Source organism: Cetorhinus maximus, chromosome 21, assembly GCF_964194155.1.
Source record: "Cetorhinus maximus chromosome 21, sCetMax3.hap1.1, whole genome shotgun sequence".
Lineage (NCBI taxonomy): Eukaryota > Metazoa > Chordata > Chondrichthyes > Lamniformes > Cetorhinidae > Cetorhinus > Cetorhinus maximus.
The window spans coordinates 2,768,986-2,834,359 of NC_135899.1; the positions used below are offsets into that span (position 1 = coordinate 2,768,986).

At 46.6% G+C, this 65,374-nt stretch overlaps 6 protein-coding genes across 6 annotated transcripts; 2 read left to right on the forward strand and 4 right to left on the reverse strand.

Moving 5' to 3' along the window:
- Nucleotides 1-21,568: 21,568 nt before the first annotated feature.
- On the reverse strand, nt 21,569-22,236 carry LOC144695432 (histone H1.3-like). Its single transcript, XM_078566320.1, has one exon. The coding sequence runs from the start codon at nt 22,214-22,216 to the stop codon at nt 21,569-21,571; it is 648 nt and encodes a 215-aa protein (XP_078422446.1). The 5' UTR covers nt 22,217-22,236.
- A 3,517-nt stretch (nt 22,237-25,753) lies between these two features.
- LOC144695311 (uncharacterized) lies at nt 25,754-26,648 on the reverse strand. The gene has a single exon (XM_078566213.1). It carries the CDS (start codon nt 26,642-26,644, stop codon nt 25,754-25,756), a length of 891 nt encoding a protein of 296 aa, XP_078422339.1. The 5' UTR covers nt 26,645-26,648.
- A 15,241-nt stretch (nt 26,649-41,889) lies between these two features.
- LOC144695433 (histone H2B type 1-L-like) lies at nt 41,890-42,276 on the forward strand. Its single transcript, XM_078566321.1, has one exon. It carries the CDS (start codon nt 41,890-41,892, stop codon nt 42,274-42,276), a length of 387 nt encoding a protein of 128 aa, XP_078422447.1.
- A 10,276-nt stretch (nt 42,277-52,552) lies between these two features.
- LOC144695312 (histone H2A-like) lies at nt 52,553-52,942 on the forward strand. Its single transcript, XM_078566214.1, has one exon. The coding sequence runs from the start codon at nt 52,553-52,555 to the stop codon at nt 52,940-52,942; it is 390 nt and encodes a 129-aa protein (XP_078422340.1).
- Nucleotides 52,943-57,199: 4,257 nt separating this feature from the next.
- LOC144695313 (histone H3-like) lies at nt 57,200-57,610 on the reverse strand. The gene has a single exon (XM_078566215.1). It carries the CDS (start codon nt 57,608-57,610, stop codon nt 57,200-57,202), a length of 411 nt encoding a protein of 136 aa, XP_078422341.1.
- An 891-nt stretch (nt 57,611-58,501) lies between these two features.
- LOC144695314 (histone H2B 1/2/3/4/6-like) lies at nt 58,502-58,910 on the reverse strand. Its single transcript, XM_078566216.1, has one exon. The coding sequence runs from the start codon at nt 58,908-58,910 to the stop codon at nt 58,530-58,532; it is 381 nt and encodes a 126-aa protein (XP_078422342.1). The 3' UTR covers nt 58,502-58,529.
- Nucleotides 58,911-65,374: the final 6,464 nt, after the last annotated feature.

Below are 65,374 nucleotides of genomic sequence, written 5' to 3' on the forward strand. Positions count from 1 at the left end.
TTGACCTCAGTGGGATTCTCTGAGACCACTGGAGATGGTATTATCTTTGATCCCACCAGGTCATTGCTGAGGAGCAGGTCGATCCCGTCCACAGGCCCTGATACAAGGTATCCAGCTGTATCCGGTATAGGGGAATGGGCATGTATTCTCCTTCAATCCCTTTTACCCGCACCTTGGCACTCACTGCACTCTCTGGTGGGAAGGTCATGCCTTTTCCCAGCAGTAGAGTTTGGCTGGCCCCTGTATCCCTCAGTATCACTATAGGCTTACTTGCCTCACCCTGGAGAAATATGGCCACCTTTTCTGCGGATACAAGATCCTTGTAACTCTCAGGGATTTGTTTAACCTCACCCCCCACTGTCAGGAGCACATCTACAGAGATATGCAGCTGCAGTCAGAGCCATAGCCTGGTCTGCTATGCTCTCTGACTGACTCCCATTCTCTGCACTGGGTGAATGTGCCCTGATAAACCCCATTGGTTTTTTCCCATAATTTCCAGCAGTTGGCCCAGAGGTGCCCTACCTTTCAGCAGTTAAAACACATAGCCTCCTTGGCCTCAATTTTCATCTCAGCCCCACCCTTTCTCTCCTGAGGACAGCCCCCAGCATCTCCTTCTCTCCCACAGGTGCTCAGTTTTCTATCACTCTCTCTACCTCTATCCTTTCCAGTTGGTAGGGTTACTTTCCCCACTCTAATTTGTTTGTTTCGTCCGTGGGAAAAAATCTTTCAGGCTCCGAGCCCCCAATTTGTTCAAATCTAGGATGAGCAGTCTAATTTGTTATGACCCACCCCCTAGGTGTGGTTCCCCAAAGTTGTTGAACCAGGCGAGACGCCTCAATATGTCACCGTCTGGCTGTGTCACCCCCAAATTTTTATGCCCCGGGTGAGGAGGGATGAACTGGTTCCTTGTCTTTATTCAGCAGCCCCTTACCTGCCACCCACCCACCCCCAGCTCCCACCTCCCCTCTGCCCACCACCCCCTCTGTTGGTCACAACAAGATTTAATCTAAAAAGGATCCCTTTCGCGGACACCTTTTTCCCAGACCCAATCGTTCTGGTTTTGAAGGAGCCAATTTGATCAAACTTTAATTTGGGTTAAAGGTAAGAGCAAAGTTATGACCTACTAAAGGAAAGAAAGGATAAAACATATGCATAAACGGTCATCTGGTTAAAAGTAAGAATTTTGCTTGAAGCAAGTGAATATATAAATATATTAATAAAAGGATATACGGAACAATGCTCAACTCGTGGGGAGTAGGTGATTGAGTGTTGGGGCCATTGCGGTTCGAGATTCCAGTGGAATTGACTCCGGTAAATGAATAGTTGGATTTGAGGTTCCAATAGAATTGACTCCAGTGGACAAATAGTCGGCTTTGAGGTTCCAGTAGTGTTGAATTCGGTAGAGAGGGAGACAGATCAGGATACCTGCAAAACGGTGATTTGCAGGGGCACAGTGTATACTTCTGAGTCAAACTTCCAGCACTTGCTCTCCCTCAGAGCTCCCACCAGACAGACAGAAACCGGGGCAGCTTTTCAGCTTGCTTTTAACCCCTTCTTTGTATATTCCAAGTGGGAAGCAAATTCACAAATCTGCCTGGACATAGCTCACAGGATTTCTTGATGAGATGACGCCCATCTCCCATTATGTCCCATTGTCTCTACCAGAGGGAGCAATTAGTTTCTCAATGTCTTTAGAAGTACCTTGTCTGGCAACAGGGTGAGGTTCCATTAATTCTTAGGAAGTCACCTTGCTGCATTCCAGCCAGTGGCTTGTGTGCATTTTAAAAACTCAGGTCTTATTTATAAAGTCCAATATTTCCCTACACAGTTCAGTGTTTTTTCCTTCATTATCATGACACAACACTGAGCATTTTTTTGTATTATTTGTAATACATCCTGCATAAAAGCAGATGAGAGGAGACTTGGTGAGGAATTGGGGTTTGGGCCTTCAAATGGACAAGAGGCAGATCTCTAGCAGGACTCAGAACAGACAGCTTGCAATGTAGGATAAAAACACAAAAATGCTGGAAAAGCTCAGAGGTCTGGCAGCATCTGTGGGGAGATAGAAGCAGAGCTAATGACCAGAAAGGTTGACTCGATTAACTACTATGTGGGACCAGGGCAATAAACAGCTCCAGAGGACAGGGGAATCAACATTTCCTTGCCAATCCCAGCTTCTCCAGCCTAAACTTATAGCTAAAATCCCCTCTCCCTGGAGCCATTCTGGTAAATCTCTGCACCCTCACAAGGATCCTAGACAAGGCACCTGATTGTCAAGATCATCATGTTTTCACTGCTTTGGGTTAAATCAGTCTCCATTGACTTCAGGCAGAGGTGCCTTACTGGAGAACAGGGCCACCAAACAGTGTTTACACAGAGGTCACGTTTCTTCCCAGAGTGTAATGGTTAGACTGAAATAAAAACAGAAAATGCTAGAAATACTCAGCACATTTTTTCAGAGTTCCAGCATCTGCAGTATTCTGCTTTTCATGTACAAGTAATGCTGTTGTGCTTTGATAGAACTATTCAGACGTTAGTATGTATACTGAATAGAGTATAATCACTGTCACCAGTAACGATTATCACTTCAAATCACTTCAGAATTTGGGGAAAGCGGATAATGGTTAATTGAGTCCTTGTATCTCAAATTCCGACAGAGGCTGGGAATTCTGTGGAGAGTAACTCACTTCCTGACTGCCCAAATTCTTCCCACCATCTTCAAGGCACAAGTCAGGAGTGTGATGGAATACCCGCCACTTGCCTGGATGATTGCAGCCCCAACGATACTCGAGAAGCTTGACACCATCCAGGACAAAGCAACCCACTAGATTGACACCCCATCCACAAACATACACTCCCTCCACCACTGGCGCACAGTAGCAGCAGTGTGTACCATCTACAAGATGCACTGCAGCAACTCACCAACTCCTTAGACAGCACCTTCCAAACCCACGACTGCTACTATGTAGAAGGACAAGGGCAGGAGACACATGGGAACACCAGCACTGCCAAGCCACAAACCATCCTGACCTAGAAATATATCACCGTTCCTTCACCATCACTGGGTCAAAATCCTGGACCTCCCTCCCTAACAGCACCTTTACCATTGGAGAACTTCTAACGGTAAAAACCTCTGACCCGTGCCATGCTTTTTAGGCAGTTATTAAAGAGCACAGGCCTGTTTCTTAGGCAAAGTTAAAGCACACAATGTAAGAGCTCAGAAACACACATACACACCAGGCAGTTCAAAGGGCAGCCGGTAATGTAAGAGGTCGCCATCTCCAGTGATCCTTGGGAGCAGAGGCCCTCAGGCCTTATTTCTGTTGTGGCAGATCATTCACGTCCATTATAAACTTCTGTTTAGGCCACCAATAGATTTCCGTGTCCAGCCCTGCTCACCACAGAGAGAATGTAATATTCCTGGGGAGGGCGCAGAAATTGATCAGAATGGTTCTAGGGATGAGGGGATTTCAGCTACAAGGTTAGGCTCAAGAAGCTAAGATTGTTCTCCTTGGAGCAAAGGAGATTGAGGGGAGATTTGATAGAGGTGTGCAAGATTATGACAGATTTGGATAAGGTAGATAAAGAAAAGCTGTTCCCATTCGCTGATGGTACAAGGACTCGGGGGATCAGATTTAAAGTTTGGGCAAGAGATATTGAGGGGATTTGAGGAAGAACTTTTATTTTATGGGGCAAGTGGTAATGATCTGGAACTCTCAGCCTCCGATGGTGGTGGAAGTGGAGACCGATGAGTGGGTTCAAAATTAAATTGGATGTTTGCTTGAGGGAAATAAACTTTCAGGGCTACAGGTATGGCATGGGGAATAGGGCTGATTGGATTGCTCTACAGAGAGCTGGCATGGCCCTCTCCTATGTCATAACGTCTCTATGAATCAAGAACTGTGACAAGTGGGAGCAGCAGAGTAGAAATGCAGCGGTTATAGGATATTCCATAGTTAGGCTGACAGACAGACATGTTGTCCCACTTGGTGTGTAGCGTCCCTGGTGCCAGGGTAAAGGACGTCACTGAGAGGGTGCAGAATATTTCTCTTAATCCATTCATGGAATGTGGGTGTCACTGGCTAGGCATTAATTGCCCATCCCTAATTGCCCTTGAGAAGGTGGTGGTGAGCTGCCTTCTTGAACCACTGCAGTCCATTCTGCAGGGGGAAGGGAGTGAGCCAGAAGTTGCGGCACATGTTGGTACCAATGACACAGCGACGGCAGTTATTGAAATCCTACGGTCAGATTTTCAAGGGTTTGGGAGGAAGTTAAAACGTAGGACCTCGAAGATAGTAATCTCTAGACTACTGCCACTGCCACACACAAGACAGAGTAGAAATAGGAATAAAGGGAGGATCAATGCATGGTTTGAGGCATAGTGCATGAGGGAGAGCTTTTTCGGGGGTATTGAGGACCATTTCTGGGACAGGAGACAGCTATTCAAAAGAGACGTGCTGCACCACAACCGGCTGGATCCAATGTGGTCATAGGGCGATTCATCAGTGTGTTTGGGGAGGATTAAAACTAAATTGGCAGGAAAATGAGCAGCAGCATGTAAAACTGTAAAAGAGGAAAAAGGTGCATAAAGGAGCATAAAGGAGTGAGAGTGTTGGATTTTACAAGAGAAGGAAGTAGTACCAAATTAGGTAGAAGCAGACTAAGAAGGACTACGAGGAATACAAAGACAGGTTTATTATGCTACAAGCACAAACAGCCATGTGGGAATATGATGTAGTGGCAATAAAGGATGTGTGGCTGAAAGATGGAGAGGACAGGGCACTTAATGTTCAAGGATAGAAAAGATAGGGATTGACAAAAGGTAGGTGGAGTAGCAGGACTGATTGGAGAAGGCATCATAGATTTGGAAAGGGAGGGGGTAAGGACAGAATCCATTTAGCTAGAATTGAGAAGCATGAAAGCTACGTTTACACTACTAGGCCTCTTGTATAGGCCTCAAAATTGTGAGATGGCAGGATAAAGAAACAAATCTGCCGGAAAATCACACAGACGTGCAAAAACTACAGAGTAGTGATAGTGGGTGACGTTAATTATCCAAGTATTGATCGGGATAACGTCAGAGTAAACGGAAAGGAGGGGGAGGAATTTCTGCAATGTGTTCAGGAGACCTTCTTTGACCAGTATGTCCTTGGTCCAACTACGAAGGAGGCATTGCTGGATCTGGTGCTGGTGAATTAGGTGGACCAAGTGTCAGTGGGGGAACACTTGGGAAAGAGTGATCATCGTATCATAAAGTTTAGATTAGTAATGGAGAAGAGCAAGGAGCAATTTAAAGTAGAACTTCTAAGTTGGAAGAGGATTAACTTCGATGAGATGAGCAGGGATCTAGCCAGGATAAAATGGAACAAAAGACTGACAGGAAAAACTGTAAGGGAACACTGTGTGATCTTTAAGGAGATGTTTCAGATACAGATTAAATACATTACAAAAAGAGTGAAAGGTAGGAGAACCAAAGCCCCGGTTTCTTGGATGACAAGGGAGCTAGAGAATATGATGAAACAAAAGCTGAGGTTTTATGATGCGTGTCAGGTTAATTCTTCAAGTGGAAGTGAAGAGGAAAATAAGACTGGCAAAAAGAGAATTATCATCGGCCATCCCTCTATTTGAGGATGATGTCTTCTCAGAGTTGCGAACTTCTGCCATAGGTTTTCTTGTGACTGCGCAGGCCGATTCTAGACCCACAGATCTTTGGGCCCCTGGGGAAGGATGTCCCAGGAGAGAGAATATGAGAATAGAATGGCAGCTAACGTAAAAGAGATCCCAGAAACTTCTACTGGCATGTAAATAGTAAGTGGATAGTAAGAGAAGGGGGTGAGTCTTCTTCAAGAGAAAGAAGGTGATATAGTATATGCTTGGAGGCGTGGGCAAGGCTAGAACACTTAACAAGTACTTTCCATTGGTGTTTACCAAGGGAGAGGATGCTGGCAAAATATAGATAAAACGTGGATTGTAGAGGTAATTGATGAGCTGAGAATTGATTTGGAAGAATGTACTGGAAGGGCTGACTATGCTTATAGTGGATAAGTCACCTGGTCTGGATGGCTGGCATCTGAGGTTGCTAAGGGAAGTGGGAGTGAAGATAGAGGAAGGGCTTGCCTTATTCTTCCAATCTTCCTTAGATATGTGTGAGATGTCAGGGGATTGGAGAGGGGCAAATATGGCCCCATAATTCAAGAAAGGGTATAAGGACAGTCCAAGCAACTACAGGCCAGTCAGTTTAACATCAGCGGTGGGTAAGGTTTTAGAAACAATAAGTGGAAAGAAAATCAAAAGACATTTGGAGAGGTTTGAGTTAATTAAAGAGAGTCAGCACTGATTTGTAAAAGACAGATTGTGTTTGACTAATCTAACTGAATATTCTGGTGAAGTAACAGAGGAGGTTGAGGAAGAGAATGCCATTGATGTTGTCTATAAGGACTTTCAGAATATGCTTGACAAAGTACCACATAAAAAGAGGGTTAGCAAAACTGAGGCTCATGGATTCAGTGTCAGCTAGGTTTAAAAAATTGGCTTAAGGAAAGAAAACAACGAGTCATGGTAAATGATTGTTTATCAAACGGGGGGATGGTAGACAGTGATATCCCTTAAGAGTCGGAGCTAGGAATATTGGAATACAGAGTAAAATTACTAAATCTGCTGGTAATAACAAACTTGGAGTTGCGGCAAAAGGTGAGGATGATACCAATCAACTGCAACAGCACATAGATAGGCGAGCAGAATGAACAGACAAGTGGCAGTTGGAATCTAACACAGAGAAGCCTGAAATGATGCATTTCAGCAGAAGGGATAGGGAGACATAATATAGACTAAATAACACAGTTCTAAAGGGTGTGTTCTAACAGAACGTGGAAGTTTATGTGCATAGATCTTTGAATGCACCAGGGTACCTTGAGAGGGTATTTGGAAATGCATATAGGATCTAGGGCTTTGTATATTGAGGCATTGAGTACAAAAGTAAGTAAGTTACGCTGAAACTTTATAAAGCTTTGGTTAGGTCACATCTAGATTATTGCACTCAGTTTTGGTCACCACATGTTAGGGAGGATATGAGGGTCCTCGAGTGGGTGCAGAGGAGATTTGCCAGAATGGTCCCAGAGATGGGGGTTTTTAGGTACAAGGTTAGGTTGGAGAAGCTGAGATTGTTCTCCTTGGAGCAAAGGAGATTGAGGGGAGGTTTAATAGAGGTGCACAAGATTTGGACAGGTTTAGATAAGGTGGATAAAAAAAAGATGTTCCCATTAGCTGATGGCACGGGGACTGGAGGATACAGGTTCGGCTAAAGATTTAGGAAGAGATATGACAAAGAACTTTTTTACACGGCCAGTGGTAATGACCTGGAGCTCACTGCTGAAGAGATCATTGATTTCAAAAGGAAATTGGATAGGAACTTGAGGGAAATAAACTTACACAGCTACGGGTATAGAGCTGGGGAATGGGGCTGACTGGATAGCTATACAGTGAGCTGGTATGGACTCAACCCGCCGAATGGCCTCTTTCTGTGCCATAATGAATGGAGGACTGTATGCGGCTTGGTGTCAAATTTTGACTGATAATGCTCCTGTGAAGCATCTTGGGATATTTTACTACACTATGGACACTATATAAAAGCAAATCATTATTGTAGTTGTGCTTCCTACTCGATTGAGTGGGATTTTGGAGCTTGCAGTGAAGGAAGTTATTCTGTTTCCCCATCCCAGTGACACGAACGTCTAAGAGCAGATCAAGGGCTGTGCTGTCAGAGGTATTGTCATTTTGATGAGATGGGTCTCTCGGATCCCATGTATTATTTGGTCCAGCTGTCCGTAGTCAGTTTACTCATAACTGAAACGGTTGCCTATCCCAATTGCCTCCAAAGCCAAACTAGAAGGGGGCTATGCCATCAGAACAGGGAGGGCAGAAACCTTAGGAAGTAACATTGCCTGAACAACATGTGCTGTTATTAATCCACAAATAGGGCAATAATTTTTTTCAAATTGATTTCATGGGATGGGGGCGTCGCTGGCAAGGCCAGCATTTATTGCCCATCCCTAATTGCCCATGAGAAGGTGGTGGTGAGCTGCCTTCTTGAACCGCTGCAGTCCATGGGGTGTAGGTACACCCACAGTGCTGTTAGGGAAGGAGTTCCAGGATTTTGACCCAGCAACAGTGAAGGAACGGCTGATATATTTCTAAGTCAGGATGGTGAGTGACTTCGAGGGGAACTTGCAGGTGGTGGTGTTCCCATGTATCTGCTGCCCTTGTCTTTCTAGATGGTAGCGGTCGTGGGTTTGGAAGGTGCTGTTGAAGGAGCCTTGGTGAGTTCCTGCAGTGCATCTTGTAGATGGTACACACTGTTGGATTGGAACACGCTGCCACTGTTCGTCGGTGGTGGAGAGAGTGAATGGTTGTGGATATAGTGCCAATGAAGCGGGTTGCTTTGTCCTAGATGGTGTCAAACTTCTTGAGTGTTGTTGGGGCAGCACTCTTCCAGGCAAGTGGGAAATATTCCATCACACTTGTGACTTGTGCCTTGTAGATGGTGGACAGGCTTTGGGGAGTCAGGAGGTGAGTTACTCATCGCACGATTCCTAGACTCTGACCTACTCTTGTAGCCAAAGTATTTATATGGCTAGTCCAGTTCTGTTTCTGGTCAATGATAAGCCCCAGGATACTGATAGTTGGGGATTCAGTGATGGTAATGCCATTGAATGTCAAGGGGTGATGGTTGGATTCTCTCTTGTTGAAGATGGTCATTGTTTAGCACTTGTGTGGTACGAATGTTACTTGCCACTTGTCACCCCAAGCCTGGATATTGTCCAGGTCTTGCTGCGTTTGGACATGGACTGCTTCAGCAGACAACTGGCAGTTGTTAAGTCTCACCGCTCTCGAGTCACATTCGACTGTGTCCATGGACAATGCTGTTTGGCAAGCTATGTGGAAAGTTAACTTTGAAAACTCAGACACTTACTGTGAATGCGTTCACTTTTTAAACCATACACAAATTTGTGCCACAATGCTCTCTCCTGAAATTTTCCAAAATTATAATGAATGAACTGCTTTTTCAAAGCCACAATAGTCCCCAATACAACTGAGCAACTGGCTCCTTGTTCCAAAATAATAGCTTTCTGCAATCTCCAATGACTTGGGGCTTAGTAGTGGCAAGCAAATCATTCCTGAGCATTTCATACGCTTCTGGGCTTCAGTGAGAAATATCGCCCTTTTCCTTTCCTCCACTGATTAACAGTTCGATTATCAGGATCTTTAAGGATATTATTAGCAGTGGAAAAACATCTCTCGCACGCCATGTACTCACTAAAAGACTCTCGTTCATGGTTGTACTGTCCCAGTCGCCCAATAATACCTATGGATGCTGCCATCTTGAAAGGTCAGCTCACCCACGTGAACAAACAATCTTTTTTCCCAAGACTGGAATTTTAAGCCTATTTCTGAGCAAAATAAAACCTCACAGTTCCTCTGCTGGTTTGCTGGAAGCTTCACCAACTCAAATGTGCTTGGTTAGGGAAATCTATGATCCCATTCTTGTCGTAGGACTAAACATCGGTGCATACACATGGTGCGGAATTTTATGCCAGAAGAATTTTATGGTTCTGCTGAGGTCAATGGACTTTTTAATGGCTTGTTGCATTTTACGATCCCGTCCCTGCCATGATGTGGCTGTAGAATTCTGCCCATGGAGATCTAGTACCCAACTGAACTGGTTAATTCTGGTTTTGGCTTATATACCTGCAAATACAAATGGCCAAAAGAGAGTGCTATTACACTGCTATATATATTGAGATCTACAAATTTATTGGATAGTAAAATACAGAGTAAAATTTCAAAATTTGCCAATGACACCAAACTTGAAGGTGTGGAGAACTGTGAGGATGATATCAATCGACCACAACTGGACTTAGATAGGCTAGCAGATTGGGCAGAAAAGTGGCAGATTGAATTTGATACGGCAAAGTGTGAGGTTATGGATTTAGGCAGAAGGGATAGGTGGAGACAATTTAGACTTAATGGCACAGTTCTAAAGAAGGGCTTAGTGTTCATATGCATCATGAGCTAACCAGTCTCACTGAAACTCTGTCTCTCTCAGGTGGGCTACCAATCTTCATTCTCGAAGAACTCACCTTGGAATTCTCTCCCAAACATAGCTTCCACTTGGATGCCTTCAAGAAGGAGCCACCTCCAGGGTTTTAATCTTGCCTAACGATGATCCTTTCCCCTGGATCTTCAAGTACACTCAAGCTTCACCTTCCAAGCGCACTTTCAGGTCTTTGGCCATGCCAAGCAGAACACCGCTACTCCAAAGGCCCACAGAAAGGAGTCATGAACCTTCAGCTGCCTTCTCGGATCTTCTGGCTTCTCTCAAGCCCAGTTTGCTTCAAGTCTGCTCCCACAGTTTTCTCTTTGACCCGGAGCCAATTACTCGGCTCCTTCCTCTCAACTTTGTTCAACAGGATCTATTTCTCATCTCTGTCCTTGTCCTGTACCTAGGACTGTCTTCTTGGATCTGTTTCTGATCCCTGTCTTTGCCTAGGACCTTCTTCTAGTTCCTCCTCCCTGTCCCCCTCCCTGTGTCTTGCTCTGTGGGACACCTTCTCTGCAATGGTGCTCCTCTTCAGGTCTTTTGTCCTGTGGTTTTGCACCAGTTCACTTTTCTTCTTTCTTTTCTGTGCAAGTGTGCAGGGCAGGTTCCCGACTGAAGATTGTAAAAAAACTCAAACTGCACATGTGCAGCCAGCTCCTAGCCAGTGCATACGTGAAAACAATGAACTGCGCATGTGCAGCCATTCTCTGGCTGGGGCATGCGCAGGGACCCCGAGGCACACTCAGAATTGTAGTTCCCTGTAATGCAAAGACCCAGGGTAATGTTCTGGGGACCTGGGTTTAAATTCCATTTGAATTCAATAAAAGTCTGGTGATGAAACCATTGTCAATTGTCATAAAAACCCATCTGGTTCACTAATGTCCTCTAGGGAAGGAAATCTGCCGTCCTTACCTGGTCTGGCCTACATGTGACCCCAGACCCACAGCAATGTGGTTGACTCTTAAAATGCCCTCTGAAATGGCCTGGCAAGCCATTCAGTTGTATCAAACTCCTACGAAGTCTATAAGGAATGAAACCAGGTGGACCACTCAGTATCGACTTTGGCACTGGAAACGATAATGGCAAACTCAGCCAGTCGATCCTGCCAAGTCCTCCTCAATAACATCTGGGGGCTTGTGCCAAAATTGGGAGAAAATTGTCTCACAGGCTAGTCAAGCAACAGCCTGACATTGCCATACCCATGGAATTGTACCTGACAGATGATGTCCCAGACGCCACCATCACCATACCCGGGCATGTCCTGTCCCACCAACAGGACAGACCAGACAGAGGTGCAGCACAGTGGTTTACAGTCAAGAAGGAGTTGTCCTGAGAGTCCTCAACGTTAATTCTGGACCTCATGAAGACTCATGGCATTAGGTCAATCATGGGCAAGGAAACTTCCTGCTGATTGCCATGTACAGACACTCTTAGCTGATGAATCAGTGCTCCTCCATGTTGAACATCACTTGGAAGAACACTGAAGGTGGCTAGGACACCAAATGTACTCTGGGTGGGGGACTTCAATGTCCATCACCAAGAGTGGCTCGGCAGCACCACTACTGACCGAGCTGGCTGAGTTCTAAAGGACATAGCTGCTAGACTGGGTCTGCGACAGGTGGTGAGGGAACCAACAAGAGGAAAAATCATATTTGATCTCATCCTTATCAACCTGCCTGCCTTGGATGCATCTGTCCATGACAGTATCAGTTGGAGTGACCACCGCACAGTCATTTTAGAGTCAAAGTCCCGCCTTCACATTGAGGATAGCCCACCACATTGTGTTGTCTGACACTACCACCATGCCAAATGGAATAGATTTTGAACAGATCTAGCAACTCAAGTCTGGGTATCCATGAGGCGCTGTGGGCCATCAGCAGCAACAGAACTGTACTCATCCACAATCTATAACCTCATGGCCTGGCATATCCCCTACTCTACCATTACAACCAAGCCAGGGGATCAAACCTGGATCTATGAAGTGTGCAGGAGGGCATCCCAGGAGCAACACCAGGCATACCTAAAAATGAATGGTGCTGAACATTGTGCAATCATCAGTGAACATCCCCATTTCTGAACTTATGATAGAAGGAAGATCATTGGTGAAGCCGCTGAAGATTGTTGGGCCTAGGACACTACCCTGAGGAACTCCGACAGTGATGTCCTGGGCCTGAGATGATTGACCTCCAACAACCACAACCATCTTCTTTTATGCTAGGTATGACTCCAACCAGCAGAGAATTTTCCCCCTGATTCCCATTGACTCCAGTTTTGCTAGGGCTCCTTGATGCCACACTTGGTCAAATGCTGCCTTGATGTCAAGGGCGGTCACTCTCACCTCACCTCTGGCACCCAATTCTTTTGTCCATGTTTGAAACAAGACTGTAATGAGGTCAGGATCTGAGTGGCCCTGGCGGAACCCAAACTGGGCATCAATGAGCAGGTTATTGCTAAGCAAGTGCCATTTGATAGCACTGTTGATGACCCCTTCCATCACTTTACTGATGATCGAGAGTAGACTGATGGGGCGGTAATTGGCTGGGTTGGATTTGTCCTGTTGTTTATGTATAGGACATACCTGAGCAATTTTCCATATTGTGGGGTAGATGCCAATGTTGTAGCTGTACTGGAACAGTTTGGCTAGGGGCACGGCAAGTTCTGGAGCACAAGTCTTCAGTATTATTGCTGGAATGTTGCTAGGGTCCATAGCATTTGCAATATCCAGTGCCTTCAACCATTTCTTGATATCATGTGGAGTGAATTGAATCAGCTGAAGACTGGCATCTGTGATGCTGGGGATCTCAGGAGGAGACCGAAATAGATCATTCACCCGACACATCTGACTGAAGGTTGTTGGAAATGCAGCTGCTTTATCTTTTGCACTGACATGCTGGGCTTTGCCATCATTGAGGATGGGGTTATTTGTGGAGCCTCCTCCTCTGTGAGTTGTTTAATTGTCCACCACCATTCGCGACTGGATGTAGCAGTACTGCAGAGCTTAGATCTGATCCGTTGGTTGCAGAATCGCTTAGCTCTGTCTATCACATGCTGCTTTCACTGTTTGGCACGCAAGTAGATATGAGTTGTGGCTTCACCAGGCTGACGCCTCATTTTTTAGGTATGCCCAGTTTTAAGTTGCTAGAGCTGTTCAAAATCTAAAGGTAGCATGGTTTCAGTGCATGCAACAGAGTGGAGTATATCCTCAATGTGAAGAGGGAACTTCTTCCCCACAATTTAAGCTCGCAACTGATGCCTCTCCATATGGAATAGGTGCTGTGATCTCTCATGTGTTGGATAATGGTGAGGAGAGACTGATTGCTTTGTCTTCATGTGCCCTCAGTGCCAGTGAGTGAAATTACGCTTAGATAGAACATTAGAATATGAAGCATTGTCTTTAGTTTTTGAAGTAAGAAGATTTCATCAATACACTATGGTTGTAATTTCATAATCAAATCTGATCATAAGCCACTGATGCCTATATTGAATTGAAAGTCTCCAGTACCCACTTTAATGGTAGCTTGGATGCAGAGATGGGCTTTGATTTTGTCTGCTTATCTGTACAACATTGAATACAGACATGAAGGTCGTTGTAATGTCTAGATTACCCTCTCCATCAGAGGTAAAGCCCAACAGGGAAGATGCATTTTTCTTTTCACGCCTAGATGAGTTGAGCAGATGACATTGGTAGAACAACTCACAGGGACCTTGCGCTGGTAAGGAAATATCGCAAATGGGTGGCCAACATAGATACTGGATTTAGAAATCAAGCCATTTTATTTATACATAAGAATGAGTTGTCGTTTGATAAAGGTTGTGTTACATGGGGGGAGCCAGTGTTATAATTCCTGAAAGGAACAGATCACAGTTGCTATGTGATCAACACTTGGGGATGAGCTCAACAAAGGGTCCAGTGAACAGTTACCTTTTATAGCCAGGGTTAGATAAGGACATAGAGAACACAGTTAATCAGTGTTGCAGTAGAAAAGAAGCCACCAGCGGTACCTTTGCAACCTTGGACGGGATCTTCCAGCCCCTCCTCCATGGACTTTTGGCTGGCTCGGCACATCTGGCACAGCAGGATGCATCACGCCGGGACTGGAAAATCCTGGCCTATGGAAATGGCCAACTAGAGTGTAGCAGAGGCGGCACATAGATTTTGCAGAATTTGAAGGACAACAGCTATATGTTGTGATAGATGGCCATTCAAAGTAGGTATTTCTGATTAAATGAACAACAACTCCATAAATTCTCAATGTTTTCAGTAGTTTGTTTGCTGCTTATGACTTCCCAGGGGAAATTGTGTCTGATAACAGACCTCAGAAGTGTTCATAAAATTCGTGAGAATGAATGGGGTAAAATACACTAGAGACCCACTGCATCATCCTGCTTAAAATGGAGCAGCAGAACATACAGTAAAAATTGTTAAGCGTGTTCTTGTTAAACAAATGCTAGATACAAATTGGAAGAAACATCAGCTGTCATTACAAATTGTCGACTTTTTTTTTGTTTATTTACCATAACACAAATCACACTACTGCCTGCAGAACGCCAGATGAATTGTTTCTTAGAAGGCAGACTAGAGCAAGGTTTTTGTTGCTGAAGCCACATTCAGCACAGTCAGTAGAAGAGCAACAATCCAGGCAGAAAGAGAGTCTTGAGAGTAGAGGGAGGGAAAGAAGTCTGAAATTGAACCAGAAGGTTAAGATCATCAGAAGTGGCTGAAGTGGCTACCAGGAAGAGTCTTGAAATAACTCTAGAATATCCAGAAGGACCAAGGCAACAGATACATGGGAATACCACCAACTGGAAGTTCCCCGCCAATCCACATACCATCCTGACTTGGAAATATATCTCCATTCCTTCAGTGTCGCTGGTTCAAAATCCTGGAACTCCCCCCTAACAGCACTGTGGGTGTACCTACACCACATGGACTGCAGCGGTTCAAGAAGACAGTTCACCACAACCTTCTCAAGGGGAATTATGGATGGGCAATAAATGCTGGCATAGCCAGTGACGCCCACATCCCATGAGTGAATAAAAAAATACATGACCCTTGCACATATTTGGTCAAGATGTTTGGGAGTGAAAAGGTTAGGTTTGTTAATGTAGATTATGTTTTGCTTTCAAAGGTTGATAAAGAAGAAGGGTGTTGAGAAGAATCAGGTGAGCCTGATGAATTGGATAGTTGGGATATGAGTAGAATACCAATAGCTGCTCCAACATAAGCTGTGTCTGGAACCAGTGCAGATTCGAGTTAGAGTCAGACAGAACATGTCTGATGAAGCGGAAAGTTCAATAAAATGTCAAGGGCAAGATCAGTCTTTGTTGGAGAAAACTTCTCCTCAGACTCAGACCAAAATGGGTCAAGGTCCTTCCCCAAGTTCTGAAACAAGCAATGGCCCCAGCTCTGTTTATTGTGAGCATGTTGCTGCCATTCACCAATCTAAAGTAAAAAAAAAACCATGTTCACTGTTTTCAGTCCTTAAGCCATTTTTTTTAAATCCAAGCTTACCTTACCTTTATATTCTATGAGACTCAGCCAGAGTCTATTCTATCAGATTTAACCAGCATTTTCACTAAACGCATTCATGTTGACAATAACTATCGCATTCACATCATCAATCCTCTCCAATTTTCCTGATCAAGGAAGTTCTGTTGAACATATTGCAGAAATTCCATTCCCTCCTTCCCCTTTATTCTAATATTAACCTAATCAATTGCTGAATAATTAATGTCCCTTTTATCACCACGACACAGTTCTTACACTTCTCTGTGATCTCCCTGCAGCTTTGCTTCTCTAACTCTGTATCACTATTTGGGGGACTATAGAATATGCCCAATAGTCTGATCATAACTTTCTTGCTTCTCAACTCTAAACAAATAGATTCTGCCCTTGCCCCTTCAAGGAAATCCTTTCTTTTCAACACTACAATGGCGTCCATAATCAGTACTGCCATCCCACTTCCATTTTTTTTTACATTTCTATTTTTTTCTGAACCCTTTCTACCCTTGAATGTTAAGCACTCAGTCCTCACCATTTTTCAGCCATGTTTTTGTTATTGCCACTATATCATTTATCCAAATGGATTTTTACACTTGGAGCCCACCAGCCTTATTCACTGCAGTTTGTGCATTCTACATGCATTCTAAACTTTGTTTTGCAATCCTCGTAGTCTTTCTTAGTCTGCTTCTATCTACTACTATGGTATTACATCCTTCTCTAGTTCTATTCAACACTGTCACTCCTTTATACACAGCATCCCTCGTTCCTACTTCTTAATGCTTGTGCCTATTCCGTTGCCAATTTAATGGAAAACCCTTGCAACCACAGAAATGAACCTCCCCATGAGGGCATTGATCCCCAGTGTTGTTGAGGTGCAGCCTGTCTTTTGAACATGTGTCTCCTGCCCCAGGAGTCATCCCAAAGCCCCAAGAATCTGATGCCCACCCTCCTGCACCATGGGTAAAGCCACGCAGATTCTCCTTATCTTTCTCTTTCTATTCTCCCTAGCATGTGTAACTAGTTCAGAGATCACCATCCTTGAGACCCGAGCTCGGCTGCTCATTCATGATCGAAATTTAGTTTTAAAAGTATCTCTATTCCCTCTTTTAGAATCTATTTAGTACCTTGTTTAAACTGTTAATTTTAGCTTAATGACTGTTACCTCAGCTTTCAGGTCTCCCCGTCTTGTGCTCTCTCTCTGTCAGGCTGCGCCTTGTGTTTATTTTTAAATACAGAACAACACCTCCTCCCTCTTGCACCGAATTCCCTCACTCACCAAATTTCCCCAGTTTACTGTGCTGCAGAAGCAATCCTCTGTAGAACGGGGGCCCCATGCTACCTACACAAGGAGGTATTAGCACAGGTGACCAAAGGCTTGGTTAACCAAGCTTCAATAACTAATTCTGAAGCAAATTCAATAACTTTCCAGAAAGGTAAATTGGCTACATTGAAGGACAAAAAGAAAAAGTGGGAACGAATAGACGACAGTTCTTTTTAGAAAGGAGAGCCGGCAAAGGTAGAATGTAATTCTTGTTTTATTATCAATCTTTATATCTAAACGCAGTGGACAGTTTGATGCAATTCAAGTGAAGGTTGGATTGGGCGGGAAAAAATCAGGTCCCATGATTTTAGCTGATTTTTTATGGCCATGTGAGTGGCTCTGAAAAGAGCCTTTTGTGTTTCTGATCTTTCTCCGCTCCTTGTGCCTCTACCTCCTCTTCCCCGCCACCCGCTTACGCCCCACAGGCCTGCAGGTTGCCGGCCGCTTGGGGGCTTTTCTCGGCTTGGCCGCCGTCCCCTTTCGGGGGCTCTTGGCCGCCGCTTTCTTGGCCCGTTTGGCCGCCGCTCTCTTTGGGGCCGCTCTCTTGGCCGTCGGCGCTTTCCTCTTGGCCCCTCCTTTGGCGCCGTCCTCGCCCTCTCCTCCCTCCGGCCCCCCTTCCTCCTTCTCCGGCTGCTCCGGGTGGAGGGAGGCCGAGGAGGTGCCGGCCCCGCTCTCGGCCGGGGATCCCTTGTTGGCCGCGGTGCTGAGCGGCTGGTTGGGCCGGGCGCCGCCGCCGCCCTTCTCCAGCTCGTAGCCCGAGGCCGAGATGGTTTTCTTCAGGGCGCCCAGCTTGGCCGCCTGGCGCTCCTTGGTGGCGGCCACCGCCTCCAGGATCTGCTCGGCCACCGCCGCGCCGCCGCTTTTCTGCGGCCGGTAGGCAGTCTTCTTCTTGGCGGCCGGCAGCGCGGCGGCGGCCGAGGCGCCATCGGGAGGTGCGGGTACGGGGACATCCGTTTTGGCGGGGACGCTCTCGGCCATCCGACAAGATCCTAGTGAGTCCGCGGCCGTCGCGCTCCACATGTGGCCGGATCGCGGCGGCGACATTTTATATAAGGCGGGAAAGCGGACGCCATGGAGGCAATCATTTGCTCAGCTCCGCTCCTTGGTCAGGGCTCGGCACGAGGCCGCCGAGCTGGGGGTCCCGCCCACTGCCGCTAGGCCCCTTCCACTATCGCTAGGCCCTGCCCATCTGGACAAGGCCCCGCCCCCGGCCGGGTCCCCTTGCTGAGTTCCGCCCAATGTCCATCGGCCACGCCCCCTGGATACGGCACTCTGGTCTAGGCCCCGCCCCTACCCCGGGCCCCGCCCCCCCCTTGGTGAGGCTGCCGCACGGCTATCCGCCCATTGCCACTATGCCTTGTTCGCGCGATATAAGATCCCGCCCCCTTGTTTAGGCACCGCCCTCGGCCGGCACGGGTCAGTCGCGTTTGATCCCGCCCACTGCCGCTATGCCCCACCCTCTAAACTGGGCCCCGCCCCTAATCTCGGTCCCACCCCGTCGCTCGTTCAGCGCCCGGCCGCGAGGCCCCGCCCCAGCATTCAGGTCCCGCCCCCTGCTCTAGGTCCCGCCCGCGATCTAGTTTTCGCCCCATGACCTTGGCCCCACCCCCTGATCTAGGCCCCGCCTCCTCTTCCAGTCTCCGCCTCCTTCTTCAATTCCCGCCCCCTACTCTAATCCCCGCCCATTTTCACCCCGCCCACGAGCCAAAAATGTCTCAAAACCGATGCAACTTGACACCCGGTTAAGCTAAATCGAAGTTTGGTGAATCGCTAAACCGCGGAGGGCGGTTTCCTTTCTTTATAAACCAATTGCCGGATGCAAAGAATCAGAGAAAGTCTTGACTTTTATTTATGATACAGAATCAGATTTGCATTTAAATAGCCTCAGAAAGCCTCTCCCCCACCCACCCCTCCCCCGCAAAACGCCAATAGATTGGAATCAATGTTCCTATGTAGCAAAGCAACTTCCCTCCTTCGTTAAACATCCTTTTGTTTATTCTGGAGGTTGAATCCAGTGATCCGGAGATTATCGAAAAAACAGGGGAAGAAGGGATGGGGGAACGGACAGGCAGAATAAGCAAGGGATATCCTGAGGGATGAAGAGATGAATTTTTATAAGACAGCCTTTTATTGTGGCGGACGAGTTGGGGAAGAAACTCCAGAGTGTTGGGCCTATGCACGTTAAGACACAGCCATCAACGATGGGGCAAAAGGAATTGTGGAATGCATAAGAGGCCGTGTTTAGAGGAACGGTTGGATTGGAGGATGGTTGTAGAATTGGGGCAGAGATGAGGCCAACAATGGATTTACTTTCATTATAACTTTTACTTTTCCAAGTTCTGATGAAAGGTCCTTGACCTTTTCAATAACTTTAATTACTTTGGTTGCAGTCGTTTTGGTGATGCAGGAAAAAAAATAAGATCGAAAGGATTCAAGAACAGAATGAGTAATCTTTACGTCGGGATGTTATGAGTTATAGATATGAGCTCTTTATGTAACATCGACACCAAGGGTTAACATCTCTAAGTTATCCTGGAATCTTTGTAGTGTCTCCTTCCTAACAGTGAGTCTGGATAACCTTCAGTGATTTAGCCTTAGGGATTAGAATCCCGGTAAACCGATTTTATGGGGCTAGGGGATGAAGTGTCAACAACTCCAGCGATGAGGTGATTTGAGAGGAAACTGGACAGCGATGGAAATAGAAAAGCAGAATATTGCGGATGCTGGAGATTTGAAATATGAACAGAAAATGCTGGAGAGAGAAAAAGGTAATATTTCAGGTCGGTGAACTTTCATCACAACTGGAGGAAGTTAAATAAGTTTCCAGCAAGGGGTGGGTGGGACCAGGACAAAAGGAGGGTCTGTGGTAGGGTGGAAGACAGGAGAGATTGAATGACCGAAGAGTTAGTCCCCCAGGGTCAAAGGGAATGGAAGTGTGGCAAGAAATGGAACACAAATAAAAGATGTGGGATGGAAATAGCTCTGGCTGGAGATTATCTATAAGGATAACCTGTTTAGAACTCGTTTTGATGCCCATTATAGCCCTCCCAAAAGTTCGTGCGCTTACCAAGCAAGATTCATAAACTGTAACCGTCGTTCGCAAGGAAAACCTAAAATACGCAACCAGCCCAATTGATAGAATGAGAGCTAGCTGAGTGCTCATCTATATCAAATATGCAGTTATAAATCTGCTGCTACATCAATTGCAGGATGTTCTCGGACAAAGATAAGGAGGGAGGTGGAGTGGTCAAAACTTCAAAGTGATTGTAGACGGGAAAAACCACCAGAATGGAATTGGTGATAATCTGTATTTAAGGAAGCAATTGGTAGTTTTTCCCCCCTTCAGAGGACGGATGACATTAGTGTCAGATTTCACGTAATTTCAATTGTAAAATAATTTCTACATTGACAATGCACAAGGCCGCTAAGGAACAATTACTCTTATTCAGCTGCTGTCCCTGAGTTATAAAATCTTACTCAGCCTACAATCCCGTTCTGCCCAATAAACATCTAGACCCCTCTTGCGCATTACCTGGTTACACAGGTAATGTTTCATATGTTCCTCATTGAAACTTCCTTTCTAAATGTGAAATGAATGAATTGAAATGCTGATTTTGCTCCTTTGTAGATATTGTGACTCTGAAGAGCACCTTCTGTTTTAGAGTTTTAAATTGTCTTTCTCATTCCTTCAATTTACCAAGGTTATTTCCCAATGCAACTTTTCTGGAAGTAATCTTTTTTTTTTGCTCAATGCTGCAGTCGGTGGCTTTCTTGCCGAAATGTCTCCCTTTGGTCTTATGGATTTCCGTCTTGGATCGGTCTCCCAGCAGGTTCCCATCTGCTGTTGTTTCTGCCTCTGGTTCAATACGAAGAAGAAACCTTCACCCTGAGGGACTGGACTGGTTAATCTGCAGTCCTTTTTTTTTACTGTCAGGTCGGTGCTGGTGTTTCTCTTCTGTTGCTGCTGCTCGACAATAAGACCCCCCAAGAGTGGGTCTGAGCAGCTTGGACGTGGGTTCGAACGACTGACAATGCGCCATTGATGAAGTTTTGACTCCACTTTCAGCAACTCTTTTGTCAAGACATAATATAAATGCAACAGGCATCTCGAGCTCATGGTACAAGACGGACTCGATAGAAGCAACCCGGGTGGTGGGGGGGGGGGGCGGGTTTATGACCTCTGGCGTCGGCCAATCCCGTGCTTCGCCCATGTTGCAATGCGAGGCAAAATGTGTCAATTCCTCGATTCCCCGCCAAAACCTACAAATTCCCCCAATCCCCCCACAGACTCGAGCTCACATTAACTTGAATATTTCCCCTTGCAGAGCAAGTTCGTGGGAGCGAATGGGCGACTCCTGATTCCCCCCATGTTCTGCAACAGGAACATTTGCTGAGAAGGTGCAGCCAGTTTGAAAATCCACCCGCAAGGAAGGTTTCCCGCCATTACCCATCCCTGCTCCCGCCATTCACATCTAAAACATCTTCGAAACTATTCCCACCCCAACCTTCTTTATTCCGATCCAAAACTAATTACTCAACCGCGGCGCCAATTCAACCCTTTAAGGCTTCTTTTTGTGGCTCTGAAAAGAGCCTTTTTTTTTCTTTCAGGTTTTGGGATGTTTTAAGGATGGATGAGGATTTGTGTCCCTCAGGCTTTGCCCTGAATTTCCGAACAGGCTTGGCTGGTTTTCTCAGAGGCGGAAGTTTCCTCCGGGGTCGGCGCTTTGCTCCCTTCCTCCGGGGGTTTGGCCAGTTTCCTGGGCTTTGGCCGCTGGCGCCTGCCCTTCCCGGGGCTCCTGGCCGCCTTCCTCCCCTTGGGGCTTCTGGCTTTGCGGCTCCCCTTCGCCCCCCTCCTGCCGCCGGCCGCCCTCCTCATCTTCCTGGGGGCGACCCTCCTCCTCTTGGGCCTCTTGGCCGCGGCTTTCCGGCCCCTCCCCCGGCCCGAGGGCTTCATCCTCGGCTTCCTCTCCGCCCGGGTGGCCTCCTCCTTCTGCCCTTTGCTGCTGAGTTTGAAGGAGCCCGAGGCGCCGCTGCCCGAGGTCTGCACCAGGGAGCCTTTGCTGACCAGGCTCCGGACCGCCTGCTTGAGCCGCCACTTGTTGGCGGCCACGTCGTAGCCGCTGCCCGACAGCACCTTCTTGAGGGCGGCCAGCGAGAGGCCGCGACGCCCCTTCTTGCTGCCGGCCACCGCCTCCAGGATCCGCTCGGACACGGTGCCCGAGCCGCTCCGCTGGGCCGGCGGCTGAGGGGCCTTGGCCCTCCTCCCCTTCCTCCTGGCCGGCAGGGTATCGGCCATCACTGGGCTCGGCGGGTCTTCCCTCCTCTCCCTCCCTCTGCCGAGAAATGAAGAGTTTGCAGCGGCCGCCGCTATTTAACCGGGTCAGCCCGACGCTGCAGAGTCAAAGACCAACTCCGGGATCACAGACCAACTCCGGGATCACAGACCAACTCCGGGATCACAGACCAACTCCGGGATCACCCCCAGGCCGGGATCACAGACCAACTCTGGGATCACAGACCAACTCCGGGATCACAGACCAACTCCGGGATCACAGACCAACTCCGGGATCACCCCCAGGCCGGGATCACAGACCAACTCCGGGATCACAGACCAACTCCGGGATCACCCCCAGGCCGGGATCACAGACCAACTCCGGGATCACCCCCAGGCCGGGATCACAGACCAACTCCGGGATCACAGACCAGCTCCGGGATCGCAGACCAACTCCGGGATCACAGACCAACTCCGGGATCACAGACCAACTCCGGGATCACCCCCAGGCCGGGATCACAGACCAACTCCGGGATCACAGACCAACTCCAGGATCACAGACCAACTCCGGGATCACAGACCAACTCCGGGATCACCCCCAGGCCGGGATCACAGACCAACTCCGGGATCACCCCCAGGCCGGGATCACAGACCAACTCCGGGATCACAGACCAACTCCGGGATCACCCCCAGGCCGGGATCACAGACCAACTCTGGGATCACAGACCAACTCCGGGATCACAGACCAACTCCGGGATCACAGACCAACTCCGGGAGCACAGACCAACTCCGGGATCACAGACCAACTCCGGGATCACAGACCAACTCCGGGATCACCCCCAGGCCGGGATCACAGACCAACTCTGGGATCACAGACCAACTCCGGGATCACAGACCAACTCCGGGATCACAGACCAACTCCGGGAGCACAGACCAACTCCGGGATCACAGACCAACTCCGGGATCACCCCCAGGCGGGGATCACAGACCAACTCCGGAATCACAGACCAACTCCGGGATCACCCCCAGGCGGGGATCACAGACCAACTCCGGGATCACAGACCAACTCCGGGATCACAGACTAACTCCAGGATCACAGACCAACTCCGGGATCACAGACCAGCTCCGGGATCACAGACTAACTCCAGGATCACCTCCACATCAGGAGCAGAGACTAACTCCGGGATCATCTCCACATCAGGAGCAGAACTAACTCCCGGATCACCCCCACATCAGAACCTGGGAGAAAATCATCCTTTCAAATTGTTTTAAATAAAGAGACACATTACACCAGGAGATTCCGTCTTTCTTTTTAATCTTGCGCCAAATAGAGTGATTTTTTTTAAAAAAAGTTGAATTCAATAAAGTGTCTTTCATGACCACATGGCACCTTAATGCGTTTTACAGCCAGTATGTTGTTGGTGTAACCATTGTGTAATGTAGGAAACTCAGCAGCCAATTTGAGCACAGCAAGAGCACAATGTGAACATGCCCATAGAATCGGTTTTGTGTGTGTGAGATGTTGACTGAGGGATAAATATTGGTTAGGAAGCCAGGGATAAATCCGCTGCTTTTCTTCCAAATAGTGCCCTGGAATCTTTTACAACCACTTGAGAGGGCAGAATGGGGCCTCGGATTAATATGTCATCCGAAAGACGGCACCTCCGGCAGTGCAGCACTCCCTCCTCAACCTTCTTACTCGGAGGAAAGAGCCTTTCCAGTTAAATAATTTGGGTCAATTTCGACGAGTCTTATATCTGAATACAAGGCATCTGTTTTCAGAACCGTCAAGTTCTTTTCTTCCCTTTATTGCCATCAGCCCATAAGTTATTTTATCTCCTTTCTTTTGCTGATTTGGTGACCCATGTAGACGCCCAAGAAGGGGAAGCAGCAGCAGCAGAAGGTGCTCTGAAAAGTTGCAGCTAATTGCCACTGCCGTTTGCTGCTCTCGGGGTTTCTGCCGGACTCGAGTTAAAGGTTTGGGAATTGGCATATGTGGACCTTTTTTTCACTCCAGACGTCTCTCTGGACAGCTCGGCAGATTGAGAGGGGGGGTTGTTGCTCGTCTCAGGGCTGCCTTTGGTTTGAGAATTGGTGTCGGGGACATTCTCCCGCCTGTTTCTGAACTTCGGTGTGAGTTTACTTCGCTGCCAGAGGAGGAGAGGAGAAAGGAGGCGAAACTAGCAGCAAAAACTTGCCCTTAATTGCATCGCTCATAACGAACTGGGCAAAAGCACATCAACACAACCTGTGCATTGCAATGTATTGGTATATTTACCAGTGAAATGCAGGCATCGTCCCAGTCAATTGTGCAACCGATATGTTCATGTTAAACAAACGTATTAATGTTACTGTCTGTGAATATAAACCTAAGATCCAAAGTTTGCGATAACCCCGGGGGTCAAGGAACCAGCCATGTCGATAACCGTCCACAAAAAATTAAATAATTTTATACAACATGTACGAAAATAAAAAATCCAATATCTATCCCACATTAAAAGCGATATCTACCCTTTTCCCCTTCGCCGTTTACACGTTAATTGTCTCAGACTCCTGCCAAATAACGTCATGGTTTCGGTGACAGAAATTGTGAAACGAAAGGTGCATTTTAAAGGTATAACCGATTTCGTTTTTAAAGATACCCTCCAAATAAAACTGTAAATGCAGGGAAATCTCAGCAGTCCGCCCGCCCAGCATTTGAGAGAAAGGTGTCTCCAAAATGTTAATTAAAAAAACCCAAAGGCGCCTGTATTCAGGTTCAGCAGCACAATACATTTAAAGTAGCTATTGTCATGTTTTTAAAAGGTGGAAGATTGAATTTTTTTTTAAAAACACACACACACACACAAGAAGTGCTGGAAATACTCAGCAAGTCCGGTAGTTTCTGTGAGCGAGAAAGGGAGTTAAAAACGTTTCAGGTCAGGAATGGGGAGAAAGTTGGGTGAGTTGGTTTGAGGTTGATCCCCTGGTGAAAGGTCCCTGTGAAAAGTGGGAGTCGGGTATTCGGTGCTCATTCGCGTTTCCTTTTAATTTAAAGTTTAATTGGAGCGGGTGGACAAACTAAACCCCATTATATATATATATATATATATATACACCGCCCGGGAGGCGAGATGAGTGAATACTAACCCGCCCGGGACCCCCATAAAAGCAAAATGAATGTAAATAAATCAGCAATTGTGATCGATGGGGAAGGAGGGGGGGAAATCCTGTGACCCCTTCCGTGTGATCGCTCAAATCCTCCTTTGACGCTCTTTTAATCGGCGCCTTCAACCTTTTATCATCCAATAATCAAAAGAAATGTTCCCCCAAAGGGTGACTTGCTGACACAGAGACTTTTATTTCCTTTCCTCTCGCTTTTACAAATGGGCAAAAATCTAAATCTATTAATTTTCTTAACTTGAGCCAAATGGTTCCCCCGCCCAATCTTCGGAAGAAAATATTTGGCAGCTTTTTATGTGATCCAGCTCCCCTTCTGCTAAATTCGGTGGCTCTGAAAAGAGCCTTTGTGTTATTGTTTTAGTTTTTCTTTTCCACGGAGGGAGACGAAGTTTCATCCCTTTACCGACGGGCGTAATTTACCCTCTTGGGCCCGAACGGGGGATATTTCCTCGGGCGCCCCACCGACCGCTTGGGTTTGGAGCCGGCGGGCGGCCGCCGGCGGTGGATGTTGGCCCCGGCCGCCGTCTTCCTGCCGCCCCGGAGCGGCTTGTTCCTGCGGTAGGGCCGCGCCCGGCCTCCCCCGCCGCCGCCCCCTGCCTTGCCCCGGGCGGCTCCGGGCCGGCGGGCGGGTTTGAGCTTGCGGCGGGTCGGCGCCGCCTTCCTGGGCTTCCTGGCGGTCGCCCCCTTGCGCCGGGCGGCGGCGGCTCCTCCTCCTCGGGGTTTCTTGGCGGCGGCCGAGCTCTTGGCCTGCGACCCTTTCCTGGAAGCGGTCGGCGTGGCTTTGACGGGCGCCGACGTTTTCTTCTTGGGGGCCCCGCCGCCCGTCTCGTCTTTGAGCGGGGCCGTGCCGGCCGCCGCCGGGGGGAGGGTCGCCGCCGCCGCCGCAGCCACTCCTCCCCCTCCTCCTCCAAGGCCGGCGCCCAGGGCCGGCGTGTCGGCGCGGATCCGGGAGCGGTTGAAGCGGAAGGAGCCCGCGGCTCCCACCCCGGCCGTCTGCACCAGCGAGCCGTTCCGCACCAGCTGCTTGACCGTCTGGTTGACCCGCGTGTTGTTGCGGCACACGTCGTAGCCCTTGGCCGAAAGCGCCTTCTTGAGGGCGGCCAGCGAGATTCCCCGCCGCTCCTTGGTGGCCGCCGCCACCTGCAGGATGCGCTGGGTGACCGTGGGCCCCGTCTTCTTGCGGCGGGGCGAGGAGCGCGGCGGCGGCAGCTGCTGCTTCTTCTTCCGGGCGATCGCCTTCTCCACGCTCAACTCGCCGACGTCTTCCACTTTCTGGCTGTTGTCGGCCATGCTGGGCTGGCGGGAGAAAGAGAGAGAGAGCACAGGCGGTGCGAGGATGGGGTGCAGGGAGGCGGTGATGATGGCGGGAAAGGGGGGATTGGTTACAGCTCTTCCTGTTTCAGCCTCCACCAGCACAAGCGGCTGAAACTGAAGAGGCGGCGAGTCCAGGCAGCCGCTTATATAGGGCAAAGGCGGACGGAGTGGAGGAGACTTCCGCCCCTCACATCCCCCTCCCCCCCCCCCCCACAACCTTTCCCCCCGCCCCCTCCCCCTCCCCCAACCACCCACCCGCTTCCCTCTCCCTCCTCAAGTTTGTGTTTCTCCCATTCCCTCAAACGCCCCCTCCCCACTCCACCCGGAACCCCCGGACCCCCGGAGCCGCTCCGCCGCCTCCCCCCGGCCGCGAAGCCGCCTCGGGCGCCCCGCCTCGCCCCCCCGGCCCCCGGCGTCGCGGCGCCAGGGGCGCCCGGGCCCCCAAGTCGCCGGCGCCCTCCGGCGTTTTGCCCCTTCCTCCCGGGAAACGGGGGGCAATTCCCGGGGCGGGGCGGGAACTGGAGGTCCGGCCGGCCGGCAGGGTGGCCGGCGTCGGCTCTCCGGCAGGGAGCCGCGACCGTGCGGCTTGCGACGCTCGGAAATGGCTGGGTAAATGCGGCTGCAGTAACACAGGTCGTCGGGAAAGTGGGGCTGCACCGGGGCAAACTCCTGTAAGCCAATGGGATCACTTGACCAGGTCTATGCCTGGCCTGGGGGAACTGCTGTATCCAATAATGTGATGTAGCAATTTGAAGTGTGCCAATGTTGGACCTGGAACATGTTTTCTGATTTCCTGAGGTTGTGGGATATGGGAGCGGGGCCAAAAACTGGATACTTCCAAAAATGTCAGATCTATTTCCCTTGGATTGCTGTTTATGAACAGTTTTATTTTTGGAAAACAAGAAAACTTGAATTGATTTATTTTTTTCAGAAATGATCTGAGCTCTTTCTGTTATGAACACAAAGGTCGGTTCCACAAACCATGCCCCGCTCAGGGGCCTGTGCTGGGTTATAAGAGCTGTGCCAAATGCGCTTCCATCCATTGCTCGAACATGTGGCCACTGAGCAATGAGGGAATGTGAAAGATGTACAAGCCCGCATGCACCATGTTTAGACCTGGTCAGGGCGTAATTCTTTTCGAATGGAAAGCCAACTAGTCTGATTTGAATAAAAATAAAATACCCCCGATGCTGGAAATCTGAAATAAAAACAGAAAATGCTGGAAAAACTCAGCAGCTCTGAAGAAGGGTCAAACAGATTCGAAACGTTAACTGTTTCTCTCTCCACAGATTCTGTCATAGCTGCCGAGTTTTCCCAGCGTTTTCTGTTTTTATAGTCTGATTTGAAACTCAGCCTGGTCTCCAAGGAAGCTTTATACGGTAATGCATCACATTTCCATGTCATTGCATCACCAATTATTACGCGGTTTACGCCACCTGCTTTGTCAGCGAGCTTTTGCACGCCAGATGTTTGACCTTTCTCGACACGGCTTGTGGTTGGGAGTTTAAAGGCTATTTCCAATCTACCTAATAACATTTGAATGATGGGTGATGGTACAAAGTTATTAGGGGGATTCCTGACCAGAACTAATGATCTTAAATTAAATTATGAAGCTCCAGATGTAAAATAAATATTAAGTATGTAATTTGCGTTTCGTAATTTTCAAAATCCCATAAAATGTGCGAGAATACATTGAGGTTCCAGCAAACTGACCAAATAAAGAATGCGTGGAAATCGGGGGAGCTAATACGCTAGATATGAACGTCGGAATTAAATTAAATATTCCCTTTAGGACTTTTCAATGTTTGCTGGTCAACTGAGTCGGCTCATTTCCTACATTACAAGGGCGACTGCACTTCATTAAGAAAAAAAAAACACTTTAGCTGCAAAGCGCTTCTGGATGGCTTTAAGTCGTGAACGGCGCTGTATGAACTCAAGTTTTTTTTTTACATTTTCAATCGCAGTTATGGATGTTCTATTTCATATTCGCCGTCCACTCTAATTGATAATGGACCAATTCCTTCATAGGTCATTTCCAAAATGAACTGGGTCGATTGGTCCAGCATTTATTTCAGCACACACACGAAACACATTTATAGACAAGAGAAATCCCTTCACATTCCTTCAATCAATTTGCCACCGAAACGTAAGAACCTCAGGATTCGCCAATACTGTTGATGTGGTAAACATCATGATCAGATGAGATCGTACTGTGTTTATGGATTTAAATATTAATATATATATATATTTTTTTTTTAAATGGAATTAAACAGTCCGACCTGAATTACTTGACATAATACGGCAGGATTTTTCTAATGAGTCGAAAGATTTGTGTTCCCTGAAGTTTAACCGGTTTTTCCGCTTGCTGGCGGAGGAAATTCGCGGGCGGGCAACTTGCAGAAAGGGGAAAATCTCCGCCTTCTTGCCCAAAAACTTTTGTTTACGCTGGTTGAACTTATGCTAATAGATCTCTGTCCGCAAAGTTCTTGTTGCAGGGCAGACTGGGTCAACCACGGCGGGAAGACATCGAGGTGGGAGTTTGTCTCGGGCCGTGGCGCAAAACGGGCGTAGCGGGTCGTCCGTTTAAATGCAATGGAACTGAATAAAATCAGGGGCCCGGGGCGATTCGGACCGTTTTGCGTGAATTAAACTCAGAGATGAGATTTATTTTTTCCTCTCAGAGGGTTGTGCGACTTTGTTAACCCTCCGCCTCAGAAGGCGGTGGTGGCGGAGTCATTAATATTTTAATAATCTACCTGGAGGTAGATAGATACTTGTTAGTCAAGGGAATCAAAGGTTATCGGGGGGTAGGTGGGAATGTGGAATTTGAAACAGAAACAGATCAGCCATGATCTTATTGAATGGCAGAGCAGGCTTGAGGGATCGAATAGCCAACTTCTGCTCCAATTTCCTATCTTCGTCTATGCTCGTTTGTATGTAGCTGGGTCAGGTCCTGGGAAATAACCCGTTTGAGTCCAAGGTTGGCAAACATTCTTCCTGGCCGCACACCTGCAGCTCTTGACGTCCGGCCGGGGATTGTCCATCTGTGCAGAATGCCCAAGACCACTGCTCTATCGGCAGCCATGTCAAATCATTCGGCCTCAGCGACCAAATCTTAATCCCCGAAGGCAGTCAATGATGACGCTGTGGATTGAACTCTTCCAAATGGGGTTGCATTGATCTTGCCGAAGGCTCTGGCAGACAAATGCATTCCTCAACAGGCAGGGAATGGAAGATGACAGAGATTCCAGTTTTAGGACCTGGAATGCATTGCCTGGAAGACTGATTGAAGCAGATCCAATAGGCAATTGGGTCCCTACTTAAAAAGGAAAGACATTCGCACTTATGGGGGAGAGAGTACTTGGACTGCAGAAACTGATAGCTCTTTCGGGGCAGCTGGAAGAGATACGATGGGGGTCAATGCTCTTCTCCTGTGCTGTAGGATTAGTTGGCAGGAAGATGTTTATGTTGCGGCTCGGAGCCACTGGATAGAATGAGCTATTCAATCATAGAATCATTGAGATTTACAGCACGGAAGGAGGGCTTTCGGCCCATCGTGTCCGTGCCGGCTGACAAGCCCGGCCTAATGCCACTCTCCTCTTTGTCCTCAGCATATCCAAATGCTTTTTTAAATGTGATGAGGGTTTCTGGCTTTACTGCCATTTCAGGCTGTGAGTTCCAGATCCCCGTCACCACCCCCTCCAATCCGCTCTAAACTTCTTAGCTCCCACCTTAAAGGTATGCCACTTAGTTAGGGACCTCAAAACCAAAGGGAGGCTTTCCTGCCCACTTTATCGAGACTCCTCAGAATTTTGTATACACTTCAATTGGGTGTCCCCTAAACACTTTTAAGTTCAGCCTTTCACGGGATGTGGATGTCACTGGCAAGACCAGCATTTGTTGCCCATCCCTAATTGCCCTCGAACTGAATGGCTTGCTAGGCCATTTCAGAGGGCAGTTAGGAGTCAACCACATTGCTGTGGGTCTGGAGTCACATGTAGGCCAGACCAGACCAGGTAAGGACGGCAGATTTCCTTCTCTAAAGGACATTGTGACCCGCCGTCTCCCCAGCTTACTTCACCCGACACTCTTCCCAATTTCATCTAACCCTATGTGAATAACCTTTATTCTTTCCTCCCTTATATCTTTGTTTTGCTTCCCCTGAAAGGCATCTATACTATTCACCACAATCACACCATGTAGTAGCGAGTTCCACACTCTCACCTCTCTCCCTCTCTGGGTAAAGAAATTTCACCTGAATTTTCAATTGGATTTATTCGTGTCTGTCTTGTAACAACTGTCGGCCTGTACCTTCATTTCATCCCACCCCTCTTAGCTCCATATTATTTAATGCCTGCGCTAGCAAAAACCTATTGATCTCAGGGATAAAATGGTTAACTGAGTGAGAATCTACTGCATTTTGCGAGCAGGACAAGGTAGGGTGAGTCTTGATTTCCATGAGGAGGAAGGAGGGGAAAGGATGACAAACGAGGAATGGAGGAACAAGACAGGAGAAACGACCGCAGTCCAGGTTCAAGAAAATTGACAACATCAGCGGAGAGGGCGGCAACTTCGATGCTCGAGGAAGGGAATGGTAAAGCACTCCAAAAACATTCAATATTTCAATCCTGAAAAATAAAGTATGCCTCAGATAAGCACAGTTGGGAGGTTCTATGACAAAGTGGGTTGTTGATGGTTGTCAGAGAATGGCAGGAATGGGCCAAACTCTGCGTGAATCAATTGAAGAGAAAGACAGCCGCCCAACGATTGAGCGAAACCAATTTCTGGCCCCATTTTAACCTGACTCGTCTGGCTAGAACAAAGCGAGTTCCGTTGGAAGGCCGATTTTCACAGGCCCTGCTTTAACACACCAGGAGGGGACTGAGTTTTAAACTTATATGCCAACCCCCACCCCCCACCCACCCACCCACGGGCAGCAAAGGCAGCCTGTTTCACGCTCGGCCCCATATTCGTTTCCACTGGACAAGGTGTGAAATCGATGTGTCTGTTTCCGCTGCGCAGGTTAGGGTCACATTAATAGAACTGAGGGCGGAATTTCACGCCGGCGGGATTTTAGGATCCCACCAAAGTCAACGAACTTTAAAAAGAACTCTAGTACATTCCAGAGGCCAAAATCTATGTGCTAAATAGGATTTTTTTTAAAAGTAAGAATTGGAACCTGAAAGCTTTGCGGCAAATTTTCATGCTCCGGGAATTAGTAGACTGCATGGGGTAGAAATTCACCCATGGTTCGCCCGACACCCAGATCCAATGAAGTCAAAGGAGCTGATTATGGGGTGGGAAGTGTAACAGGCAGCGAGTGTAGTACTGTCCAATATCCAACTCCCTTTACTGGAGTTCAGAAGAACCGAGGGACGATCTTATTGAAACATATAAGTTCTTGAGGGGACTTGATAGTGTGTATACCTGGAGGATGTCTCAACTTTGGAGTGGGGGGAGACTAAAACTAGGGGGGAACGCAGCTTAAGAATAAGATGTCTCCCTCTTAAGACTGAGATGAGAGGAATTTTTTATCTCTCTCAAAGGGCCGTTAGTCTATGGAATTCTCTTCCCTAGAAAGCAGTGGAGGGTAAGACATTAAATTTATTCAAGGCTGAGTTGGACAGGTTTTTGATAGACGAGGAAGTCAAAGGTTATGGGGGGTGGGTGTGGGGGAATGGACAGGAAAGTGGAGTTGAGACCACAACCAGATCAGCCATGATTTTATTGAATGGCAGAGCAGGCTCGAAGGGCTGAATGACCTACTCCTGCTTCTAATTCATATGTTCCTGAGGCTTAGAGGAATTGCAGTAGTTCCTTTTTTATTCATTGTTGGGATGTGGGCCTCGCCAGCATTTATTGCCCATCCCTAATTACCCTTGAGAAGGTGGTGGTGAGCTGCCTTCTTGAACCGTTGCAGTCCATGTAGCATAGGCTGTTAATGCTGTTAGGGAGAGAGTTCCAGGATTTTGACCCAGTGACAGTGAAGGAACGGTGATATATTTGCAAGTCAGGATGGTGAGTGACTTGGAGGGGAACTTCAAGGTGGTGGTGTTCCCATGTGCTCTTGCCCTTCTAGATGGTAGTTGTCGTGGGTTTGGAAGGTGCTGTCAAAGGACCCCTGGTGAATGTCTGCAGTGCATCTTGGAGGTGGCATACACTGCTGCTACTGTGCATCGGTGGTGGAGGGAGTGAGTGGATGTGGTGCCAATCAAGCAGAAGCGAATGTGTGAGCACATTGGAGTGAGCACTGCCACAATGTGTAGACGGAGAATGGGTGCTGCAGCTCTTAAAGGGTCACTGCGCCTAAAGTGCTCATTTTTCACGTTCCCTGCTTTGTCCTGGATGGCATCAAGTGACTTGAATTAAGAAGGGTTCCAGGGAGGTAGAATTTCAAACAGGTGCTGGCTGAGATGGTGTCGGCTTCTCACGATCACACTCGCCCTCTTCACTTAATTACCGTTCTCAGCCATCGGAACGTCGTGTCAAAAACCAAGAGCCAGAGGGAAATAAAAAGGACCTTTGCACCAAACTTCAGTAAATCTTAAAAGCCAGCGTGTGTTAGAAAAAAAAAAGAGCTACGTTGACCAACAGCAGTAACCAAAATCGACATGCTAGATGGGGTTTTATTTTTAAAAGTAACAATTCAAAACCTGAAAACTTTGTGGCAAATCTTCATGTTCCTGGAACTATTAGGCTGCATGGGGTAGAAATTCATCCAGTGGTATCACATGGTTCGCCTGTTGGAGTTCCTGTCCGATATCCAGATCCAATAGAGTCAAACGAACTGAATATGGGGTGGGAAGTGTAACAGGCAGCAAGTGTAGTACTATCCAATATCATTTTTTACCTCCTTGGGTGGAAGGGATACAATGAAAATTGCTTTAAGCAGGACTGCACGCCCGTAACTGAGTACAGTAAAAACTTCAAGAAACCCTTATGTTGATGTCCCTAACAAGGGCCAAAAATTAAGCAGAAACAGAGCGAAATAAAAATGAGTTGCACTTGCATTTGTATGGACTCCAACGCTAAGGAGTAGTAATCTAAATTTGCTGGATTCGGCAGGGTCGCTTCATATATTCCGAATATGTCAGCACATTGGAGTGAGCACTGCCGCAATGTGTAGGAAAATGGTGCTGCAGCCCTTAAAGGACCGCTGCGCCTAAAGTACTGATTTTTCGCTTTCACTGTTGTGGCCACTGGGCCTGATGGAGCTGGTGGAACTACAATCTTCACTGAACAAAGCCTGGGTGAGTGTTAGAAAGTTAAACCGAAGGAAATGTGGCCCCCCAAACTGAACCATTCTGCAGCTAGTATTGCAGAAATTGCAAAACAAAGTCCTGAAAAAATTCAGCAGCATCTGTGGAGAGGGAAAGAGAGTCAATGTTTCGAATCCAATATGACTCTTTCTCTTCTCACAGAATCTGCCAGATCTGCTGAGTTTTTCTAGCGCTTATTGTTTTTACTGCAGTTTTCCAGCCTCCGCAGTATTTTGTTTTTTATTAAGCCAGTGTTGCAGAAGCTGGTTATCCGTGTAAATGCAGACTACCTGGGTAGAAAGAGGATGAAGTTCCCTTCAATGGCGAAGCGTGCCAAGTTAGGGTAGATTGAAGGGCACACACTTAAATGGAAATACTGCATATACCATGCATGCCAACAATGAGCCCGCATTGTGCTGCTACAACAGGAATGTAGCTCAAAAGCACATGCCTGCTCATCACCTCATTACCATGGCTGTAAAACTATTTACAAAGGTTTGGAAACAGAAGCCGTGTTTTTTGTTGGGGTTCATCCCAAGAGCTCAATAACGCAGGACTCTGTGCTCTACGGGTTGTTCCCAGTGTCACACACCAAGGCAACTGTTTGTTTTTGAACAGGGTTCGGGTAGTCAAATTACTTTTGTCCCTTTTCCCAAACTTTGAAATGATTTGTAGTGATAACCCTTATTGGTGACTGTGGTTATATGTTATTCAGTATAAATAATAGCTGACACATGTTAATGTCTGAGCAGTAGTAATATCAAAGTGCAGCAGTATTACCATTACACTCCTGGGTATAAGCATGGTCTCCGCATAAACACTCCCTGGTCTGCTCCAGATGTCATGGCGCCAATCAATGCAAAATGTAAAAGCTCTACAAATCTCTGTGCTCAGGGAACCCCTTATTGCACTTTTTTTTAACATAAGAAAGTCTATGGAGACTGATTTGATCCATCTTTGCCTAGCCTTCATTTGAGCAGACCAAATACAAAACCTGTCATTGAAACATCTGTGCCCATTCAAGCCATGTCAAGCTTTCAAACAATTGGCTCCCCACGCTCCATCCCTGGCACAGGGATTCAGCATTCCCATGGCAAGCAGTGAATTCATGGTGACCTTGGCATCCAGGTGTCTTGTCTCGAATTCAAGGCATTATTGTTTTGTCCATCCTCTCGGAACTGTTGATCTACCTGTTCCCACATAGCAAGTCCCAGTTCTGTTGATTTCTGCTGAGTTTTGCTCCCTTCTTACATCTTTCAGATCAATGCAACATTTGCTCAATGAAGGCCCAAAGTACAATTTCCCATTTTGTCACCTGTCAATCGTCCTTACCCAAAGGATGATCACAACAGGAATAAAGTGTAACAATAAAATTAAACATAAATGTACAGCCAGTCACACCATATAATTTAGTGTTTGTTAATTTGCAAGAAAACTCGAAGTATGGGTCACCCAAGATACTTACACAAACATCAACTGCTGCTGAAAAATATCAACTCAGTGAAAGGCACTCTTTGGTCTGCCTGAAATGTGTAAGTCTTCCAGCACAAAGAACTGTTCTTGAACAAGTGTTGCAGACTGGCACATTCCAAGATCCAGGACAACATGCTGAGGGGCACACTAAAGTTTGGGGCAAAGGCTCAATGGGGAAAAAGAACACTGCACAAAGCTCTCCCCCCATAGTACGCCAAAGGGCTGAAACCCATGTAAAACCACCTGGGCTGTACAAGTATAGTGAGGCACCTCAGAATGCCACATAATATATTGAAATAAGTTAAACAATATTGCACTTTATGCAATGTCAAAAATTCATCTCTTATGTCATGTACTTCTACAAATTTTATCAATAAAGTTCATGTTTGTGAAACAGTAGCTGCAGCTTGTTGGTTACTATAGGAAAGGTTTTCTTCAATATACAGAATGATACATACTATGTTACCTACTGTCTATGAATCGTCCAGTTACCTGAATACACTGTTATTGTCCTTCCACTAAAGACAAAATATAAGCTGGATAAGAGGGAACTGCACGTTAGGTCCAAATTTCAAAACCATCCATTTGATCTTAAGTTAAAAAATGATTGGGAGATGATAGAGGACCTATGTCAAACTGCTCACTGTGAGGTGTTCAACCACCAAATTATTTGGGTAGGTTCAACAAAGGGAGAGTTGGTGTCTTCATTGCAGCCAATTAATGTAGATGTATTCTTCTACGCCTTCTGAACAATCTTTCATACTCCATGAGTCACATGCAAGCCTATCTAACCCACGTAGTAAATGATTGTGCACAGTGTCGGAATGTACTGTTAACTGTCTGTTTGTGCACGTGCACAGCTATTTGCTGCATTCTACCTGTTACAGCTGATTTACCTCTTTGTGTAGGGGATGAACTAGTGGAAGCATCTGTCTCTGGGGTTGGGCAGGAGGCAGTGGACTATCACATGATCTCTTTGTCAAGAATCCTTCAGCACACATGATCCAGCACAGAAATATCAGGACAGTTTTCTGGCCCTGTGGTTCATTTGGATAGCAGGGGAGAAAGCTTGTCCTTTAATAAGCTCATTTTCCAACAACTAATTTCAATATGACTGGTGCTCAGACACAGCCGTATGATTCCTTAATCACTATGTTAGGGGGTTGATGCTTAGATGTATTCTCAGAGCTTTTAAATACCTCCGCTTTTGAAAGGAGAAAGAAGACTTCCACCTTGCACTACCTCAGGACATCCCAAAGCATTTTACAGCCAATGCAGTAATGCACTTTTGAAGGGCAGTCACTGTTATAATGTAGATAATAGAGCAGCCAATTTATGTAAGTAAACTCCCACAAACAGCAACGTGACAACGGCTCCAAACTCTGCTTAACTGATGTTGGTTGAAGGGTAAATAAATATTGACCGGAATGCTCGTGAGAACTTCAATGCTCACCTTCAAAATAACGCAATGGGATCTTTGATGCCTACCTGAAGGAAGCAGTCAGGTTTAACATCTATAGGCCCTTTAAAAAGCTGTAACCGAACTCCAATGGTGATGCAATGATATATTGAACACAAGAATGCTTGGTCTGAATCTATCCCTTTCTGACTAATAGCCTGCAGCTTGAAAGAAATCAGCAGAAACACTTTTGTAAGGTTACATCATGAACTGAGAAAACCTGTACACTTCATTGTTTATTTTTTAAACAGATGCCATGGTGCTAAGATATAATTATGCTTCACAAAAAGAAAATTACATATTTAGAATTGTACTTTTCACATTTCAAGATGTCCCAAAGCACCTTGCAGTCACTGAATTATTTTTAAAAATGTAGTCACTGTTGTAGGAAAATTTGCCAGTCAAAGTACCCTCAGCAAAGTCCTATAAGCAACAATCTAATCCATGCCCAGATCATCTATTTCAGTGAGGGTTGCAGAGGGAAAATTGATAGGCAGAACACTGGGAGGTGTGGACTACTCTTCATGGAATAGTAGCTTAGGATAATTTATCCATTCCCAAGACAGGGCCTCAGTTTAATGCTTCATCTGAAAGGTAACACCACCTCAGCCTGAAGTGATGCTTGCATCCACAACCTCCTGACTCAGATCTCAAAGTGTCTCCACTGACACCTAAGTTTTATAAACAGAAGCAACTTATGAGCATTTCCCTATTATTCAGAGCTCACTGTGGATAATGGTGATGTTCAAATTGTAGAATAAGAGGTATTAAACTGAACTGATCTGAGCTGGATGATCAATATTAAGGGGAGATGGTGGCGTTATGGTAATGTCACTGGGCTAGTAATCCAGAGGCCCAGGCTAATGCTCTGGGGACAAGGATTCAAATCCCACCACAGCAGCTGGTGGAATTTGAATTCAAGTTACAACCTGGAATATAAAGCTAGTCTCAGCAATGTGACCATGAAACCATTGTCGATTGTTGTAAAAACCCACCTGGTTCTCTAATGTCCTTCAGGGAAGGAAATCTGCTGCTCTGACCTGGTCTGGCCTACAGGTGACTCCAGACCCACAGCAATGTGGTTGATTCTTAACTGCCCTCTGAAATGGTGTGGTGAGCCAAGGGCAATTAGTGCTGGGCAACAAATGCTGGCCTTGCCAGTGACACCCACATCCCATGAAGGGATAAAAGAAAAAATTAGGGAAGTATATCATGACATTTTCAGAACTTGAAACTGCATGATTTAACATTTCTAATCGGCTCACCCAAGAACACATTCAAGGTTTTTGCTTTTTGATGTATTTAATTTATTTTAATCAAATAGAAAATCTTAAGACATGGGAATCACATTTTCTAAATTTTTATTTTGATAGTAAAACAGTAAAAAGTTTTGAAGAGTAGATGAAAATCACTGGATATCATTTGTTCAAAATCTCTGACTGTAATGGCACAACCTGAAGACGAGGCTCAACTGTGTTCATGTGTCGGGGTTTTAACGACACATTTTAAAGTTCAGCACTAGAATGAGAAGGCATAGTTCTGGGATAAGATTGCCGTCTTCCTTCCATATGGATTGGTGTGCTCCTGGAGAGCAAGGTGCGAGGAATCGTGCTGGCAGAGGAACAAAGTTTGACAATTTTTAACAATTAATTTACAGGATATGGTTGTTGCTAACTAGGCTAGCATTTATTATTAACCCCTAATTGCCCTTGAGAAGGTGGTGCTGATCTGCCTTCTTGAACCACTGCAGTCCATGTGGTGTAGGTACACCCACAGTGCCGTTAGGGAGGAACTTCCAGGATTTTGCCCCAGCGACAATGACTAGTTGGCCAAGGTCGCATTTTGGACGTGTTGTCAAAGGAGTCTTGGTGAATTCCTGCAGTGCATCTTATAAATGGTACACACTGCTGCTACTGTGCACCGGTGGTGGAGGGAGCGAATGTATGTGGATGGGGTGCCAATCAAGCAGGGCTGCTTTGTCCTGGATCGTGTTGAGCTTCTTGAGTGTTGTGGGAGCTGCACTCATCCAGGTAAGTGGGGAGTATTCCATCACATTCCTGACTTGTGTCTTGTAGATGGTGGACAGGCTTTGGGGAGACAGGAGGTGAGTTACTCACCACAGGATTCCCAGCCTCTGACCTGCTCTTGTAGCCACAGTATTTATATGGCTGATCCAGTTCAGTTTCTGGTCAATGGTAACCCCCAGGATGTTGGCTTGCCGCTTTGGGCCGGCTGGAACGGGCTGCTGAGCGAGAATGGCAATCGGGCTTTGTGGCCGGCCAGTGGTTTGGAGGTTGCTGGCCGAGGTGGGGTTCGGAGACGGGGCAGACGGATGGTGCAGGGCGCCCGGGTAGGGAATGAAACGGATCCCTCGAAATGTCAGAGAGAAACACGCACAAGGGCAGGGGGCGGGGCCAAAGGGGCGGCGGCGGCGGCTGCGGCTGCGCGGCGGTTTGTCTCGCCCGCGTCCTCCTTACACCTATATAAATAGCTGCTGCCGCCCCGCGGGCTCATTGTTGCGACGCTGCCGCCTGTTGATGGCTGAGGTTGTTGTACCTGATCAGGTGGACGTGCCACCTCCGCCGCCCATGATGGTGACGACGGCGACGCCGCCGGCCGTTGCCGCTGGCAGCGCCTACACCCTCCTCGCACCCTCCATTCCCGCGCCTGTCGACCCAGCTTCCCCGGTGCCGCCGCCGCCCCTCCCCACTGCCGCCGTCGCCAAGAAGAAGAACACTTACCGTCCGCAGAAAGCGGCCACCGTCGGCACGGTGGCCGAGCACATCCTGGAAGCCGTGGCCGCCACCAAGGAACGCCGGGCCCCCGCCGCCCTGGCCGCCAGGCAGAAAAACGTCTCGGCCGCCGCTTACGACGTGGAGGGGGCCGGCGTCCCGCCCGTGCACCCGACCGTCAAGGCGCCCACCAGCAAAGGGCCGTCGACGCTAGGCGAAGGCGGCCCGGCTCCTCTCCAAAGCGGCACCGCGCCAGAGGCGGAGGGAGGGATGCAGAAGAAACCCGGAAGTAGAAAAAGGTCTCCTCCGAGGGCGACATCGGCGGCCAGAAAGCCGCATAAAAACTCCAAGGGGCTGAAAACGCTCAGACGGTCGGCGACCAAGCCGAAAAAAGCCCCCAAGCGGCCGGCAACGTGCAGGCCTGTGGGGCGTAAGCGGGTGGCGGGGAAGAGGAGGTAGAGGCACAAACAAGGAGCGGAGAGAAAGATGTGAAACATAAAAGGCTCTTTTCAGAACCACTTACATTTCCATAAAAGAATTGGCTAAAAGTTCTCGATCTCAGCTGGAGCGGAGTTTGTGAAATGGATTTAGTTATTTATGAAATTTCCGTCACTGCCTTTGTGACGCAATTTAAACATTTACCTGTAGTGCCGAAGACTTACTTTTAAATGGGTCACAAAACAAAATAAATGTAAGCTGATGCTCCTTACTTTGCTGCAGATCTTGTGCTGATTTTGTTACCCCCGGGGCGAGCTGACGCCTCGTTCACAGTCGGCCTGTCGGGTACAGGGGCCACAAATGATGGGTTAAAAAAAAACCTAAACAAGAGACATTTTGTTCCTCACACTGATCTTGAATTGATAAACACACAAATGCATAGGGTAGATAAGCAAAATACTACAATGACTCAGTTCCAATGAAAGGTCAGCACCTGAAACATTAAATCTTTCTAACTGATATTGTCAGACCCGCTCAGCAATTCCAGCAATTTCCGTTAGCATTGCTGACTTCATTTAAAATGCACGTAAACTTAAGGATTTAAGAAGCATTCACTATGTAGTGGCTTAAAATTAAGAGATAATGCTCGAAATTCACAGCTGATAAGACAAGATTAAACCTGTGCTGAACCCATAAGGAGGTTTCGAGGCGCTTTCTGTGAAAAATCTTCCATGGGCGTCGCTTCTAAAGATGAGAAACAACATTTTAACAAAACAAGGAGTGTGAGGTCATACATTTAGGGAGGTCAAACACTTACAGGGATTACACAATAAATGGGAATATTCTAAGAGGGGTAGGTGAAGTGAGAGATCATGGCATACAAGTACACAGGTCCCTGAAGGCAGCAGTTCAAGTAGACAAGGTTGTAAAGAAGGATATGGAATGCTCTCCTTCATTGGCAGAGGTATAGAATATAACAGTAAGGATGTAATGTTGGAATTGTATAAAACACTGGTGAGGCCACAACTGGAGTATTGTGTGCAGTTCTGGTCACCACATTACAGGAAGGACGTAATAGCTCTGGAGAGAGTACAGAGGAGATTTACAAGAATGTTGCCAGTGTTAGAAAAGTGTAGCTACGAGGAGAGATTGGATAGGTTGCGGTTATTTTCCTTAGAAAAAAGAAGGCTGAGAGGTGACTTGATTGAGGTGTTCAAAATTATGAGGGGAATAGATAGAGTGGACAGGATAAAATTGTTTCCCTTGATGGAGAATTCTAGAACCAGGGGTCATAGATTCAAGATAAGTGGCTGAAGGTGTAGCGGGGACATGAGGAAAAACTTTTTTACGCAGAGGGTAGTGGGTGTCTGGAATTTGCTGCCCAAGTTGGTGGTAGAGGCAGAAACTCTAAACTCTTTTAAAAAGTACCTGGATCTGCACCTTAAGTGCTGTAAGCTGCAGGGCTATGGGCCGGCTGCAGGAAGGTGGGATTAGAAAGGGCACCTGGGTGTCCTCAGGCTGGCATGAAAAAATGGGCCGAATGGCCTCCTTCTGTGCTGTAACTTTTCTATGGTTCTAACAGAGGGGGACTTTGTGGGAGGGGGGAGGTCAAAGGTCACCTACCTCACGCTCTGCTGCCCGAGCTTTGCGGAACTGTAGGAACAAACCACCCGACCCGCCCTTCTGATTGGCCCAGGCCGCCGAGCGAGGCATAACAACCTGTAACGGGATTGGCTAAAAGCGGAACATTGGCCAATAGGAAAATCCATCACTCCAATTCCTCATTAGCATAGGGTCCCTATATATATGAGGCGGACGCCGCACCTTTCATGTGACTTGTGTTGGTCCGAGTTGAGTGCAATGCCTGACTTGGCGGCTGCGACGAAGGGCGGTGCGTCCCGCAAGGCGTCGAAACAGTCGCTGATTAAAGTCACCAAGAAGCCGCCCAAGAAGCGAAGAAAATCTCGCAAGCAGAGCTATTCCATCTACGTGTACAGGGTGCTGACCCAGGTCCACCCTTCCACCAGGATCTCGTCCAAGGCCATGAGCGTCATGAATTCCTTCGTTGTCGACATTTTCGAGCGCATCGCTTCCGAGGCGTCGCACCTCATCCACTACAACAAGCGCCGCACCATTTCGGCCCGGGAGATCCAGAGCGCCGTCCGCCTCATGCTGCCGGGGGAACTGGCCAAACACGCCGTCTCCGAAGGCACCAAAGCGGTCACCAAGTACACCAACTCCGTTTAGGAAGACGATTCTAAAGATTATGAAAAAACAAAATAACAACGGCTCTTTTAAGAGCCAGATACATAAACAAAGGGGCTAAATTCAAACAAGCTGTCGGCGCTAAACACACAGTTGTACAAGTTCAATCGGCCGTAGTTTCAAGTGACAAGTTCAACACACAAGTCGGGGCCCAAAAGGCCGATGCTGGTGTAGACGCACCGCAGTCGCCTCTTTCCATCAATATAATACCCCTTGCTCATTTGTTCGTCTAGGTGCACCTTAAATTTCACCTGCGAGGTGTCAGGTGTGGCTCAGTCCATAGCACCCTCGCCTTTGAATCAGAAGGTTGTGGGTTCATGTCCCGGAAACCAAGAACTGTGATTGTACTCGAAAGAGTTGCAATCTGTGACTGTAGGTAACTCGGAAGAGTTTTTTTTTAAAAACTTCACCTGCATCTATATCTGCCTAAAGTGGGACTGGCTTCCAGGTTAAAACAAATAATCGTTTCCCCGAGGGCCATGTCACAACTTATGATGTCCCCGCTGTTACAATATTAGCCACTCCACCTTTAAAGCGTTTTAAAATCAACTGCTTTCTACATTAAAACCGCAGGAGAAGTCGCCGTTTCGGCTATTTCACAGATCTATCCGCTTAATCCCTCGGTCGTGATTTTTTTCTTTTGCCCCTTTTCAAGCAGATATCCGAATAGAAAGTCACGATTACATTTGTATCCACAAATTTGTACCAAACAGTTCATTCCGGATCATTTAAAAAAAAAATACCAAACTCCTGTCAGTTTCCCCTTCGCCAATTAACTTAAAATCCGTCTGGAGAATGTTGTTTCCTCCCTCCTGTGAAGTTACATCAGGTGACGAATGTTAAAAGGGCGAACGAGATGCTCATTTGTGCGACTTAACCCTTGGTTCAAATCCACAGTGAAATTCTGGTCCTGGTAACCAGCTAACATGGGGAAGCTGAATTTGCCTCTAAACCCGGCTCCCGAATTTTGTCACCGTTGTTTGAAAAAAGGCCAAGTCCTTCCAGGCCGCAATGTTAAGGCTTTATTTCTCACATAAGAACGACTGGAGTCAAATTAAAGCTCTTTTTTTTTAAAGCCAGCATTTTTAATTAATCGACCATTCTTGATGCCAACAAAAACTGCTCTGGTGGGTTCTGTTTGTGTGAAACGCTGAAAAACCGGCTTAACCCCGTTGCCTGCCTTTGAGCCTTTGGAGACCTTGTCACCCAAGACTAGAGATACCATAGAGAACCTGTTTTGAGTGTAATGATGGTCAAAATAGGTAATTGTACAACCATTTGGTTGCATTGATTAGTGACTGGGTTAATGCAATAATACGCTCAGCAAATACAACATTGAAGTGACTGACCGAACAAGGCACTGTCTCAATCACCTGAGCTAACTGAGAAATTCCAGATTGTATTGATGAAGTGAATGTTTTCACATACTTTTGAAGAACTGTACTGCTGCCTGCCACTCGGAGAGGGGAATTGCGACAATTTGCGGAATTTGCATCAAAGTAATACTGAGTGAATATTAGGAATCGAGGAAGTTGCAGGTTGACAGAGTATGTGTGAGGCACGGAGTGCTATCTTTGTTACCCTGTTTTGGAAAAACAGGAGAAACGAGACTACACACAATAGTCGCAAAGGGTATAATTACAAGGAGGGATTAACACAAACAACCTGTCCGAAGAAGAGTCATGTTGGACTCCAAGCTCTAACTCAGTTTCTCTCTCTCCACAGATGCTGCCAGACCGGCTGCGTTTGTCCAGCACTTTCTGTTCTTATTACACAAACTAGGGTTGTATTCATTCCCTGGGTTTTGGAAGGTTAAGCCTGAATTGATCAAAGCTTTCAAAATATTATGGGGATCAAATAAGGTAGACTGGGAGAAGCTATTTCTGCTAATTGCGGAGTGAAACGTAAAGGGAGGTTTTTCAGGAGTGAAACTGACAAGCAGAAGTTCGTAGAAGCTTGGAACTCTATTTCACAAACGGGAATTGATAATGCATCAATTGTTAATTTCAAAACTGAGATTGATAAGGCTTTTGTCAACCAATGGGCAAAGGTTGCAGGTCAACCATGTTTTCAGTGAATTTAAGAACAGGCCCCAGGAGCTAAATGTCCTCCTGCTCTTGCGTTTCTAGGAGCCATCGAGTACAAAAGCAATAAAGTTATGATAAACCTGTATAAAACACTGGTTCGGCCTCAGCTGGAGTATTGCATCCAGTTCTAGGCACAAAACTTTAGGAAGGATGTGAAGGCATTGGAGAGAATGCAGAAAAGATTCATGAGAACAATTCAGGAATGAGGAACTTCAGTTACGTGGATACATTGGAGAAGTTGGGACTGTTCTCCTTGGAGAAGAAAATGTTTCTTGGAGAATTGTTGGACATGTTCAAAATCATGAGGGGTCTAGGCTGAGTAAATAGTGAGAAACTGTCCCCATTGGTGGAATACTCCAGATGCAGAGAGCACCAATTTAAGCTGATTGGCAAAAGAAGACATAAGGAAAAATGAATTACGCAGCAACTGCTTAGGGTCCGGAATGCAGTGCCTGAGAGTGCTGGGGGCAGATTCAGTTAAGGTTTACAAAAAAGAATTGGATAATTCTCAGAAGAGAAAACATTGGCAGGGTTAAGGGGAGTGAGGCTAGGTGAGTTGTTCTTGGAGAGAGCCAGAGCAGTCATGATGGGCCAAGTGACCTCTTTATGTTGATTCCATGATGGTAGGTGGATGCATCCAATCAGTAATAAAAACTAAATAAATAACAAATTGAAACAAAAAGTGATTGCATTGTTGCCTCCCCACTGTTTGTACTATTAATTATTAAAGTCATTAGTGGCCTTTCAATACGTAACTATTGTATATATATCATGTATATCATATTTGGGGGTAGTGTATTGAGATGGATAGAAAGCTGGTTGGCAGACAGGAAATAAAGAGTAGGAATAAACGGGTCTTTTTCTGAATGACAGGCAGTGACTAGTGGGGTACTGCAGGGATCGGTGCTGGGATTCCAGTTATTCACAATATATATTCATGATTTAGATGGAACTAAATGTAATATCTCCAAATTTGCAGATGACACAAAGGTGGGTGGGAGGGTGAGCTGTGAGGAGGATGCAGAGATGCTTCAGTGTGATTTGGACAAGCTGAGTGAGTGGGCAAATGCATGGCAATTGCAGTATAATGTGAATAACTGTGAGGTTATCCACTTTGATAGCAAAAACAGGAAAGCGGATTATTATCTGAATGGCTATAAATTGAGAGAGGGGAATGTGCAACGAGACCTGGATGTCCTTGTACACCAGTCGCTGAAGGTAAGTATGCAGGTGCAGCAGGCGGTAAAGAAGGCAAATGGTATGTTGGCCTTCATAGCCAGAGGATTCGAGTACAGGAGCAGGGATGTCTTGCTGCAATTATACAGGGCCTTGGTGAGACCACACGGAATATTGTGCGCAGTTTTGGTCTGCTTATCTGAGGAAGGATGTTCTTGCTATAGAGGGAGTGCAGCGAAGGATTACCAGGCTGATTCTTGGGATGGCGGGACTGACATATGAGGAGAGATTGAATCGGTTAGGATTATATTTGCTGGAGTTCAAAAGAATAAGGGGGGGATCTCATAGAAACCTATGAAGTTCTAACAGGACTAGACAGGGTAGATGCAGGATGGATGTTCCCAATGGTGGGGGAGTCCAGAAATAGGGGTCACAGTCTGAGGATATGGGGTAGACCATTTAGGACTGAGACAAGGAGAAATTTCTTCACCAAGAGAGTGGTTAGCCTGTGGAATTCGTTACCACAGAAAGTAGTTGAAACCAAAACATTGTATGTTTTCAAGAAGGAGTTAGATATAGCTCTTGGGGTGAAAGGGATCAAAGGTTATGGGGGGAAAGCGGAAGCAGGTTATTGAGTTGGACAATCAGTCATGATCATAATGAATGGTGAAGCAGTCTTGAAGGATCAAAAGGCCTACTCCTGCTCCTGGTTTCTATGTTTCTATATATCTATATATATATATATATATATATATATATACACACATACATATATACATACTGTCGATGACAATGTACAAAAATTGCTTTTAACTTTAGAAAAAAAATCAGGAGGCAAAAGGTGATGGCTCTACAATAGAACAAAGCAAAGTGCAATTCCATTGGCCAAATGGGATGCCAATGCATGTCTAGTTATTAATAATAATGACTTAAGAAATATGAGGAGTAAATCCTGTGGGATTAATGGAACAGTGGCAGCATGGATACATAATTGTCTAAGAGATAGAAAGGAGAGAGTAGTGGCAGACAATTCTAAAACAAAAATACCTGGAAAAACTCAGCAGGTCTGGCAGCATCTGTGGAGAGGAGCACAATCGGCGTTTTGTGGGGGGACTGGGGGGGGGGGGGGGGGGGGGGGAGACAAGAAGACCTGGATAGAGGGCCAGTGATGGAGATAACCAAAAGATGTCACAGACAAAAGGGCAAAGAGATGTTGATGGTGGTGATATTATCTAAAGAAATGTGCTAATTAAGGATAGAAAGCAGGACGAGCAAGGTACAGATAGCCCTAGTGAGGGTGGGGTGGGGGGAATAGGCTAAAAGGTAGAGATAAAACAATGGATGGAAATACACTTAAAAATAATGGAAGTAGGTGGGAAAAGAAAAATCTATATAAATTATTGGAAAAAACAAAAAGGAAGGGGAAAATCGGAAAGGGGGTGGGGATGGAGGAGAGAGTTCATGATCTAAAATTGTTGAACTCAATATTCAGTCCAGAAGGCTGTAAAGTGCCTAGTCGGAAGATGAGGTGCTGTTCCTCCAGTTTGCGTTGAGCTTCACTGGAACAATGCAGCAGGCCAAGAACGGACATGTGGGCATGAGAGCAGGGTGGAGTGTTGAAATGGCAAACGACAGGGAGGTCTCGGTCTTGCTTGTGGACAGACCGAAGGTGTTCTGCAAAACAGTCACCCAGTCTGCGTTTAGTCTTTCCAATGTAGAGGAAACCACATTGGGAACAACGAATGCAGTAGACTAAGTTGAGGGAGTGCAAGTGAAAGTGCTTGGGCCCTTGGACGGTGAGGGGAGAGGAAGTAAAGGGGCAGGTGTTGCACTTTCTGTGGTTGCATGGGAAGTTGCTGTGGGAGGGGGTTGAGGTGTAGGAGGAGGAGTGGACCAGGGTGTCCCGGAGGGAACTTTCCCTGTGGAATGCCACCAGGGGGGTTGAAGGGAAGATGTGTTTGGTGGTGGCATCATGCTGGAGTTGGCAGCATGTTCGAGCCTCTGTCAATCCCCATCCACCACTACTCTCCTCCGTCTGGCTGAACTTGTTCTCACACTGAACAATTTCTCCTTAAACTCCTCTCACTTCCTCCCAATAAAAGGTGTGGCTATGGGTACCCACATGGGCCCCAGCTATGCCTGTCTCTTTATGGGGTATGTGGAACATTCCTTGTTTCAGTCCTACTCCGACCCCCTCCCACAATTCTATCTCTGGTACATCGATGATTAATTCGGTGCTGCTTCATGCTCTCAATGGGACCTGGAAAAATTTATTAATTTTGCTTCCAATCTCCACCCCTCCATCATTTTCACATGGTCCATCTTTGACACTTCCCTTCCCTTCCTTGACCTCTCTGTCTCAATTTCTGATGATAGACTGTCCACCAATATCCATTACAAGCCTACTGACTCGCACAGCTACCTTGACTACAGCTCCTCACACCCCGCTTCCTGTAAGGACTCCATCCCATTCTCTCAGTTCCTTCGCCTCCATCGCATCTGTTCTGATGATGCCACTTTCAAAAACAGTTCCTCTGACATGTCCTCCTTCTTCCTTAACCGAGGTTTTCCACCCACGGTGGTTGACAGGGCCCTCAACAATGTCCGGCGCATCTCCCGCACATCCTCCCTCGCATCTTCTTCTCCCTCCCAGAAACATGATAGGGTCCCCCCTTGTCCTCACTTATCACCCCACCAGCCTCCGCATTCAAAGGATCATCCTCCGCCAACTCCAGCATGATACCACCACCAAACACATCTTCCCTTCACCCCCCTGGCGGTATTCCACAGGGATAGTTCTCTCTGGGACACCCTGATCCATTCCTCCATCACCCCCTACACCTCAACCCCCTCCCACGGCACCTCCCCATGCCCACGCAGAAGGTGCAACACTTGCCCCTCTACTTCCCCTCTCCTCACTGTCCAAGGGCCCAAACACTCCTTTCAAGTGAAGCAGCATTTCACTTGCATTTCCCCCAACTTAGTCTACTGCATTCGTTGCTCCCAATGCGGTCTCCTCTACATTGGAGGGACCAAACACAGACTGGGTGACCCTTTTGCAGAACACCTTCGGTCTGTCTGCAAGCGTTACCCAGACCTCCCTGTCGCTTGCCATTTCAACACTCCACCCCGTTCTCATGCCCACATGTCCGTCTTTGGCCTGCTGCATTGTTCCAGTGAAGCTCAACGCAAACTGGAGGAACATCACCTCATCTTCCGACTAGGCACTTTACAGCCTTCCAGACTGAATATTGAGTTCAACAATTTTAGATCATGAACTCTCTCCTCCATCCCCACCCCCTTTCCAATTTTCCCCCTCCTTTTTGTTTTTTCCAATAATTTATATAGATTTTTCTTTTCCCACCTACTTCCATTATTTTAAAATGTATTTCCATCCATTGTTTTATCTCTACCTTTTAGCCTATTTTGATCCCTTCCCCCGACCCCACCCCCACTAGGGTTATCTGTACCTTGCTTGTCCTGCTTTCTACCCTTAATTTTAGATAATATCCTTTAGATAATATCACCACCTTCAACACCTCTTTGTCCTTTTGTCTGTGACATCTTTTGGCTATCTCCACCTATCACTGGTCCTCTATCCAGCTCTTCTTGTCCCACCACCCCCTTAAACCAGCTTATATTTCACCTCTTTTCTATTTTTACTTCGTTCTGTTGAAGGGTCATTCGGACTCGAAATGTCAACTGTGTTCCTCTCCGCAGATGCTACCAGACCTGCTGAGTTTTTCCTGGTAGTTTTGTTTTTGTTTTGGATTTCCAGCATCCGCAGTTTTTTGCTTTTATCTTAGTGGCAAACAATTGTTCTTTTCAGATTGGGAGGAAGTATACGGAGGTGTTCCCCAGGGGTCGGCATTGAGACCGTTGCATTTTTAATACATGTCAATGACCTGGGCTTGGGTAAACAGGGCATAGTTTCAAAATTTGAACATGATGTGAAGCATAGAAATGTATTCAAATTGGAGCTGAATCGGTGTTTAATGAAGGTTCAATGTTACCTCGTTCTTTTTTTTAGCAAAAATATACTTTATTTATAAAATATCTGGAAGAACATTCCAAACCATTTCAAAATCACCATCACAAAGGTACAATCAGGTTGAACTTTTACAACATGTATCACGAGGTGCATCAATACAATAAATGAATATTACAATCATTTGCAGACATTCATTTTGAGCTGTACAGCCCGAGGGGCTCTCAACAGTTCCCAGCCCCTCAGTGCACTGTGGCAGAAAGGTCTTAGACAGCGACCTTTCCCCATTGCGCCTTTGCGGTGGCTGCCCCAAGCTTTAGTGCGTCCCTCAGCACGTAGTCCTGGACTTTGGAATGTGCCAGTCTGCAACACGCACTCGGGGACAACTCTCTGCACTGGAAGACCAACAAGTTTCGGGCAGACCAAAAAGCGTCTTTCACTGAGTTGATGATCCTCCAGCTGCAGTTGACGTTTGTCTCGGTGTGTGTCCCTGGGAACAGCCCATAGAGCACAGAGTCCTGTGTCACAGAACTGCTCGAGATGAACCTCGACAGAAACTACTGCATCTCTCTCCAGACCTTCTTCGCAAAGGCACAATCCACAAGGAGGTGAACAACAGTCTCTTCCCCACCACAGCCACTTCGAGGGCAACGTGCCGAGTGGGTGAGACTCCTGGCGTGTAGGAAGGATCTGATGGGGAGGGCCTTGCTCACCACCAGCCAAGCTACATCTTGGTGCTTGTTGGAAAGTTCTGGCGATGAGGCATTCTGCCAAATGACTTTGACAGTCTGTTCGGGATCCACAGGATCCACCCTCTCCTTTTCCCGCAGGGCCTCTAAGATGTTACGTGCCGACCACTGCCTGATGGACTTGTGGTCAAAGGTGTTCCTCTGCATAAATTTTTCCACGAGGGACAGGTGGTGCGGCACGGTCCAACTACTTGGAGCGTTCCGCGGCAGCGTGGCCAGACCGATCCTTCACAACACTGGGGACAGGTAGAACCTCAGCACATAGTGACACTTGGTGTTTGCGTACTGAGGGTCTACGCACCGCTTGATGCAGCCGCACACAAAGGTGGCCATCAGTATGAGGGCGATGTTGGGCACGTTTTTTCCCCCTTTATCTAGAGGCTTGTACATCACATCCCTGCAGACATGATCCATTTTTGACCTCCAGATAAAGTGAAAGATGGCTCGAGTGATCGCCATCGTGCAGGAGTCTGGAATGGGCCAGACCTGCGCCATGTACAGCAACTGCGAGAGAGCCTCACACCTGATGACCAGGTTCTTACCCGCAATGGAGAGGGAGCGTTGCTCCCACATGCCCAGTTTCCTTTTCACCATGGACACTCGCTCCTTCCAGTTTCTAACGCATGCCCTGGTCCCTCCGAACCATATCCCCAGCACCTTCAGGCCGTCAGCCCTGACAGTGAAGGGGACAAAGGATCGGTCAGCCCAGTTCCCGAAGAACATGGCCTCGCTCTTCCCACGATTTACCTTGGCTCCCAAGGCCAGTTCGAACTGGTCGCAGATGTGGATCAGTCTGCGCACCGACAGCGGATCCGAGCAGAAGACGGCGACATCGTCCATGTACAGGGAGGCTTTGACCTGAGTGCCTCCACTGCCTGGGATTGTCACTCCTCTTATGCCCGGATCCTTCCTGATGGACTCAGCAAAGGGTTCTATGCAACACACGAAAAGAACAGGCGAGAGAGGACAGCCCTGCCTGACTCCAGATTTAATAGGAAAGCTATCTGATTCCCACCCATTGATTGAGACTGCGCTACTGATGTTAGTGTATAGAGCTCTGTGATCAGCAACCTGAAGGAAGAAGGCGGCTCAGTAAAGTCATCGCAGTCTGACATTTTGAGGATCAGCAAATCCTTTTATGCCGGATTGTATTACGTGAAGCCTACAGACAGCACGGCCTCCCAGTCCTTCCTGTCCTCTATCACGGAGGTCTTAGACGACATTACACAGGAGAGCCTGGAAAAACCGCTAACTCCTGATGAACTGACTAAGGCCCTTGAGTCCTTCGAGAAGAGTAAAACTCCCGGAAGCGACGGCTTGCCGGCGGAGTTGTATTCGGCTCTGTGGGACTTGATCGGCCCAGACCTGCTAGGAGTGTACGAGAGTATGCTCCTGGCCGGCAGCATGTCAGAATCCATGAGGAAAGGCATCATCACCCTCATCTACAAGCACAAGGGGGAAAGGGAGGAAATTAGAAATTGGCGATCCATTTCACTGTTGAATGTGGACTATAAGATTCTGTCCAAGGTCATCGCCAATCGGGTCAAGTCCGTTCTGGAATTGGTGATTCACCCTGACCAGACCTGCGCTGTGCCGGGCAGGAAGATCTCTGACAGCCTCGCGCTGCTCAGGGATACGATTGCCTATGTGCAAGACAGGGGTGTGGACACCTGCCTCATCAGCCTGGATCAGGAGAAGACCTTTGACAGAATATCGCACACCTACATGGGGGATGTGCTCTCCAAAATGGGGTTTGGGGAGGGAATTCGCAATTGGATCCAACAGCTCTACACTAATGTTACCTCGTTCTTATGTTCTTACAACTAGTGAGAATGTATGCAGGGCACTGCAGCATTTTTTATAAATGCTTTTACTTTTGGCAAGCATTCATCCTTCAGGTTAAAGTTTGTCAGTCAATATTTTACAGCCTTGGGTAGACAAACTCGATTTACGTTTGGAAGCATTTTTCTGACTGATCTGAAGGGAACCACTTTGGGTCGGGCTGTGCCCCTCAAGTTGGTTGTTGGGTCTGATTATGCTAATTGCGGATGGAGCAGGCGCCTATTCCCATTGGCTAAATGCTCGGAATGTTTTCAAATTTCCGCCTGAATTGACATCCAATCAGAAACAAAGAAGAGTTAATGAACCAATGAGAAGCGACTGCTTGCCGATCCAGCCGAGAACTATAAAAGGAGAACTGAGGGGCGCAGCCGCCTCATCCAACATTGGTCAAGACTTTGAGTTGGGGTGAGAACAGAATGTCCGGTCGCGGTAAAACCGGAGGCAAAGGGCGCGCCAAGGCCAAGACTCGCTCATCCAGAGCCGGGCTCCAGTTCCCCGTCGGCCGGATCCACCGGCTGCTGCGCAAGGGTCACTATGCCGAGCGGGTCGGGGCCGGAGCCCCCGTCTATCTGGCCGCCGTCCTCGAGTACCTGACGGCCGAGATCCTCGAGCTGGCCGGCAACGCGGCCCGGGACAACAAGAAGACCCGCATCATCCCCCGCCACCTGCAGCTCGCCATCCGCAACGACGAGGAGCTCAACAAGCTGCTGGGCGGGGTCACCATCGCCCAGGGTGGGGTCCTGCCCAACATCCAGGCTGTGCTGCTGCCCAAGAAAACCGGCCACCCCAGCAAGGTTTACGCCTGAAGAGGGGGGGACACCGGAAAAACAGCAAATCCACAAACCACAAAGGCTCTTTTAAGAGCCGCCCACCTCATCCTTTTAAAGAGTTTAACTGGATCAGTCAATGGGCAAATTTACCTTCCTTCTAATGAACTGGAATCTGCTTTAGCCAGTTTACTGATAAAATATTATTGAGAAATAAAAGCTGAGAAAATAACCGGCTTGTTGCAAAGATGTGCACAAAGTTGACCTACATTAGTGGACAACCCTTCAGGAAACCACACAACGGGACAGTTGTCATACAGTGTGAAGAACAGAAAAGTTTGACTTTGTGCTCAAGAATATTAAACTTCATTTGTTATTTCAAAGAGTTGTTTAGAAATTCTTATGGGGGCTACGCGTTTTTTTAACTTTGGAAATCACGAACTGCACCAAGTTCATTTTAAGATACGGTGCACTTTTGATGTGTGAAAGAGTTTTTTTGTTTTTGTCCGGGCTGGTGAGCCTCCTCCTCCTGGGGAAAGGGGAAAATCTGTCCCCGGTCTCTCCTCTCTGGCTCTGTCGGTGCTTGGCTGCGGGACCCATTGATGAGAGGAAGGAAAAGTTTCGCCAAAAGAGGGACCATGAAAAACCAACGGTTGACACCAGAAAGTTTTTTTTTAAAAAAACACACACACAAGCGAGGGAACAAACTCACTTCCCGCCAAAAAAAAACTCAAAAGATTGACTTTATTGAAAATATCCATGAATTTTCATCAACTTGATTGTCAAGCGTTGGCATGGGCGACATTGTTTAACCATCTTGTTGGGCTTTGATTTTGGATAAGATATTCCACAGGGAAAGGAAGGTTATTTTCAAAAATGAACTTTGAATGAGAAATTTACGCATTTTGATGGAATTCCTGCTTTTGGTTCACAGAAGTGTCCGTCCTTTTATTTATTTCCTGGCCCGCTGTCACTCAGTCCCTTCCCTTTCTTTTAAATCCTGTATTATACGCACTTAACTGCATTGGATGCTGAGGTCATCTTGGTGATTTTGCACAAATGCATTGATCCAGAGTCTAGACAGGTTTATTGTATTCATTCACGGGACGTGGGTGTCACTGGCTAGGCCAGCATTTACTGCCCATCCCTAATTTCCCTCGAGAAGGTGGTGCTGAGCTAACTGAGTGGCTTGCTCGGCCAATTCAGAGGGACAGTTAAGAGTCAACCGCGTTGCTGTGGGTCTGGAGTCACATGTAGGCCAGACCGGGTAAGGATGGAAGATTTCCCTCCCTAAAGGACGTTAGTGACCCAGATGAGTTTTTACAACAATCGACAATGGTTTCATGGTCATCAATTCCAGATTTCTAGTGAATTCAAATTCCACCATCTGCTGTGGTGGGATTTGAATCCAGGTCCCCAGAGCATTCCCCTGGGCCTGTGGTTACTAGTCCAGCTCCAATATAACTGTGTCATCGCAGTAATAAAAGGTAAAGAAAAGGGAGAAAAAGCTTCTATCCACCTGAGGGCTAATAAATTCGCCCATTTGAAATGGCCCAGGGGCATTTTCATTTCATAACATATAAATATGCTATAATTACATTATTCCATGTCACAAAAAAACAAATCCAAACCTTTTTGTCTTTCGCTCCTCTCACCCTTTGGGGAAGAAGAATATTACACGAGGGGAAAGAAAATGCATCCTGAAAGCTGGTGGTATAAAATGGAAGGGTTGATGTAGGAACCTTACAAACCTTTTGTAAATGATCTGAGTTAAACCTTATATATACAATATTGTCATAAGCTTGATTCTCAGAGCATTAGGGTTTTACTTTCGAAATGATGTAATTTGCGGGATTGTATGGAGAGGGGAAGCGGGGGTGGGGGTGGTGAGGGATTTGCCCAGATTTACCTCAGTCACAACTATTCAGAGGAAGCACCTGGAGCAACGGGCACAAATCATGAGGCGATTTGCCAACTCCACTGAAAATCGAAATTAGGTAACAATTTTAGAAAATGGAAAAGGGCCATTTGGCCCATCTGATGTTGCTACTTCACACCACCTTATTTTACACCAATTTTCCGCACCCAAACCTGTTGCTGTGCACCTGCACAATTATAGCTTGGATATCGTGAAAGCATATAATCGACAAAATTCCGTCACCTCCCTTACACCCGACACCACCCTGTTCGGGATTATTTTTTTAGCTTTGCAGAAGATAAAGGATTCCATTGTACAAAAAAAAACTGCACAATTCTCTCCAACGCTGTGGCCTCCTACTCCTCGCTCGAAGCACAATTAAGTTAGATGAAGAGAATATTCCTGTATGAAGCCTTCTGTCACTGTCAAAAATCTAATGTACTTGTTTTAACGCGTTACAGCATAGGAGACCCATGCTGACTGTCAACTCATTTTACGAACTTTCAAACCAATCCCACACCCCCAGATTTATCTCCATAACCTTGCAAATGAGTCCCCTGCAAATACTAGTGTAATTGCCCTTTGAAAGTTGCTATGGAATCTGATTTCACCACCCTTTCAGGCAGTGTGATCCAACTCTGAAGAAATTCCAACTCTGAAGAAATTCCTCCCCATTACTCCTCTAGTTATTTTTCCACATGTTTTAAATCCATGACTTCAGGTTGCCGACCAGTTTGCCAAAGGAAACATTTGTTCCGGCTTGGTCTATCAAAATCCCCCATTATTTTGAATATTTATATTAACTTCTCTGCTGTAAAAAGAAACCCCTCTCCTCCAGTCTCTCTACATAGCTGAGCTCCCTCATTTCTGCTACGACTCTAGTTAATCTCTTCTGAACCCTCTCCAAGTCCTGGACATCCGCGCTAAATTGCGGTGCCCAGGTTTGAGGACAATATTCCAATTGAGGCCTATATAGTGATTTTTTTTTTAACAGTTTAGCATAATCTCCATTCAATCCCTTTTGCTCTATTTGTTTCTCCATCCGTGTCTTGGCAAATGGTGTCTGACCTACTAAATGTTTGCAGTATTTGCTGTTTTTTTAAATTTGCCTGCCACACAATTCAGACAAAAGAGGGTTTCCATGTACCACAAAGTTAAGACACCTGGGGAAACAACTTGGACGAATGAAGGAAAAGGATGAAACAACAAATTTAATGCAAGGGTAATCCTTCAACTCGGGATACCGGGCGGGAAATAATTTTGGGGCGAGTGCAGGGTATAGGTAAAGCGCCAAACTAAAAACAAATCGTTACACTAAAATTAAAATAAAACTAATGTTTTGATTAAGATTAAAGACGTTTTTTCCCCCTAATCACAATTTGTTATCGTTGTCCTAGAATATTTGCATCGATCTTTGCTGCCCGCGGTTCCAGGGATGTTAACTTTAATACCCCGGCGGTTGCCAATTCTGGACCCGGATTCCAGAGCGAGTTTCCCGCCCACTCCTTGTGTCCCAGTTACCCTTTTATTTAAATATTGGAGGTAGCAACGGCGTCGGTAAAATCCTAAATGTGTGCAAAGGAGGAATTTGCAGGGATGTGAGAAGAGAACGGGGGAGTAGGCAATAGGCGAGTTGCTCCTTAGGAGAGCCAACACTGACACGATGGGCCGAATGGCCTCCTCCTGTGCGGTAACGATTCTAATAACGAAAATGATTTTCCGCGGAGTTACCAGAGGACAATGTGGGCAGAAAACACGGAAAAGGGAGCCGACAACTGGAAGCTTTGGCCAAACGTGTCATTTCCTGGTGATAACCCCGTGAATTGACATTTATTATATCGAAAAACAGTAAATGCCGGAAAAGCTCAGCAGGTTCTGTGGAGAGAGAATGAGTTAAAAATGACTTTTCTTCTCTAACGTTAACTGTCTCTCCACAGACCTGCTAAGTTTTTCTGTGGAGATTATGTTTTCATTGCAGATCTCCAGCAGTATATCGGTTCATTTCGCAATAGGGAACGGAGAGCGTTGAGATTTATTGTGGTGCAGAGGCACCATCTGAAATGGTGGCTGAAGGGATTAGTTAATGGAGTGAACAGGAAAACAGGGCCGAGGAAATGAAGTACAACATGTGGCTCAGGAACCAACCATGAGCCAGCTCTGCCCGGGCTGTAAACTTGATTTCAACACGGATGACTTAATTAGTACCCATATTAACATTTGCTACCTTTAAGCTGCATTATGCACTAGACTCGTAAGCCTTTCAGTTTCCATACAAAATTATCTGCAGCTTGTCATATTACAGCTTCCTTTCACCGAGTGATTAGTGGCTCTTAAAAGAGCCGTTGGTTTCGTTACTGCCGATACAACACTAAGCGGATTCAGGCCCGCTCCCCCCGGATCCGCCGGGCCAGGTGGATATCCTTGGGCATGATGGTGACCCGCTTGGCGTGGATGGCGCACAGGTTGGTGTCCTCGAAGAGCCCGACCAGGTAGGCCTCGCTGGCCTCCTGCAGGGCCATGACGGCCGAGCTCTGGAAGCGCAGATCGGTCTTGAAGTCCTGGGCGATCTCCCGCACCAGGCGCTGGAAGGGCAGTTTGCGGATCAGCAGCTCGGTGGATTTCTGGTAACGGCGGATCTCCCGCAGCGCCACGGTGCCGGGTCGGTAACGGTGAGGCTTCTTCACCCCGCCGGTGGCCGGAGCGCTCTTGCGAGCCGCCTTGGTGGCCAACTGTTTCCGGGGAGCCTTCCCCCCCGTGGATTTGCGCGCAGTTTGCTTAGTCCTCGCCATATCTTCCCTCAATTCCTCTTCTTCCCCTTTGTCTGCTCGACACAGCCCCGGGCGGCCGCTTTTATAGCGACTGCCGGCCGCTCGGCGCCTTCCCATTGGCTGGAAGCTCAGCATTTGATTGGCGAATCTTTCAATCCCTTCGAAGCCTGAAACATGGGAGACAAAAGAGGCGGGAAAACCAATACTCGCGAAAAAAAAAGCGCGGCTTCAAACGCAATATGACCCTTCCTGTAGGACAGAAAAATAATCTATATTGCTATCGTGGCCCCGCTGATCATTGTAAGCTGGCACCATTTAATTTTAATGTAATATAAAAGCAGGAAGTGCTGGAAAAACTCTGGTTCTGGTACCACTTGCGGAGAGAGGAAAACACGAGTTAAAACGTTTTGAGTCCGATATGACTCTTCTTCGGAAAAAAAAATAATTTGAACTTGATCAAAACATACATGTTGCTGATGCTGGAAATATTGAAGCAGAAGAACCAAAAGGTTGGAAACATTAAGCAGGTCCGGGCAGTGCATGTGGAGTTTATTTCACTTTTGTTCCCACCACCCACCCCCCCCCAGGCAAGTCATTTTATTTTGTACAAAACAGGGTAGCGATAATACATATTGTATATACAAAGGTGTTAAATCAGGAACTACAATCTATTTTAAGTGAACTAAGATACATAAATTACAAAAACATCAAATTTCAACATGGTAAGGAATTTCATGCTCTGATGAAACTGATAAAATAAAGCCGGACTCGAGCCAGTGGAGTCAGGAATGAAAATAAAATCATTAAATGTTGTCTTTTGAGGTGCTGTCCATATTTTTAATTTCTTGCGTAGAAACCGAGAAATAGTTCCTTATGGATATCATTAGTGGCTCTGAAAAGAGCCTTTGGGTTGAATTTTAAATTGATCTGTCGAGAAGCTCTATTTGCAGCTGGTATATTTAGTGACAGCCTTGGTGCCCTCGGAGACGGCGTGTTTGGCCAGTTCCCCCGGCAACAGGAGGCGGACGGTGGTCTGGATCTCCCGGGAAGAGATGGTGTGCCGTTTGCTGTAGCGGATCAGGCGGGAAGCCTCGCAGGCGATGCGCTCGAAGATGTCGTTGACGAACGAGTTGATGACACTCATGGCTGAAGAGGAAATGCCGGTGTCGGGGTGGACTTGCTTCAGCACCTTGTAGATGTAGATGCTGTAACTCTCCTTCCTGCTTTTCTTGCGCTTCTTCTCACCTTTGCCGCGTTTCTTAGTGGCAGTTTTCTTTGGCCCTTTTTTAGGAGCCATGCCCTTAGCAGCCGCTTCAGGCATTCCGAATGAAAGTGGTGAACAAAGCAGCCTTGAGCGCCTCATTTAATAGCTCCACGTATGCAAATGAGGAATCAGCGAGTGACGGATTTCTATTGGTCAATAGCGCCAAATCTAAACGTATCCGTTTTGTGCTAGGAACAATGGGTACCAATCAACCAATCAGAAACGCTCGCTGTGCTACAACCATTTGTGGTTCGGGTGTTGGGTGGTTTGAAAAACACTTTTCGGCACAAGTGAAACAGAAACTGCTGGTGAAAACTGAAATGTTCACACTTGTTTCCCTCTCTCCGCCGATGCTGAGTATTTCCAGCATCTTCTGTTTTTTTTTGGTTCCCCGCGGAGAGACGAGAAACAGGAGTGAACATTTCAGTTGTCACCAGACCTCATCAGCCCGAAGCTCCTGGTTTCTCTTTCCACCGAATCTGAGTATTTCCAACATTTTCTCTTTTTGGTTCAGATTTCCAGCGTCGACAGTTTTGCATTTGGCGTAATAAGTAGCACCGTTAAGCAACCCCAACCTCATCCTCACTACCACTCACCCTCCAGCCCCTACCCAACATGCCCCACTAAGTTAAACTTTGGTGTGGAGATCTTTGGGGACTGCAATGTGTTTCAGAAGGCTGAACCAGTTAGGAGTTCAAAACTAAGCAAGACAACCTTGGTGCAAATAGTTTAATCATGCCTGCAATTTAGCTTATAGACTTATAGAATCATGTAACACAGAAGGAGAATGCCTATATCACCACTTCACAAGAGTTGTCAAATTAGTTCACGCTCCAGTTCTTTTCCCCAATTCTTTTTCCCATGATTTAATCCCCCGATTCAGCAGTGCATTCCAGATTACAACAATTCACTGCATAATAAAATGCCTCCTCATTTCCCTCTGGTTTGTTTGTCAGTAACCTTAATCAAGAAAATAGCTGGCTTTCTTTAACTGTACATCATTTTCTGATTCCAGATAGTGAAACAGCAGCCTGCATTGCATTCAGAACTCCAACCATTTTTACTTTCTTAGTGGGGTAAAATTGGACTGGGGTGGGATACAAAACAAGATATTTATTATGTTGGCCATCAGTCATATACCCAGCCACATTCCATTGACTTCAATTTAGAATTGAATAAAAACTTTTTGATTAATGGCTGACAAATGCAATTTAGCCAGCTTTGCCTCCCTGGTCAGGTCCAATTTCGCCCTTGGTGGCTTCTGTAGCTGAAAAGAATTGTTGCTCATCCAAGACTGCTGTTGGACAAACAAACTGGCAACATAGGCAATGGAGAGTTCGTCAGTCATACTAACGAGTTGCCAGGTGCCATCAGTGCAAATTTGTCAACTGACCCCCATAACTGTGAATGCTGTTACCAAGGGGCAACATGTAGATGAAGAAGATGCACTGCAGCAACTCACCAAGGCTCTTTCAACAGCACCTTCCAACCCCTTGGCCTATACCTCCTAGAAGGACAAGGGCAGCAGATGCATGGGAACATCACCTCCAAGCCACACACCATCCTGACTTGGGAAATATATCGCCGTTCCTTCACTGTCGCTGGGTCAAAATCTTGGTACTCCTTTCCTAACAGCACTGTGGGTGTACCTACACCACATGGACTGCAGCGGTTCAAGAAGGCAGCTCACCACCAGCTTCTCAATGGCAATTAGGGTTGGTTAATAAATGCTGGCCTAGCCAGAGATGCCCACTCCCTGTGAATGAATTCAAACAAAAATGGATCCTTGGATGACTCCTGAGTCAACAGGACAGTGCAAGGATGGGAAGAGACCAAGTTGTAGAGCAGCAGTGTCTGTATTCACATAGGTAAGAGTAGATACAATAGAGAGCAGTCCCCTACTGAGCTGGACAATGGAAACAAGGTACTGATGAAGGGTGATGGTCATTATAATATTTATTAAGGCTGTGAATCATTGTCATAAAACTTTACAACCCTTGAATACAATTAAACTTGGCCAGAAACCTGACTGCAACAGGCCCATGTGGTGACATTCAGGTTGAATATGCCCCAAGCTGTTAATACCAACTTCATTCCCTGTCTAGTCACTAGCTCAGGTGAAACAGGCTTTTCTCAACCCTAGCTGAGCTTCCAACTACAGAAACCTTCCATCAGCAATGTATCTGATCATGTATCTGTAAGCCTGATGTAAAGGGTATGATGGAATGCTCATCATTAGCTTGGATGGATGCAGCATAAGAAACCGAAAACTGTAAGGAAAACGCCAATTCAGCCTGAACAGAGCCCAGACTACTGATTCAGTATCTAAGGCAGGGCACTGTTGCTGTAGCCTGTACTATCAACTAGATGCACATCACCTGCCTCCCATCCCTGTGACCTACCATATGATAAAACAGCAATATCATGGGAATATCAGCACCCTCCTGTTCCCTTCAAAACCACACACCACTGGCCATTCATCATAACCGGTTAAAAATCCAGGAATTCCCTAATTAATGCCACCAAGGGAATACCATCATCACAAGGATTCGAGGAAAAAGTTTTTCATCACAGCCTCAGAGTAAGGAGGGATGGACAATTAAAATGGGGCTTTGCTGTATCGCCTGCATTCTGTGAACAAATAAAATATAACGTTGAGGAAGTCAAGAGGTAACAACAATGTAAGAAAGAACTCCCATGTACATAGCCCCTTTTCACATCCACAGAGCATCCGAATGAATTAAAGTGAAGTCACTGCTATTTTTGTAGAGAAACAATAGCCAATTTGCCCACAGGAGGATCCTACAAACAGTAATAAAATGATCTGTTTTACTGACCAGGGCACCAGGACAATTTCTCTGCTTTTTTATCAAATGGGATCATTTGCATTCACCTAAACAGACAGTGCTTCAGTTCAATGTCTCATCAACAATACATCACCACCATCAATGCAGCACTCCCTCAATACTGCACAGAGGGCTTGGTCTGAACTGGCAAATTAGGTTAAGGGATAGGTCAACAGAGATGCAGCAGAAAACTTTTAAGGGGGTATTTCAGAATACACATAATAAGTACATTCCAAAGAGTAAGAAAAAGTCCAAGGGATGAACCGCCGTGGTTAACTTGAAAGGTTAAAGATAGTATCAAACTTTAAGAAAAAGTATATATTTGTACAAAGATAGGCGGAAGGCCAGAAGATTGGACAGAATATAAGGACAGCAAAGGATGACTAAAAGGTTAATAAGGAGGGAAAAATTAGAGTACGAGAGAAAGCTAACCAGAAATATAAAAACAGGCAGTAAATATAAATGTTTCTTGAAAAACGAGTTAACAAAGTGAGAATTGGTCCTATAGAAAGTGAGTCTGGAGAATTGATAATGGAAAACAAGGAAATGGCAGATGAATTGAACAGGTATTTTGCATCAGTCTTCGCTATAGAGGATACAAGTAACAGCCCAGAAGCAGCTATAAATCAGGAAATGGAAAGTAGGGATGGACTCAGGTAAATTACAATCACCAGACAAGTGGTACTGAATAAATTGTTGGAGCTGCGGGCTAACAAGTCCCTGGGCCCTGATGGACTTCATCCTAGGGTCTTAAAAGAAGTGGCTAGTGAGATAGTTGATGCATTAGTTTTAATTTTACAAAACTCCATAGATTCGGGGAAGATCCCATTAGATTGTAAGGTAGAAAATGTAACTCCATTATTCAAAAAGGAATGGAGACAGAAATCAGGAAACTACAGGCCAGTTAGCTTAACATCTGTCTTAGGGAAAATGCTGGAAGTTATAGTAGGGCACTTGGTTAAGTTCAAGGTAATCAGGCAGAGTCAGCATGGTTTTATGAAAGGGAAATCATGTTTAGCCAACTTATTGGAGATCTTTGAGGGAGTAACATGTGTTGTGGATAAAGGGAAACCGGTGGATGTGCTATACTTAGATTTCCAGAAGATGTTTGATAAAGTGCCACTTCAAAGGTTATTGCGGAAAATAAAAGTTCATGGTATAGTGGGTAACACATTGGGATGGATAGAAGATTGGCTGGCTAACAGGAAGTACAGTGTAGGCATAAATGGGCCTCCTTCAGGTTGGCAAAGTGTAACAAGTGGTGTGCCACAGGGATCAGTGCTGGGACCTCAGCTGTTTACAATTTATATGAATGACTTGGATGAAGGGATGGATGGGATGGTTTCCAAATTTGCTGACCGACACAAAGATATGTAGAAAAATAAGTTGTAAAGAGGACATGAGGAGGCTATAAAGTGACATAGATAGGTTAAGTGAGTTGGCAAATGAAGTATAATGTGGGAAAATGTGAAATTGTCCATTTTGGAAGGGAGAATACAAGAGAAGCATATTATCTAAATGGTGAGAGTTTGCAGAGCTCTGAGATGCAGAAGGATCTGGGTGTCTTAGTGCATGAATCGTAAAAGGCTAGTATGCAGTTACAGCAAATGATAAGAAAGCTAATAGAATGTTACCATTCATTATGAGGGGAATTGAATACTGAAGTAGGGCGGTTATGCTTCAGTTGTACAGGGCACTAGTAAGGCCACATTTGGAGTACTATGTACAGTATTGGTCAGCTGATTTAAGGAAGGATGTAAATCCATTGGAAGTAGTTCAGAAAAGGTTTAACAGACTAATACCTGGAGTTAGTGCTGGTCACATTGGGACAGACTGGATTGGAGCAGAACCAAATGAAAGCAACGAAGTGCAGGCAGACTACAAAAGATGGCAGAGGAGGATGGAGAAAATAATGTTATGGTGCCTCGAAAGGTGTCAAAGAGGGATTGCGTACGGCAGTTGAACAGTTAGAAACAATACATTTGGTAACCTTGCCCAGGCCAAAGGGTAGAAGAATAAGAGGCGACTTAATTGAAACATAAAAGATCCTGAGGGGACTTGACAGGGTGGATGTGGAGAGGATGTTTCCTCTTGTGGGAGGATCTAGAATTAGGGGTCACTGTTTAAAAAAAGTTAAAACGGAGATGAAGTGATTTTTTTTCTCTCAGGGGTTCGTAAGTCTTTGGAACTCTCTTCCTGAGAAGGTGGTGGAAGCAGAGCCTTTGAATATTTTTAAGGCAGAGGTGGATAGATTCTTGATAAGCAAGGGGATCATAGATTACCGGAGTTGGTGGGATGCAGATTTCAGGTCACTATCAGATCAGCCATGATCTTTTAAATGGCAGATCAGGCTCGAGGGGCCGAATGGCCTACTGCTGCTCCTTTTTTGTATGTTCGTATCCTCCCTATGAGCAAGTCTTGAACTTCTTGATTCAGAGGTCAAGGTGCAACTACCAATGAACCAAGTTGGTAAAAGTGTGGAGAAGGGTCCCTTTCAACAGAAGTAGTAGAAAGGAAGGAGCTGAAACAGTAACGGGGAAAATATATGATAGGGTTTGAAGCACAGCTCAGGGAAAAACATGACATAGGGTTCAAGGTGAACAAGCTGCCAAGCTGGGCTGAAACGGGGGCTAAGGAACTATTCTTACTGGGAGCCAAACAGAACTGGCCTTGGTGTAAAAGCTGTAGAAAGTTTGCAGTAATATAGAGATACATCTTGGTGGCACAAACAGACACATGGAAGTTGGCAGACACATCGAAGGATGATGCCAATGAGATGAAACGTGTGTCCATGTAGCTTGAATTACCCACAACCAGGAAAAAGATATTGGACTTAGTGCTGGTCGCGTTGGGACAGACTGGATTGGAGCAGAACCAAATGAGGGCAACGCAGTGCAGCCAGACTACAAAAGATGGCAGAGGAGGACGGAGAAAATAATGATGTGGCGCCTCGAAAGGTGTCAAGGAGAGATTGTATACCGCAGTTAAAGTTAGAAACAATGCCTTTGGTAACCTTGCCCAGGGTGAACTCAATGCTGGGGGAGGGGTTGAACGCTTTTAAATCAGGAATAGCCCTAGGGTACGGTGGTGAAGATTCATTTGAAGACCTTGAAGAAGGAATGAAAGATAGAGAAATAACAGTAGCTCCCTGGTGTGCTCTGAATGCCTTTCCAAAGTGTTCATTATAGCAGACAGCCTCACGGTGTGGGCAAAGAGCTAAAACTAAATGAAGTTCACAGGGAAGCAGAAAATCCCTCCTCAAGTCTAACAATATAAAGGTACATTTTGGTGGCAAATGGTTCCTCAGAAATTGCCATTAATTAACCGGTTTTGAGGCATATTTTCAGCCCAGTTTGAGCTTATTCAAGTTTTTCATGGGTATTTTTTTAGCGGTTTAATTGTTGCACATGCGCCGCTTTGAAAATTCAAATGAACCCAACAGCCAACGGTCAACCGTTTGTGACATCGCCGGACAGCTCATTTGCATATAAGGATTGAAAATGCAACCCCGGCGGTAGCCAATCAGAAATCAGCGTTGTTTAAACCAATGGCGTTGCAATACGTTGAATGAGGTGGGTTCAGTTATTTCAACCAGGCAGCGTTAATCCGAAAGTCAAACTTGGTTCACTTGAATCTATCAGTTTGGAGACAGGCCAATATATTGAATGGAATAAA

Bases quoted from the DNA above. Each gene is read 5' to 3' on its own strand.
- LOC144695311 (XM_078566213.1), bottom strand. From the start codon at position 26,644: ATGGCCGACAACAGCCAGAAAGTGGAAGACGTCGGCGAGTTGAGCGTG.
- LOC144695314 (XM_078566216.1), bottom strand. From the start codon at position 58,910: ATGCCTGAAGCGGCTGCTAAGGGCATGGCTCCTAAAAAAGGGCCAAAG.
- LOC144695432 (XM_078566320.1), bottom strand. From the start codon at position 22,216: ATGGCCGATACCCTGCCGGCCAGGAGGAAGGGGAGGAGGGCCAAGGCC.
- LOC144695312 (XM_078566214.1), top strand. From the start codon at position 52,553: ATGTCCGGTCGCGGTAAAACCGGAGGCAAAGGGCGCGCCAAGGCCAAG.
- LOC144695433 (XM_078566321.1), top strand. From the start codon at position 41,890: ATGCCTGACTTGGCGGCTGCGACGAAGGGCGGTGCGTCCCGCAAGGCG.
- LOC144695313 (XM_078566215.1), bottom strand. From the start codon at position 57,610: ATGGCGAGGACTAAGCAAACTGCGCGCAAATCCACGGGGGGGAAGGCT.